The sequence below is a fragment of the Sus scrofa genome, chromosome 14 (assembly GCF_054392235.1).
Source record: "Sus scrofa isolate SSC_HxYL_T2T_F1_AM1 chromosome 14, Sscrofa_HxYL_maternal_Yorkshire_Landrace_v2.0, whole genome shotgun sequence".
NCBI classification, from domain to species: domain Eukaryota; kingdom Metazoa; phylum Chordata; class Mammalia; order Artiodactyla; family Suidae; genus Sus; species Sus scrofa.
This window is the reverse complement of record NC_139396.1, coordinates 16,285,125-16,356,799: the sequence shown is the minus strand read 5'-3', so window position 1 is coordinate 16,356,799 and position 71,675 is coordinate 16,285,125. Positions and strand designations below refer to the sequence as shown.

General features: G+C 45.6%; 1 protein-coding gene and 1 non-coding gene across 2 annotated transcripts; both read right to left on the bottom strand.

The window, feature by feature from the left end:
- Positions 1-5,219: 5,219 nt before the first annotated feature.
- Positions 5,220-5,294, bottom strand: MIR9847-2 (microRNA mir-9847-2). Its single transcript, NR_128541.1, has one exon. It is a non-coding gene; the product is annotated as a microRNA 9847-2 (primary transcript).
- Positions 5,295-47,590: 42,296 nt separating this feature from the next.
- LOC146396353 (putative serine protease 47) lies at positions 47,591-64,687 on the bottom strand. The gene is made up of 7 exons (XM_084995483.1): positions 64,514-64,687; positions 59,597-59,776; positions 59,471-59,510; positions 57,745-57,928; positions 56,278-56,555; positions 53,848-54,008; positions 47,591-48,084 (listed from the first exon to the last, which is right to left on the bottom strand). Exons 1-7 carry the CDS (start codon positions 64,685-64,687, stop codon positions 47,767-47,769), a joined length of 1,335 nt encoding a protein of 444 aa, XP_084851609.1. The 3' UTR covers positions 47,591-47,766.
- Between the last annotated feature and the right edge of the window lie 6,988 nt (positions 64,688-71,675).

The following is a 71,675-nucleotide window of genomic DNA, read 5'->3' as shown; positions in this document are numbered from 1 at the left end:
TGTGTGTTCGTGGCCTGTCATATGGCTCTTTGCTTTTTTGTGTGTAGCACATGTTCCGGAGCTGTGCATGTGTCTTTTGATGTGTAGAGGGCGAGTCGGCCTATCTTCTGGGACAGGTGAATGCTATATAGGTGGGCATGCCGTATTGGAATGCTTCTGGATTCTGCACGCTGGAAGAGTGCATGCCCTTGGATGGAGCCTTGGGGAGTGTGGGTTTATGGATATGCCGAGAGTGTGTTATATGCGTGTTTGGAGGAAAGGACGTAGGCTGCTAGGTTTGCAATTGTGTCATGTACGGATCAATTGTGGGTCTGCTTGGGTGTTTTGGAGAGTGGTGTGTATAATGTGTTTGAGTGTGTATTCCAGGGGCATGGGCATTTGGAGGCATATTCGCTGGGGCTATGCACTTGTAGTTTTCAGGAGGGACATGTTAGGCTTATATATATATGTGGGGACGTGGGGAAGTGTGTGTCTGCTGGAGAGATGAGGTTCTGTGTTTCTACAGGGGCGTGGAAGACGTGCATTTCTTGGTGTGAGAAATATGTGCTGTGGTTATGTGTTACTAGTTTGCAGATGGATGAGCTGAGTCCTAGGATCATTGGATATGTGGAAGTCATTTCCTATGTGGTTTGCTGGCGATAGGTCCATGTGTCCTACGTGTGTATACTTGTTTGTGTGTCTATCACCAGGTGCATGAATGACCAGGTTGTGTTCCTATGGTATGGAGGTGTTGGGAGTGTGCCACGTTGCTTCTTGGCAGAATGCCGAGGTGTTTCTACAGGTCCTAGGTACGAAGAGATGGTGTGTCCACATTGAGGGTGAGGGCTGAAATGCATATGCAGTTGACACCCACACAGGTGCAGTGTCCTGGCAGGGCGGTTGTCTTCTGGAGAGGTGGCACCATGTGTAGTGTTTGGGGCATCTGTATGTTCAAGGGTTGGGAATATTTGTCCGTGTGTGTCCATAGGTGTTTGAGACGTGTACATGTGTATTAGTACGTGTAGGCCGATTGTGGCTGTGTGTGTATTTGAAGTCCTGGGGCTTCTGTAGTATGTATTTGGAGGGATGCCAGAGGTAGGTGTGTGTGTTTGGAAACAAAGAAATCTCATAGGCGATGTGTGTGTGTTCTGGAATCCTGGCCTAGAAGTCCTGTAGGGCTGTGGCCTTGCCTATGGGCTGTGCGTGAGGCGACTGTTAGGAGCTGGTGGTAGTGAGCCTGTATACGAGGTAGTCAAAGTGTACCACTGGTCAGTGTTTGTGTTCAGGCCCCTGTTGGGTATGTGCATGTGAAGACTTCAGGTGGTATAGCTTTGTTTGTGGGGAAGTGGGAGGAGTGTGGGGTTGGCCTTTTCTTGTCTTTTCAGGGCAGACCCATGGCATTGGGAAATGCCCTGGCTATGGTGGAATTGGCGCTGCAGATGAAGCTGCCAGCCACGGCCACAGCAAGGCCAGATCCGAGCTGCATCTGGGACCTGCTCCATATCTGAAGGCAATCCTGGATCCAGGGATTGCACCTGCCTTCTCTCCTATACGGGTCAGGTTCATTCCAATGTAGCCCCGAGGGGAATGCCTGCTGGAAGTTTTTTCCTCACAACATCATTTTCAGTTCTTGGCATCAGCCCAGTTATCTTTTCCGTGTCATCGGAGTTTAGTCTTGGCAGATTGTACTTTGCTAGGAAGGTGTCCATTTCGTCTAGGAAGTCTGTTTTCTTGGCATAGAGTTGCTTTTAGTAGTCTCTTCTGATCCTCTGTATTCTGGGATGTCCATTGGAAGCTGGTGTGCATTTTGATGGTTATTGATTTGAGTCCACTCTTTTTTCCCTGATGAGTCTGGCTAAGGGTTTATCCATATGGTGGATGTATTCAAAGAAGCCGTTGTAGCTGCATTGATCTTTCCGATGGTTTTCTTCGTTGCTCTTTCCTTTCTGCTCTGATCATTAGGATGTCTTTCCTTGTGTTTGTCTTTCTCTGGTTGCTTTGGGCGTAAGGCCAGGTTGTTTGTTGGTGGTTTTCCTTGTTGGCTGAGGTAGGCTTGTATTGCTGGAAAGGTCCCTCTTCGATCTGCCTTTGCTGCATCCCATAGGCTTTGGATTGTTATGTCTTTGGTGTCACTTGCTTCTTGGGATCTTCAGATTTCCTCTTTGGTTTCTCCAGCACTCCCTTGGTTGTTGAGTAGCATGTTGTCGAGTTTCCGTGCGTTGGTGTTTGTTGCCATTGTTTTCTTGGTGGTTGATTTCGAGCCTCATAGCGTTGGGTTCATACAAGCTGTGGGATAGGATTTCAATTTCCTTCCATGTACAGTGGCTTGCTTGGTGACGCAGCATGTGATCTGTCCTAGGGAATGTCGGGTGTGCCCTTGAGAGGAGTGTGTATCCTGCTTCATTGGGAGGGAAAGCGCTCTACATACGGAGGAAGTGCCCTGTGGTCCAATGCATTATTGAAGGCCTGGGTTCCCTTGTTGATTTTATGTCTGGAGGACCGGTGCGTTGATGGGAGTCGGGTGTGAAGGCCCCCTGCTCTGACTGTGTTAGTGTCCATTTCTCCTTTTACGGTTGTAGCAGTTGCCTTCTACATTGCGGGGATCCTGTATTGGGTGCATATAGGTTTCCAATTCCCATCTCCTCTCCTTGGATTGATCCTTGACCGTTACGTAATGACCTTCTTTGTGTCTTATTAATATGCTTTATTTCAAGGTCTCTTTTGTCTGATGGGGGTATTTCTACTCCGTCTCTCTTTTAATTCCCACGCACGAGGAATATTTTCTTCCATCCTCTCACTTTCAATTTGTATGTGTCCCTCAAACTGAAGGGGGTCTCTTGAAGACAGCAGCTCTACCTATCTGTCTATACCTCTACCTATCTGGATCGAGATCGAGATGGAGATCGAGATGGAGAATGAGATGGAGATCTTGATCTAGACCCAGAGATAGGGAGATGCGTCTTCTTTGTGTATGCATGCAGCCAGTCGATGTCTTTCGGTTGGGGCATTTTGTGCATTTCCATTGAAGGTGCTTCTTGATCTGTATGTTCTTATGGCCATGTTATTAGCTGTGTCAGATTGGGTTTTGTTGGTCTTTTCCCATACTCCCTTGTTCTCAGCTCTTGTGGTTTGATGACTGCCTCTAGTGGGGTGTTTGTTGGGTGTTTTTTGATTGTTATTTCCCCGAGACAATTTTTTCCACTGTCCAGCATTGTGACCCAGTTCCCCATACGTGAATAATTCGTCTTTGTGCCATTATCATGCTCCATCATAAGTGAGTCGACCTCGTTCTCAGTGCTACACAGCAGGATCTCCTTGCTAATCCCTTCCAAACGCAGTCGTTTGCATCCAATAACCCCAAGCTCCCCATCCATCCCACTCCCTCCCCTCGCTCTAGGCAGCCACAAGTCTATTCTCCAAGTGCATGAGTTCCTTTAGGTGGAAAGGTTCCTTTGGGCTGTATATGAGACTCCTCATATGAGTGATGTCGTATGGTTGTCATCCTTCTCTTTCGGACTTCCTTCACTCAGGATGAGAGGGTCTCGTTCCATCCATGTTGCTGCAGATGGCATTAGGTTGCTCTGTTTGATGGTGCAGGAGTATGGCATTGTGTGTATATACCGCGTCCTCTTTGGCTCTTAATTGTTATTTCCCCGATACAATCTTGTTTTCTACTGTACAACATGGTGACCCCGTTACACATACCTGTAGCCATTCTATGTTCTCACATTATCATGCTCCGTCAAACGTGACTAGACATTGTACCCAGCGCTACACAGCAGGATCTCATTGCTAATCCATTCCCAAGGCAATAGTGGGAAGGCATTAACCCCAAGCTCCCCATCCACCCCACTCCCTCCCCCTTGGCCACCACAAGTCTATTCTGCAAGTCCATGAGTTGCTTTTCTGTGGAAAGGTTCATTTGTGCCGTATATTAGATTCCAGATATAAGTGTCTGGTATTCTCTTCTTGAAAGGATCCCTTAACCGTGAACTAGTGTCCTTCTTTGCCTTTCTCGATGGCCTTCGTTTTAAAGGCGATTTTGTTGGATATGAGCAGCGCTACTCCTGATCTCCTGTCTTGTCCATTGGCATGAAATATCTTTTCCCATCCCCTCCCTTTCAATCTATACGTGTCCTTTCCCCTCGGGTGAGCTTGTCTAGGCAGCAGATTGAAGGTTTTTGCTTTGGTACACAATCTGGCATTCTGTGTCTTTTGATGGGAGCATTCGGTCCCGGAACAATTCAGGTAGTCATTGATAGATGTTTCTTGATTGCCATTTGAAGCCTTGTTTTCCCGTTGAGTCTATGTTTCTCTTTTCTCCTTTCTTTTCCTTTGGGTGGATGGGTTCCGTTGATTCTCTGCTGGAGTCCTTTCCTTTTCCGATTTTTGAATGTAGTGTTGGCTTTTGGTTTGGGGTTGCCCTGTTTTGTTATTATGTTAACCCCTTCGTATGTCTGCTCACTTTAGCCTGACCATTACATAGGACCAAACGCGTCACTGAACCAAGACAAAGGATCTACATTTTCTTCCATTCCTCGCCCTCATTGTATGATTTGATGTAGTTTATTTCATTTTATGTTTTTGACATCTTCATGGTTATATCTGTGTGCTGGCTTCTCTAAGTCACTGCTTTCCAATGGTTTTTTCTATTTTCCTTTTTTTGAGTTGGAGAAGCCTTAGAGTATTTCTTTCAGAATGGGTTTTTTATTGCAGTACTCTTTCAGTGTTGGTTTGTTGGAGAAATTCTTGATTTCCCCTTTGATTTGAAATGATAGTCTTGCTGGATAGGGTATTTGGAGGAGGCAGATTATTTGTTCTTTCTTTCAGTGCTTTGAATGGGTCTCGCCACCCCCTTCTGGCCTGGAGTGTTTCTGTAGAGAAAACTGCTGATAACCTTATTGGGGTTCCCTCATCATGAATGCCTTGCTGTTCTCTTGCTGCCTTTGGCCTCCTCCCTTTCTGTTTACCTTTGGCCATATTGATCAGAATAGGTCTTGCTGCGTGCCTGTTTGGGTTCAACTTGTTTGGGGCTCTCTGTCCTTCCCGTATCTTGCTATCACTCTCCTGTAGTTGTTGCTTTAAAACCTCGATTGCAGGACTCCCTGTTGTGGTGCCCTGGAATCTGGCAATGGCCCCTGCCACAAGGACCAGACCCTCCCTTTGGCTGATGACATGAGGAGATTTCACACCAAATGGCCCGGCCCTGAGCACACTAACTCTAGGAAGTCCCAGCCACTCTGTTTCTAAGCCCCACTGACCCCCTGAGCAAGACCAGCTGCCTCCACCAGGGCTCGGTATGGGCATCTTCTGCAAAGGCTCAACCAAGACCTTGAGAGAACACCAGATGTCTAAAGGAATGAGAAAGGAAGAGGGTCCCAGTTAGGGGTGTGCTGGTGCAGCCCAGGGCCTTGCCAGAGCTGAGGTCTTCAGGGGCTTGAGCTGGCCAGGCTCCACTGCCAGACCAGCTCTCTTGGGCCCTGTTGGTACATATGTCCCTTCTCGGCCTTGGACAGTGCCTTCTTCTGGACCTCCAGGGGTTCTGCAGGCACAGAGGCCCATCTGCTGATAGATTGAAACCTGTGATTGTCCTGAGGGTCAGTCAGGAGCTTCCTCCATCAGGACGCCCGTGCCTGCCTGCATGGCTTACACAGGCTCATCAGCCATGGGATGCCAGGCTTTGGAACTTCCCAGAAGTACAACTGAGTGACCATGCATGGCAGAAACTCCTCTGACCTAGCTCTGTTGCTTGCAGCCTAAGTCCCCTGTCCTCCCTAGGGTGATTCCAGGGGGTCGCATCCCTTTTTCAGGGTGTCTCGTGGGGATGGCCCTCTGGGGCTTAGGCGGCTGACATGCCCCCTACCCCAGCATCTTCACCAATATCACCTGCTTCTCCCATGGGACCAATGAGATCCAGAAGCACATGCCTCTCCCTGATCCCACGGTCCCTCCTCCTCACACCCAGGTGCCATCGCAGTCTCTGCAGGCTGCTGGCTCTCCTGGGCCTGGCACAGGCTTTGTGCCCCCAGAGACTGGCCCCTGCTGCTGTTCATGCTCGAGGTCCTGCAGCAGGCCTGGTGCAGACCCCCCAAGCTCCTGTGCTCCTTTCTCTGCCTCAGACTCCAGTCTCCATTTGGCAAACAGCCATCCCTCCCCCACCAGCTCCATGAGCTTTTGAGGGCCCCATTTTGGCCTTCCTGTGCAACAGTGGCCACCCCACAAACCAAGCCTGCAATCTCCAATAACCAAAGGAAAGTCTCCTCCTGCTGCTGCCTTGGGGCCCTACGGCCCCTCCTGTCGTCCGTCCTTCCTTCTTCTGTTGGGGTCCTCCATCTGACTCCCTGGACAAGGGGAGAGGACATGAGAGGGAGAGTGTCCCAGGAGGAAGGTAGGGGTGGGGATGCTGGTGGAGCCCAGCTGGGGACAGAGAGGGTGTCTTCCCTTGAGACTCCTTCCTGCCCTGGGAGTGCCCAGGCCTTCGGAGGGAATCGGTCAGCTCTAGCTGCCCTCACCAATCCCATGGACAATGGGGCTTAAATAACAAGAATGTATCAAGTCACCGTTTTGGTGCCCAGCCTTCTGAGATCCCGGTATAAACAAGCTGGGTTGGCTCTAAGGCTTCTCTCCTTGGATTCCAGATGCCCATCTCCTGCTTGCACCCTCACATCAGCTCCCTCTGTGGGACTCAGGGTCTAAATTTGCCCTTAGTATAGGGGCACCCATCCTATTGTATTCGGGGCCACCTTAGTGACCTGATTTCAGCTCTTTCTGTACAAACTCTGCTGCAGGGCTTGCTGTGGTGGTGCCCTGGAACTGAACCCGAGAAGGAACCATAAGTGTTCAGGTTCGATCCCTGGCCTCGCTCAGGAAGGGAAGGATCCAATGTGGCCATGAGCTGTGGTGTAGGTCTCAGACCCGGCTTGGATGTGGCATTGCTGTGGCTGTGGTGTAGGCCAGCTGCCAAAGCTCTGATCGATCGATAGATTGTTCAGATGCCAAGCCTAGGAACTTGATTGAAAGGACAGTGAGGTACCATGGTGTGCTATTTCCTGCTGTGACGCAAAGTGAGTCGGTCATACATACACACACACCCCTTCTCCCTCAGATTCTATGCCCATATCGACTATCACTAACTGTTGGCTAGAGTTCCCTGGGCTCTACCATAGGTTCCTGTTGGCCAGTCATTCCATGTACTCCGTGTGCAGAAGCCAGTCCCAAACCCCCAGTCCCTCCTGCCCCGGACTTGGCTCCTTTGGTACCCATCCGGTTTTCCAAGGCTGGGAGTCTGTTTCTGTTCCGTGCACACGTTCATTTGTGTCCTCTCTTTCGGTTCCACGTAGAAGTGGTATCATACGATGTTTGTCTTTCCCTGTCTACCTTCACTTAGGATGATAATTTCCAGGTCCGTCCTTGCTGCTGCAGTGTTCATGATTCCATTCTCTTGTATGATTGTGTGATGTTCCCCCGTACATATGAACCTCATCCTCTTTATCCATGCCTCGGCCGATGGACATTTAGCTTGTTCCCTTGCCTTGGCTATTGGAAATGGTGCTTCAGTGGACATTGGGGTGCATGTATGTTTTGAAGGGCCTTTCTTTCCTTTTGATGAAGTCCAACTTTCTGTTCTTTCCTTCCCTTTTGGGGTACTGTTATTCTTGTCATATGGCAGACCCCTTTGCCAAGCCCGAGGACTCAGAGGTTTGCTCCAATTGTTTTTTCTTAGGTGTGGCAAACGTTGCATCGTTTGTATTTATACACATTTTACATTTGCACTGAATGTTCCATGATGAGTTCATTTTCGTATGGGATAAAACCCCTATCCCTATTCCATTCAACTGCCCTTGAGCTTTCGTATTAGAACATCCCAGGTTGGTGTATTGCTATGGATCTATTTCTGCATTCTCTCTCTGTACACTGAACTCTGTCTGCCTCTATCCCTCCAGCAATGCCAAGCTGCCCTCCATAGAGCATTCTCATAAGCCGAATAACCTCCCACTTTAATGTGCTTTCTCGAAATTATGTTTGATGTTCTGGCTCCTTTATCTTTTCTTTATACATTTTAGAATAGGTTTGTCCATGTTGACAAAAAAAAAAAAAAAACTTCTGTTGGATTTTGACCATTTTCTCTGTTGTGTCTTCCCATGCATGGGTATAATACATGTCCGCATTGTTGTAGGTCTTGTTTCGTTTTATCCTACAGATCCTCTATCCCAAATATGTATCCCTGGATTTTCCATTGTGATGGATAATGATTGTGGTAATGTAAGAGACCGAATATATATCCTTCTTAGTGGGGTACTTTACACCAGAATACAGCAAAGCATTTTAAATCAAGTATGATGGAAACAATTAAGTGTTAACAATTGAAATTTGAATGAGCACTGTAAACCACATGTAGTGGAAAAAAAATAAAAGTCATTCTGTAAATAACAACATAGTTTATCTTTTAAAATTAAAAAGAAAATTAAAATATAATCTGATATATTTGAGTATATTTAAAGTTGTCTTCATCCTTATATCCTGGCTCCTTTATTTCTGGCCTAATTTTTATAACCAGCAATTCTACAGTTATTGAAATTCAACGTACTGAAAGATCAGGTTGGTCATAGGCAGGCAATAATAATAGTACATGTCCAGCTAAATTTGAATTTTTCATTTCACATAAATAGTGCATTAATTTAGCCTTAACTATACCCTATGCAACATTTCAGACATATCTTTACTGCAAGTACTTTCCGTATTTATCTGAAATTTACCTTTCCCTCAGAATGGGCATTTATCTGGAACACTAGCCATAAAGGGTAACACATTAGACTATTAGTTGAGGGCAATTCTTGAGAGGATGAGAACTTGGAGTAGAGACTGACATGTACCTTTTGGTCCAACACTAAATAAATTGTCAAAGGGATCCAAAATCTGCAGGCTCTTTGGATGAAATGGAAATGGAAGAGCCAGGATATACTACCGAGTGTTTGTGCTTAGTGGGGTTAAGGACAGAAGTAAGGGGCAAGGAGACAAATCTTCTCTTTCCATATGTTAAAGAAGTAAATATCCTAGAGATCTGTGGTGGGGGGGAGTCCCTTATTTTTATTTATTTTTCTCTTTAGGGCCAGACCTTCAGCATATGGAAGTTCCAGAGTAGGAGTCAAATCAGACCTTCAGCTGCAGGCCTACACACAGCCACAGCAATGTGGGATGTAAGCTGTGTCTGTGACCTACAGCATAGCTCAAGCAACACCAGATCCTTATTCTACTGAGGGAGGCCAGGGATCCTACCCACATCCTCGTGGATACTTGTCAGGTTCATTTCTGCTGAGCCACAATGGAACTCCTCGTATTTCTAGGATTTAAAAAATCAACTCCCTTGGCACAGTGCCAGTATTTTACCCACCAATGTCCCCTCTCCTTTTGGACAAAGCCAATCCCATCTAAGTCCTGGCCTGCAAGCCCTGCTTATAAGCTGGTGAATTTCCTGTCTGCATCCCATAGCCTTCCACTTTAGAATCTAAGCTCATCATTACCTATGGTCCTGACTGCATGGGAATCATGGTAGCCTCCCTTAGAAAACAAAACAGAGACACAAATAAGAAAAAGTTCTCTGAGCCTTATTATCGTGTTGGGAATTAATGTCAGCTTATCACTATCCAAATGATATGAATGAGTATTCATGTTTTGTGTGGTGAGAAGAGAGGACTCTTAGGAAACTCATCAAGGGAGATGAGGGGTGAAATCTAATAGGACTGCAACCAAATCTCTTGGGAGGCCAAATTCATTCTCTGCTGTAACCCCACTACATCTCCTACTGATGTTAGGGCGTTGGGGAAGGAAAGAGAGAGGTTTAAAGGACTGTTCCACAATGAGAAAAAGACTTGTGTGGATGCTTCAGAAGCTTCTTGCCCCTTGCAAAAGAAGATGGACTCAGAAGAGGGTGAAAAGCTGAGGTGAGAGGATTTCCAGCAATATAATGGTGAGATTTGTATCAAGAAACTCTTGATGGGGGGTTGAAAAAATAACTTGGAACTACTTCTCTGTATTTGAGCTTTTATAATGAGAAATTTAGATGTTTTTCAACCAATACCTTCATATGAGAGGATTGGTGAGGCAAGCATTCTACACAGGCTCTCAAGAAGGGCAGGCTCCTTGTTGTTTCCTCCCCTTGTTCAGCCATTCAATCAATCACTTACAAGATCCTCACTCATAGCTCTGATATAGTATTTGATGAGTCTTCCCAGGGACAATGATAGCATAAAATGCATGGTGGAAAAGTGACATCCCCAATTCTACAATCAATTTTTTTACTACATCAAAATTCTACATCCTAGAGGCAGAGATAATCAAATTAGCTGACATATAATTAGGGAAAACCAGTCATGGAAGTGAGTATTTCAATGTCCTTTGGACCCTGATCTCTGATTATTCCTGCCAGGAGCTTCAGGGCAGGCAGTGGCAACTGAGGAGAAACATCTCTGGAAATGGATCACTAGCATCAGGAGACAGTGAATCTTCCACTTCTGCATGGACATTAAGGACACAGAGAAATACCAGGTTTGTGTCTTGTGGACGTTTCAAGTCTGTGCCCTTGGGGGCTTTTCATGTTGTTAGATGTAAGGGTCTTGAGAGGTATCCTGTGGAGTAAGAAATGCTCTGATGTTGCAACTGACCATAAAAGGGATCTGAGGGTTCAGGTTTCTTTAGCACACATTACAATGTCAGGTCAGTACAGTGAATCTGCTCCTACTTATTTGTATGTTGATTGCCAGCTGAAATTCTGTGATGTAGTCAAAAAAGTAGGGAGGGAGAGTAAAATTGTTCCCAAAGTACCTGCTGTTTTGTAATTGCCCAAGAGGGTCAAGTTTAGTTCACCAGCATAGCCAGAATAACCAAAACCTTACAAAAGAAACACCTGTGAATCCACCTTTATTAAAAAACCTCCAGGCATTAACTAACTACCCTGAGGAAAAAAAAAAAACATTCAAGGAGAACAAATGCATTTGGAAAAACTCTAGGCATGGAACCAGGAGAAATTTTGTTCAGAGTGTTTTCCATGTCTAAAATTCATTGCTAGACATTCTTTTTAATGGACCCCTCAGGCTTGATAGGGAAAAGAACCTTCTATTTCTAGGGAAAACAACAACAACAACAACAACATCAGTAAGGAAACCTAAGGAACTGCAGCCCAAAGGGCTTGAATGTACTTGGCCCAATTTGAGGATATCGTGCTTAGGCTGGAGCTCTCCAAACTCTTCCATGGGGATCATATCTAAATGCATGAGTTTCATGTTTGCAATTTTATCATGGGGGCTCATCTCTCAAGAGACAGTTTTATTTTTTTGTTTGTTTTTGTTTTTTGTTTTAATGATACAAATGAATTGATTTACAAACCAGATAAAGACTCACTGGTATAGAAAACAAACTTATGGAAACCAAAGGGGATAGTGGGGGAGAGATAAATCTGGAGTTTGGGAGTAACATATACACACATGTATAAAATAGGTAAACAACAAATACCTATTGTGTAGCACAGGGAGCTATATACTCAACATCTTATAATGGAAAAGAATCTGTTTTCTTTTTTTTCTGTGTTGCAATCTTTTCTCCATTTTTTTATTACTCAAATGAATTTATCACATCTGTAGTTGTATAATGATCATAACACTCTGATTTCACTGGATTTCCATCCCACAGCCCAGGCACATCCCCCCACCCCCCAAAATGTCTCCTCTGGAGACTGTAAGTTTTTTAATATCTGTGAGTCAGCATCTGTTCTGCAAAGAAGTTCAGTCTGTCCATTTTTCAGATTCCACATGTCAGTGAAAGCATTGGATGTTGGTGTCTCATTGTATGGCTGACTTCACTTCGCATGATAGTTTCTAGGTCCATCCATGTTGCTAAAAATGCTGGTATTTCATTCCTTTTAATGGCTGAGTAATATTCCATTGTGTATATGTACCACTTCTTCTTGATCCACTCCTCTGCTGATGGACATTTAGGTTGTTTCCATGTCTTGGCTATTGTAAATAGTGCTGCAATGAACATTGGAGTACATGTGTCTTTGCGAGTCATGGTTTTCTCTGGATAGATGCCCTGGAGTGGGATTGCTGGATCAAATGGGAGTTGTATTTTTCATTTTCTGAGGAATCTCCATACTGCTTTCCACAGTGGTTGCACCAATTGACAATCCCACCAACAGTGTACTAGTATTCCTTTTTCTCCATACCCTCTCGAGCACTTATTGTTTGTAGACTTTTGGATGATGGCCATTCTGGCTGGTGTAAGGTGGTACCTCAGAGTGGTTTTGATTTGCATCGCTCTAATAATGAGTGACATTGAACATCTTCTCATGTGTTTCTTGGCCATATGTATGTCTTCTTTGGAGAACTGTCTGTTTAGATCTTCTGCCCATTTTTTGATAAGCTTGTTTGTTTCTTTGGTATGGATCTGCAGACGTTGTTTATAAATGTTGGAGATTAATCCCTTGTCAGTTGATTCACAAAGATTTTCTCCCATTCTGTGGGTTGTCTTTTTGTGTTGTTTAGGGTTTCCTTTGCTGTGCAGAAACTTTTCAGTTTGATTAGATCCCATTTGTTTATTTTTCTTTTTATTGTCAATACTCTGAGAGGTGGATCTGAGAAGATGTTGCTGTCGTTTATGTCAGAGAGTGTTTGGCCTATGTTTTCCTCTAGGAGTTTGATAGTGTCTGGTCTTCTATCTAGGTCTTGAATCCATTGGGAGTTTAATTTTGTGTATGGTGTTAGGGAGTGTTCTAATCTCATTCTTTTCCATGTGGCTGTCCAGTTTTCCCAGCACCACTTATTGAACAAGCTGTCCTTTCTCCACTGTCTATTCTTGCCTCCTTTGTCATAGATGAGTTGTCTGTAGGTGCTTGGGTTGAATTCTGGGCTTTCTATCCTGTTCCACTGATCTATATTTCTGTCCTTGTACCAGTACCATGCAGTTTTGACGACTTTTGCCTTGTAGTATAGTCTGAAGTCCAGGAGCCTGATTCTTCCAGCTCCATTTTTCTTTTGCAGGATGTCTTTGGCTATTCTGGGTCTTTTGTGCTTCCAAACAAACTTTAAAATATTTTGTTTGAGTTCTGTGAAGAATGTCCTTGGTAATTTGATAGGGATTGCATTGAATCTGTAGATTGCCTTGGGTAGTATAGTCATTTGGATAATATTAACTCTTCCAATCCACGAGCATGGTATATCTTTCCATTTATTTGTGTCATCTTTGAATTCTTTCATCAGCATCTTATAATTTTCAGAGTACAGGTCTTTTGTCTCTTTAGGTAGGTTTACTCCTAAGTATTTTATTCTTTTGGATTCAATGGTAAACGGGATTGCTTGCCTATTTTTTCTTTCTGCTCTGTCATTGCTTTTGTGTAGAAATGCCATCAATTCCTGTGTATTGATATTGTATCCTGCGACTTTGCCAAATTCATGGATGAGCTCTAACAGTTTTCTGGTAGAGTCTTCAGGATTCTCTAGGTATAGTATCATGTCATCTGCAAACAGTGATAGTTTTACTTCTTCCTTTCCAATTTGTATCCCTTTCATTTCTTTTACTTCTCTGATTGCTGTGGCTAGGATTTCTAGAACTATGTTGAAGGATAGTGGTGAGAGCGGACATCCTTGTCTTGCTCCTGATCTCAGCGGGAATTCTTTCAGCTTTTCACCATTGAGAATGATGTTCGCTGTGGGTTTCTCCTCTATGGCCTTTATCATGTTGAGGTAGGTTCCCGTTATGCCCACTTTCTGAAGGGATTTTATCAGAAATGGGAGTTGGATTTTGTCAAAGGCATTTTCTGTGTCTATTGAGAGGATCATATGATTTTTATCCTTCAGTTTGTTCATGTGGTGTATCACACGGATGGATTTGCACATATTGAAGAACCCTTGCATCCCTGAGATAAATCCCACTTGATCATGATGTACAATCCTTTTAATGTATTGTTGGATGTGGTTTGCTAGGATTTTGTTGAGGATTTTTGCATCGACGTTCATCAGTGGAATTGGCATATAGTTTTCTTTTTTTGTGGAGTCTTTGTCTGGTTTTGGTACCAGGGTGATGGTGGCCTCATAGAATGAGTTTGGGAGTATCCCTTCTTCTGCAATTTTTTGAAATAGTTTCAGAAGGATCGGTGTTAGCTCTTCTCAATGTTTGATAGAATTTGCCTATGAAGCCATCTGGTCCGGGACTTTTGTTTGTTGGAAGCTTATTAATCACAGTTTCAATTTCAGTTCTTGTGATTCATCCATTCATCTTTTCTATTTCATCGTGGTTTAGTCTTGGAAGATTGTACTTTTCTAAGAATTTGTCCATTTCTTCTGGGTTTTCCATTTTATTGGCATATAGTTGCATATAGTAGTCTCTTATGCTCCTTTGTATTTCTGTGATGCCCATTGTTACTTCTCCTTTTTCATTTCTAATTTTATTGATTTGAGTCCTCTCTCTTTGTGCCTTGATAAGTCTGGCTAAGGGTTTATCAATTTTGTTGGCCTTTTCAAAGAACCAGCTTTCCGTTTCATTGATCTTTTCAATGGTTTTGTTTCTCTTTCATTGATTTCTGCTCTGATCTTTATGATTTCTTTCCTTCTACTAACTTTAGGTCTTGTCCGTTCTTCTCTCTCGAGCTGCTTTAGATGTAAAGTTAGCTTGTTTATTTGGGCTTTTTCTTGTTTCCTGAGGTGGGCTTGTATTGCTATAAACTTTCCTCTTAGAACGGCTTTTGCTCCATCCCATAGGTTTTGGAGTGTCATATCTTCGCTAGGTAATTTTTAATTTCCTCTTTGATTTCTTCAGCAATCCATTGGTTGTTTAGTAGCATGTTGTTGAGTCTCCACGTGTTTGTGTTTTTTTGCAGTTTTTTTCTTGTTGTTGATTTCCAGGCATATAGCATTGTGGTTGGAAAAGATGCTTGATATGATTTCAATTTTCTTAAAGTTACTGAGGTTGGATTTGTAGCCCAGGATGTGCTCAATCTTAGAGAATGTTCCATGTGCACTTGAGAAGAATGTGTATCTGTTGCTTTTGGATGGAATGTCCTATAAATATCTATTAAGTCCATCTGGTTTAATGCTTCATTCAGGGCCTGTGTTTCCTTATTGATTTTCTGTCTGGTTTTCTGTCCATTGCTGTAAGTGGGGTGTTAAAGTCCCCCACTATGATTGAGTTATTGTCGATTTCTCCTTTTAAGGTCGTTAGTGGTTGCTTTATATATTGTGGTGAAACTGTTGGGTGCATAGATATTTAAAATTGTTATATCATCTTCTTGGATTGATCCTTTGATCATTAAGTAATGTCCTTCTTTTTCCCTTAAAATATTTTTTACTTTAAAGTCTATTTTGTCTGATATGAGTATTGCTACTCCAGCTTTCTTTTGATCCCCGTTTGCATGGAATATTTTCTTCCATCCTCTCACTTTCAATTTGTATTTGTCCCTAGAAGTGAAGTGGGTCTCTTGAGGACAGCATATATATGGGTCTTGTTGTTGTATCTATTCAGCCAGTCTATGTCTTTTGGTTGGGGCTTTTAGTCCATTCACATTTAAGGTAATTATTGATATGTATGTTCTTATTGCCATTTTATTGATTACTTTGGATTTGTTTTTGCTGCTCTTTTTCCTTTCCTTCTTCTCTTGTTCTTTTCTGCCTAAAGAAGTTCCTTTAGTATTTGTTGTAAGGCTGGTTTAGTGTTGCTGAATTCTCTGAACTTTTGCTTATCTGTGAAGGTTTTGATTTCTCCTTCAAATCTGAATGCGAGCCTTGCTGGGTAGAGTATTCTTGGTTAGAGGTTTTTTCCTTTCATCACATTGAGTATATCATGCCACTCCCTTCTGGTCTGCAAGAGTTTCTGCTGAAAAATCTGATGATAGCCTTATTGGGGTTCCCTTGTATGTTATTTGCTTCTTTTCCCTAGCTGCTTTCAAGATTTTCTGTTTGACTTTAATTTTGGTCAGTTTGATTAGTATGTGTCTTGGTGTATACCTCCTTGGGTATATTTTATATAGTACTCGTTGTGCTTCCTGGATGTGAATGAGTGATTCCTTCCCCCTGTTAGGGAAGTTTTCGGCTATTATCTCTCGAAATATTTTTTCTGTCCCCTGCTCTCTTTCTCCTTCTGGTACCCCTATAATACGGATGTTGGTGCATTTCACGTTGTCCCAGAGTTCTCTGAGACTCTCTTCATTTCTTTTCAATCTTTTTTCTCTTTTCTGTTCTGTGTCCATCATTTCCACTAATCTGTCCTCCACCTCGCTTATTCCATCTTCTGCCTCCTGTATTCTGCTGTTAGCTGATTCTAGTGAATTTTTTATTTCAGTGATTGTATTTTGCATCTCTTCTTGATTAAGCTCTATATCTTGTATCTCTTTGGTCAGTGTTTCCTGTAAGTTATCCATCTTTGCCTCCAGTTTATTCCCAATGTCTTGCATTATCTTCAGCAACAACATTCTAAACTCGTTTTCCTGGAGGCTAAGAATCTCCTCCTCACTTAGCTGATTTTCTGGAGTTTTCCTTAATCCCTCATCCAACTTATAGTTCTCTGTCTTTTCATTTTTATATGTTTTTGGTGTGGTGACCTTTTTATGGATAATAGAGTTGTAGCCTCTCTTACTTCTGATGTCTTCCCCCCTGTGGCTGAAGTCAGCATGGGGGCTTGCTGTAGGCTTCCTGATGGGAGGGGCTGATGCCTGCCCCCAGTAGGAGGAGCTGATTCTACTCCCTCTGGTGGGTGTGGCTTAGCTTACTGATGAGATTGGAGGCAGCTGAGTGCCTGAGGGGTCTTTAGGTAGCCTGATTACTGAGGGGTGGGGCTGTAATCCCACCTGGGTTGTTGTTCACCCTGGGGCTTCTCAACAGCTGGCTGATCGGTGTGGCCATATTTTCCCAAAATGGACACCTCCAGAGAAAGGCACTGCTGCTGAATATTCCTAAGAGCCTTTGCTTTCAATGTCCTTCCCTCACAACAAGCCACGTTCACCCCTGTTTTCCAAGGATGTCCTCCAAGAACTGCAGTCAGGTTTGACCCAGATTCCCTTGGAGACTTTGCTGTGCCCTGGGACTCAGTGCATGTGAAAGTCTGGGTGTGCCTTTTAAGAATGGGGTCTCCATTTCCCCTAGTCCCATGGAGCTCTTGCACACAAGCACCACTGGCCTTCAATGCCAGATGCTCTGGGGCTCTTTCTCCCTGTGCTGGATCCCCCACATGTGAGGGTTTGATGTGTGGCTCAGAACTCTCACTCCTGTAGGTGAGTCTCTGTGAACCAGTTAGTTTCCAGTCTGTGGATGTTCCCCCCCAGGAGGTATGGGGTTGTTTATATCGTGAAATTGCCCCTCCTACCTCTTGATGTGGCCTTCTCTTTTTCTTTTGGAGTAGGGTATCTTTTTTAAGGTTTCTGATCCATTTTGGTGAAGAGTGCTCAGTCTTTAGTTGTGAATTTTGTTGTTTTTAGGAGAGAAGTTGAGCTCCAGTCCTTCTATTCCGCCATCTTAATCTCATCCTCAAGAGACAGTTTTAAACAGAGATGGCCACAAATGATCCCAATGAGAACACATTGCAAGAAATCTCCCCAGGGGATGCCAATCCTCCATAATATTCCTCTCTTGCAGGACGTCTTGGGCTAGCTATTCACACATCCCATGCCAGCAAGCATGCACATGCCCACCAGTGGCGGTGCTGTCTGGCGCAGTGACTACCATCCTCCAACTGCTCCTAGGGTCTGTTGAGGCTGGTCTGCTTGAGAAGCCAGTAGCACATGCACGAGGGCAGAGGGCAGTTCCCCAAGGGGTGGCCTTCCTGGGGGCAGGGCCGGTCATGTCTGTGGTTGGAATTAATTCTGTGAAGGCCGTTGTAATCACAGCTGGGTTACTTTTCTTGAGTGCTCATTAGCTTACAACAGTTTCCTAAACTTAAACCTTGTCTTTAATCTCCAGTGGGACACTTCATCTATTTTAAGTATCTGAATCTATCCTTCACGTTAGGATGATTATTTGTGTATTTGCAGCATGTTGTGTGGTTATTTGCTTTTTTGTGTAGTAATTGTTCAGGAGCTGCGTATGTGTATTTTGATGTGTACAGGGCAAGTCTGACTATTTTATGGGACTGGTGAATATTATATAGGTAGGTGTGCTGTGTTTCTGTACTTCTATATTCTGCATGATGGAAGGGGGGGTGTGATTTTCTGTATATGCAGAGAGTGTATTATATATGTATTTGGAACAAAAGGCATAGGGTGATACACTGCCATATTTGTGGGGTCCTGGGTAATTGTGGGTACATTTGGGGCTCATGGAGAATAGTTGTGTGTATGAGTTTGAGTGTGTATTCAAGGGGCATGGTCATTTGGAGGAATATTTGCTGGGGCTATGCACTTGTATTTTTCAGTAGGGACATTTTAGGATTACATATTTGGGGAATTGAGTATGTGTGTTTCTAAAGGAGAGATGAGTTTCTGTGTTTATTCGGAGGAGTTGGAGACTTGCATTTATAGGTATGAGAAACATGGGCTGTGGTTATTTGTTAGTAGTTGCAGAACTAGTTCATAATAGCTTGGGAAGTCATCTCTGTGTTCAGTTACATCAAGTTGGTAGTTTGAATATGCTCATGCTTGGAATACTTATACCATGTAGATATCATAAATGAAGTCTTACCTGACTTTTTAAAGAGCTTTATATAAGCATTTACAGCATACCACTCATCTGTGTGTTTAGTTGGAAGTATGTGTCAAGCCAGACTATTCAGGCATCACTTGGTATGTACATATAGGACATTTTTTTTTTTGGACATTGATTTTCAATATTATTATTATTATTTTTAATCTTTCTTATTGTCTACATTTTTGTTTCTTATGTTTTTTCTTATAATTTTTTTATATTCCCACTGTACAGCAAGGGGGTCAGGTTATCCTTACATGTATACATTACAATTACAGTTTTTACCCCACCATTTCTTCTGTTGCAACATGAGTATCTAGACATAGTTCTCAATGCTATTCAGCAGGATCTCCTTGTAAATCTGTTATAAGTTGTGTCTGATAAGCCCAAGCTCCCGATCCCTCCCACTCCCTCCCCCTCCCATCAGGCAACCACAAGTCTCTTCTCCAAGTCCATGATTTTCTCTTCTGAGGAGATGTTCATTTGTGCTGGATATTAGATTCCAGTTATAAGTGATATCATATGGTATTTGTCTTTGTCTTTCTGGCTCATTTCACTCAGTATGAGATTCTCTAGTTCCATCCATGTTGCTGCAAATGGCATGATGTCATCCTTTTTTATGGCTGAGTAGTATTCCATTGTGTATATATACCACATCCTCCGAATCCAATCATCTGTCGATGGACATTTGGATTGTTTCCATGTCCTAACTATTGTGAATAGTGCTGCAATGAACATGCGGGTGCATGTGTCTCTTTTAAGTAGAGTTTTTTCCAGACAGATGCCCAAGAGTGGGATTGCGGGGTCATATGGTAGTTCTATGTATAGATTTCTAAGGTATCTCCAAACTGATCTCCATAGTGGCTATACCAGTTTACATTCCCACCAACAGTGCAGCAGGCTTCCCGTTTCTCCACACCCTCTCCAGCACTTGCTATTTGTGGATTTATTAATGATGGCCATTCTGACTGGTGTGAGGTGGTATCTCATGGTAGTTTTGATTTGCATTTCTCTTATAATCAGCGATGTTGAGCATTTTTTCATGTGTTTGTTGGCCATCTGTGTGTCTTCTTTGGAGAACAGTCTATTCAGGTCTTTTGCCCATTTTTCCATTGATTGATTGGTTTTTTTGCTGTTGAGTTGTATAAGTTGCTTATATATTCTAGAGATTAAGCCCTTGTCAGTTGCATCATTGGAAACTATGTTCTCCCATTCTGTAAGTTGTCTTTTTGTTTTCTTTTTGGTTTCCTTTGCTGTGCAAAAGCTTTTCAGTTTGATGAGGTCCCATGGGTTTATTTTTGCTCTAATTTCTATTGCTTTGGGAGACTGCCCTGAGAAAATATTCATGCTGTTGATGTCAGAGAGTGTTTTGCCTATGTTTTCTTCTAGGAGTATGATGGTGTCCTGTCTTATATTTAAGGCTTTCAGCCACTTGGAGTTTATTTTTGTGCATGGTGTGAGGGTGTGTTCTAGTTTCATTGCTTTGCATGCAGCTGTCCAGGTTTCCCAGCAATGATTGCTGAATAGACTTTCTTGTTCCCATTTTATGTTCTTGCCTCCCTTTTCAAAGATTAATTGACCATAGGTGTCAGGGTTTATTTCCGGGTTCTCTATTCTGTTCCATTGGTCTGTCTGTCTGTTTTGGTACCAGTACCACACTGTTTTGATGACTGTGGCTTTGTAGTATTTCTTGAAGTCTGGGAGAGTTATGCCTCCTGCTTGGTTTTTGTTTCTCAGGATTGCTTTGGCGATACTGGGTCTTTTGTGGTTCCATATAAATGTTTGGATTGTTTGTTCTAGTTCTGTGAAAAATGTCCTGGGTCATTTGATAGGGATTGCATTGAATCTGTAGATTGCTTTGGGTAGTATGGCCATTTTTACAATATTGATTTTTCCAATCCAGGAACATGGAATATCTTTCCATTTCTTTACATCTTCTTTGATTTCTTTGATTAAGGTTTTATAGTTCTCGGCATATAGGTCCTTTACCTCTTTGGTCAGGTGTATTCCGAGGTATTTGATTTTGTGTGGTACAATGTTAAAAGGTATCGTATTTTTGGATTCCTTTTCTAATGTTTCATTGCTGGTATACAGAAATGCAACTGACTTCTGAATGTTAATCTTATATCCTGCTCCTTTGCTGAATTTATTAATCAGTTCAAGGAGTTTTGGGGTTGAGTCCTTAGGGTTTTCTAGGTATAGAATCATGTCATCTGCATACAGTGACAGTTTGATCTCTTCTCTTCCTATATGGATGCCTTTGATTTCTTTTGTTTGTCTAATTGCTGTGGCTGAGACTTCCAAAACGATGTTGAAGAGCAGTGGTGAGAGTGGGCATCTGTGTGTTGTTCCAGATTTGAGTGAGAAGGCTTTCAGTTTTTCCCCATTGAGGATTATATTTGCTGTGGGTTTATCATAAATGGCTTTGATTATATACAGGAGTGTTCCCTCTATACCCACTTTGGCGAGGGTCTTGATCATGAATGGATGTTGAACTTTGTCAAATGCTTTTTCTGCGTCTATTGAGATGATCATATGATTTTTAACTTTCTTTTTGTTAATGTGGTGTATGATGCTGATTGATTTGCGTATGTCGAACCATCCTTGTGAACCTGGGATGAACCCAACCTGGTCATGGTGTATAATTTTTTTGGTATGTTGTTGGATTCGGTTGGCTAAGATTTTGTTGAGAATTTTTGCATCTATATTCATCAATGATATTGGGCGATAGTTTACTTTTTTGGTAGTATCTCTGTCTGGTTTTGGCATGAGGGTGATGGTGGCATCATCGAATGTCTTTGGGAGTATTCCTTCTTCTTCAACCTTTTGAAAGAGTTTAAGGAGGATGGGCACCAGTTCCTCTTTATATGTTTGATAGAATTCACCTGTGAAGCCATCTGGTCCTGGGCTTTTATTTGTAGGGAGTGATTTTATGACCTCTTCAATTTCATTTCTTCTGATCGGTCTGTTCAGTTGGTCTGTTTCTTCTTGATTCCGTTTTGGCAGGGTGTAAGATTCTAGAAAAGTGTCCATTTCTTCCAGATTGTCAAACTTGTTGCCGTATACTTGTTCATAATATTCTCTTATGGTTTTTTGTATTTCTGCTGAATCCGTTGTGATTTCTCCTTTTTCATGTATAATTTTGGTGATTTGGGTTCTTTCTCTCCTCTTTTTAGTGAGTCTGGCCAGGGGTTTGTCAATTTTGTTCAGCTTTTCAAAGAACCAGCTCTTGGTTTTATTAATTTTCTCTATTGTTTTTTGAACCTCTATTTTATTGATTTCTTCTTTGATCTTTATAATTTCCTTCCTTCTGCTGGCTTTAGGTCTTTTTTGTTCTTCTTCTTCTAATTCACTTAGGTGGAGGGTTAAGTTGTCAATTTGGGATCCTTCTTCTTTTTTGAGAAAGGCCTGTATTGCTATACATTTCCCTCTGAGCACTGCTTTCGCAGCATCCCATAGATTTTGAGAGGTTGTGTCTTCATTATCATTTGTTTCAAGGTAGTTTTTAATTTCCTTTTTGATTTCCTCATTGACCCATTGGTTTTTCAGTAGCATGTTGTTTAGTCTCCATGTAGTAGGTTTTTTCTCTTTGCTTTTCCCGTGGTTGATTTCTAATTTCATGGCATTGTGGTCAGAGAAGATACTTGAGATAATTTCTATGCTCCTAAATTTGTTGAGATTCGCTTTGTGTCCCAATATGTGGTCGATTCTTGAGAATGTTCCATGAGCATTTGAGAAGAATGTGTATTCTGCTTTTTTTGGATGTAGTGTCCTGAAGATATCAATGAAGTCTAACTTTTCTATTGTTTCCTTTAGGATCTCTGTTGCTTTATTGGTTTTCTGTCTGGAGGATCTGTCCATTGATGTGAGGGGGGTATTTAGGACTCCTACTATTATTGTATTCTCATCAATATCTCCCTTTATGTCTGTTAATATTTGTTGTATGTATCTGGGTGCTCCTATGTTTGGGGCGTATATGTTGATGATAGTAACATCCTCTCCTTGGATGGATCCCTTAATCATTAAATAGTGTCCTTCTTTGTCTTTCTTTATGTCTTTTGTTTTAAAGTCTATTTTGTCTGATATGAGCGTTGCGACTCCTGCTTTTCTGTCATGTCTATTGGCATGAAGTACTTTTCCCCACCCTTTCACTTTCAATCTATATGTATCTTTTGTCCTAAGGTGAGTTTCTTGTAGGCAGCATATTGAAGGTTTTTGCCTTTTTATCCACTCAGCCACTCTGTGTCTTTTGATTGGGGCATTCAGTCCATTGACATTTAAGGTGATAATTGATAGATGATTATTTATTGCCATTTGATCCTCGTGTTCCAGTTGATTCTATGGTTCTCCATTCTTCCTTTCTTTTCTTTTTTTTTTTTTGGTTGGATGTTCTCCTGTTATTATCTGCTTGAGTGTATTTTTTTTTCATTTTTTGCAAATGCAATATTTGGTTTTGGCTTGTGGTTGCCCTGTTTTTTAAGTATGCTAACCCCTTCCCATAATTGTGTGTTTTAGCCTGATGGTCCTGTAAGTTCAAACTCTTCATTATTATATTAAAATTAAGAAGAGAAACATACAAACAAAAAGTGTTATTTACTTCCTAACACTCCTTGCCCACATTTTATGGTTTTGATGACTCTTTTTTATTTTTTTCTTTTTAATTTTATTTTGTTTGAAGCATGTTCATGATTAAATCTGTATGCTGGCTTATTTGAGTGACTGCTCTCTGATTGTGGTTTCCTCAGTCCTAGTCCTTCCGCTTCTTCTTCTTCTTTTTTTTTTCTTTTATTTTTTCTTCCCTTTCCTTCCTTTCTCTTTGGTTTAGAGAAGCCCTTTCAATATTTCCTTTAACCTGGGTTTTGTGTTGCTGTATTCTTTAAGTTTTTGTTTGTTGGAAAAAATTTTTATTTCCCCTTCTATTTTAAATGATGTTCTTGCTGGATAGAGTATTCTAGGTTGCATATTTTTTCCTTTGAGCACTTTAAATATCTCTTGCCATTCCCTCCTGGCCTGTAGAGTTTCTGTAGAGAAATCAGCTGATATTCTTATGGGGGTTCCCTTGTAGGTAACATTCTGTTTTTCTCTTGCTGCCTTGAGGATCCTCTCTTTATCACTAACTTTTGCCATTTTTATTATGATGTGTCTTGGTGTGGGTCTATTTGGGTTCAGTTTGTTTGGGGCCCTCTGTGCTTCTTGTATCTTGAATCCAGTATCCTTTAGATTTGGGAAGTTTCCAGCGATAATTTCTTCAAATATATATTCCATTCCCTTATCTTTTTCTACTCCTTCTGGAATTCCCATTATGCGTAGATTGGCCCACTTTGTATTATACCATAGGTCTCTTATATTGCTTTCCAGTTTTTTGATTCGATTTTCTGTCTGTTGACCAGATTGAGTGATTTCCATTATTCTATCTTCCATATCACTGATTCGTTCTTCTGCATTATTCATTCTGGTTTTTACTGCCCCTAGTTCAGTTTGCATCTCTGCAAATGAATGTTCTAGTTTTTCTTGGCTCCTCCTTATATTTTCTAGTTCCTTTCTGAGGGTATCTGCATTACTGTTCATATCTTCTCTTAATTCCTTCAGTATTTTCACGATTTCTCTTTTGAACTCCAGCTCTGTCTGACTGAAAGGATCTGTTTCATTGTTGACTGTTTTAGGTGAGTTCTCCTGTCATATAGGACATTTTATATAAATTGTGAGTGGGGCATCCAGAGTGTTGGGCCCTTTGATGTGTGCATTGGCCCTTCTTTCTGAATCACAGCATTGCTCCTGTCAGGTTGAGTCATTCTTTCAGGTCAATGAATTCCTTCCTCCAAATGCTGGTGAATTCCAGTGGAAATCATGCAAATGGATTTAGGGGTGTCTGTACCTTAGGCAGGTGGACACACCTTCAGCATTGTATGGTCCTAGAATCTGGGGCCCTCGAAGGGTGAGGCTGATGGCAGATAACCCTGTACAGCAGAACCTTCACAGGAGTGTGGTTGGCATGAGAAGCAGCAGTCAGCAAGTTGTGGGGATTCATGGATAAAAGATAAGGTAGGCAAGTGCTCTCCCAGGAAAACCCTGTGAGATTCAGTTCAGCAAGCACAGGTATTTCTAGCTCTTCTGTGGCACAGCTGGTAAGCAAGGACACCATGCACATGGGGTCCAGATGGTGTAAGTCTCTAGAGCTGCCCAAGGGTGTTGGAAAGTATTGTAGGTCAGGCTGGTAAGCTGTATGAACAATTCTCCACTACTGTATCTCTATGGAAACCTAAGTCCTCAGGGATAGGCAGGACATCTAGGGTCAGTGAGCTGAAAAGGACAAAGGTGAGGAGGCCTTGTCTCTAAGGGAGGCTTAGGAGTGAGGCCTGGAGAGCCTGGGGAGTCCTTCTCTGAGAAGATATGGCTCTGATATTCCCAAACCTTTAGACATGGTCCCTGTTCTTTTCTGAAGGTTCAGGGTACTTCTATCTATGGGAAGTTCATCCCAAGATCTTGGTTCTCAGATCAGATGACCTGACCCTATTTTTCTTCATTCCACATCCAGCCAGGAACCCAACAGGGAGCCATATGGTCACTGTGTCCACCAGCTGACCCTACAGCCTCCTGCTTCCCTTCCCAAAATAGACCCCTCTATTGTGACTCAGCCCCTGGATTCCATACAGTGAACTGTTAGTGACCTCTAGGATGATATTCAAGAGCCTCAACCTGAACAGGCTTGAAAAATAACAAATAACTTTTTTTTTTGCTTTTTGCCATTTCTGGGGCCGCTCCCATGGCCTATGGAGGCTCCCAGGCTAGGGGTCAAAATGGAGCTGTAGGCACTGGCCACAGCCACAGCAACACAGGGATCTGACCCACATCTGGAACCTACACCACAGCTCATGGCAATGCCAGATCCCTAACCCACTGAACAAGGCCAGGGATCAAACCTGCAACCTCATGGTTCCTAGTTGGATTCATTAACCACTGAGCCATGACAGGAACTCCAACAACTAACATTTTATGAGCCATTCCTAAAATCTTCCCAGTTCACACCCATAGGTCAACTATTCAATCATAGCCACAAAGAAGGGTGAATCTGTGGCAGCCTTTGGAGCCTTGTGGAATCTCATTTTATAGCATTTGGGGTTCCATACAGTTAAAAGGCCACTCAGCCTGCTTCATCTTCCCTATTCATGAATCGATTAACTTCTGAGATTAGCAGATTGATACAGAAAAGACAGAAAATAAGATGGGAGGCTATAGGCCTACCTGAACTCCTGACGCTAGTTGAGCATTTTGTAAAGGACCTGGCAGCAAGATCACAAACCAAAAACCACCAAGCTATGAGCTTTATATCTCCAACAGATCCAAGGTAAGAGACACAAAAGAAAACTTGCACCTTGCCCAAGACCCCCTCCTAGGGGTCCGTGATCATTTCAGTGACCCTGCGTTGGTGTTTCATTTGTAATCAGCTAGCCACTGGGAAAAAAAAGCTGTCCTCAAAGGTCTTGTGCAGACTCTTCACAGGAGATACTCTCATACCTACCTCAATGTGAGGGCTCCCCCATCAACCCTTACCATAGTTGACAGAACACCAGAGGTTCTATTACCAGCAATTACATGAAACAACCTAGAAGAAAGGAAAATGAAAATTAATAGAAAACCTGGCTCAATTTTAGTTGATACAAGAGCTATACTCAGTACGTGAAACCCCACTCATTCTTTCATTTGAAATCTACGTGAAACCCTAAGCCTAACTGTAAACATAGCCAACTCTTAACATGCTACCCCGACCATAGCTGTGCCTTCTACTTTAAATCCCATCCTCATAAAACAGTAGACCCCTCAGAGTAAGAAGGATGTTTCCAGAGTGCGGGTATCTAATAAGTTCAGAGAGAACTTTTATCTCAGCCACTATTCTGTTTTGCTATGCACTATAGCCCAGTTAATCTATGTGACAGAGATCTCCTTTCTAATGTAAAAGGGCTACTATGTTTTCCCTGTGATGGAGATCTCACCTTAAAATTTCTTGATCATCCCCAACCCTGATCATTTATATCCCTTATACTCTGTCCTGAACATAAAAGAGGAAGAAGCTCAACAAAAGTTCTCTAATTGAATTGAGATGTCTGAAAATGCATGGGCTACTTCTGACCCTGACATTGGAAGAATAAAAAATGCAGAACCTATAACAATTCAGATAGATGTGGCCAAACCTCTCCCTAAGTTTCCTCCATAACCGTTAAAGCCTGAGGCAATACAAGGCCTCACACTCATTGTAGGAGGCTTATTTGCTCAGGGGTTTCTCATGTCCTGTGTGTGTTCCTGCCACATGCCAGTCTTGCCTATGTGGAAACCTAATGGGATAGGTGTTTGCCCAGGAGCTGGGGGCTATTAATAAAGTAGTTATCCTCCATTTACCAGTTGTTCCAAAACTGGACACCCTTCTGCCACAAGTTTTAACTGACTTGAAATGGTTTACTTTTGTAGTCTTTTGTTCAAATGACTTCAGCATCCCTGTAGACCCAACAGCCAATATCTATGTCTATGTGCCTTTCCTTGGAACCATCAGCAGTAGACCTGGACAGTTTTGCCTCAAGTGTTCCCTGAGGCCCCTTCTTTCTTCCCCCAAGTAATTCACCAAGATTTAAGTACCTTCTGTAGAGTTCCCATTGTGGCACAGCAGAAACAAACCCGACTAGGGAACATGATGTTGTGGGTTCAATTTCTGGCTTCACTCAGTAGGTTAAGGATTTGGCATTGCTGTGAGTTCTGGTATAGGTCACAGATGCAGCTTGGATCTGACATTGCTGTGGTGTAAGCTGGCAGCTGTAGCTCCAATTAGATCCTTAGCCTGGGAATCTCCATGTGTGGCACGTGCAGCCCTAAAAAGGAAAAGAAAAAAGCTAACGTTTTAAGTGTTTTCTAGTTCCCTGAGAAATCACCCATTTTACAAGATGCAGATGATCTCATGGTGTACTCTGCTACTATACAATTCTATGAGGCATGCATGAAAGCTTCCCTTTATTTGCTGCAATAGGTAGCTGAAAAAGAGCACATAGAGAAAATTTCAGTTATCTCAACACTGGACATTATATAGGGCATAATCTAAACACTAAAGGAATTCAGCTGACTTCCACAAGAATTAAGCTCACACAGAACATTCCCAGGCTCACAACTGAGGGACAGCATTGTGGATTTCTAGATTTAGCTGGTTATTGCAAACTCTGGGTTCCAAATTTTATGAACTTACTGAAGTTCTAGTTCCTTAACCCCATCCTTGGGAAGATAAACATGAGCAGGCTTTTCTAAAGTGAAAACTACTGCTACAAGAGCCACCTGACTTAGGGTTACACAACTATTCAAGCATTTTACTTTATTTGTGCAGGAAAGGGATAACTAGGCCCTGGGAGTTATGGAAGCATGTAGTAAACATAGCCCTACTGCCTGTTGTAGCATGCAACTTGATTCTGTTGCTCATGCCTGTCTCCGTTGTCTTGAAGTGACAGCCAGACCTGCAAAGTTACCGAAAGCCTTGGCAAATTCCACACACTCTCCAGTCTTCTTAACTGTGAAATGACTCAGTGTTTTCCTGCAGGTAGATTAACTTCCTATGAGATCCTTGTGCTCTCGCCACCTCATCTATATCTTAAACATTGCAATGCTCTCAGGCCTGCTACACTACTACTTTTATCTCAACAAGGAAAGCACTATGACAATGAGGTAATATTGTCCCATTTTGTGACACTGTCCTGATTAATGATATCTCTAAACCAATCCCAATCGAATCTTGTGTGTTGATGAGTTATGCTTACAATTGAGAAGGGATTTTCAAGCTAGTTATGCTGTTTCTACCCATGGTGACCTAGTCAGTGTTGGAGATGTCCTCAGGCAGAGCTCTGTGCCCTTTCCAGAGCATGCCAGTTGTCAGAGGGAGGATCTGTCAGTGTTTAAAATGATAGCCAGGATGCTTTTGACCAAGACATTGGGTCCAGTTCTGACAGAGGCCTGGAAAGGTTATAAAGGTGACAGCACTTTGAGATGATCCGTGATGCTTACAAAATGCCTGACAGTTCTCCCTCCTGTCCTTACTTGTTCCTCAAACATGGCCTTAAGTGGTTTCTGGTCTGTACACTTTCTCATCTATGTGGGACACATTACCCAGGATAGAGGCTTCCTGCCGCTGAGAGGTGAGGACTACTGAATTTGGAAAACCTGACTTTTGATCAGTGACCCTTTCAGAGAAAGATCTTGATCTTTGAAGATCAAGGAGAGCTGTGAACATGAATTTAGGGTACCTTAACTCAACTTGGAGTTGAGAAGGCCTGTAGAGGGAGCTCTCACACCTTACCCTTCGTGGTAATTACCCTAAAAGGAGAATGTCAATTACTGACCCCAGCAGGAAGCTAGGAACCTTGCATTCCCAAACAGGAAGTTCACTTGGTTTCTACCCCAGCAGGAGGAGGGAAGACTGCCTTCTTATGCAAAAGCAAACCCTCCCAATTAAAAAAATGCTACAGTGTAGCCAATAAGAAGCCTGAACTTTTACTTTTCTCCAGTCAACTTTTCTTTCTTTGTCTTTTTTTCCTATTGATGTCATTTTCCCCTTGTCCCACCCTTCTTACTATAAAAGCCTTTCATAGTGTGTAACCCCTTGGAGGAGCTCTCTGTTTGCCAGGTGGGATGCTCCCTGATTCATGAGTCTTTTAATGAACCCAATTAGATCTTCAGATTTACTCAGTTACTTTTTTTTTTTTTTGGAGTGCCAATATCACTGACTTGGACGTCCCAGTTACTGCTTCTCCTAGTACAAGTGGATGCCTAGTGGCTCAGATTGCCCCATTCATTATCCATCCCCACTAAAATGTCAGTACAATGAATTGTGGTTACGGGCGTAATGAAACTCTGCCTTCTCATATTTTTTAAAACATGGTTTTTAATTATTTTATATTTTAATTCATTGAGTTTTATTATATTTATAGTTGTACAACCATCATCACAACCTAATTTTACAACATTTCTAACCCTAAGCCCCATGCTGTCTCCTCCCAACCTGTCTCCTTTGGTAACCAAGAGATATTCTTTTCTTTTCTTTTTCCTCAGAGAAATTTTTATTGTATTTTATTTTATTTTACTTTTTAAATATTTGTTTGTATAATGATTTTTGTGTTTTAGCAGTATAGCTGGTTTACAGTGTTCTGTCAATTTTATACTATACTGCATGGCGACCCAGTTACTCATACATGTATACGTTCTTTTTTCTCACATTGTCATCCTCTGTCATAAGTCATAGTTCCCAGTGCAACACAGCAGGATGTCATTGCTAATCCATTCCAAAGGCAATAGTCAGAGTTCCCGTCGTGGCGCCGTGGTTAAGGAATTCGACTAGGAACCATGAGGTTGCGGGTTCAGTCCCTGCCCTTGCTCAGTGGGTTAACGATCCGGCATTGCCATGAGCTGTAGTGTAGGTTGCAGACGTGGCTCAGATCCTGTGTTGCTGTGGCTCTGGCGTAGGCCAGTGGCTACAGCTCTGATTCGACCCCTAACCTGAGAACCTCCATATGCTGAGGGAGCGGCCCAAAGAAATAGCAAAAAGACAAAAAAAAAGAAAAGGTAATAGTCTGCATCTGTTAACCCAAGCATGCCATCCATCCCACTCCCTGCCCCTCCCCCTTGGCAACCACAAGTCTATTCTCCAAGCCCATGATTTTCTTTTCCATGGAAAGATTCCTTTGTGCCATATATTAGATTCAAGCTATAAGTGATATCATATGGTATTTTCCTTTCTCTTTCTGACTTACTTCACTCAGGATGAGAGCCTCTAGTTCCAGCCATGTTGCTGCAAAAGGCGTTATTTTGTTCTCTTTTATGGCTGAGTAGGATTCCATTGTGTATATATACCACATCTTCCTGCTCCAATCACCTGTTGATGGACAATTGGGCTGTTTCCATGTCTTGGCTATTGTGAGTAGTGCTGTAATGAACATGTGGGTTCATGTGTCTTTTTCAAGGAAAGTTTTGTCTGGATATATGCCTGAGAGTGGGATTGCCAGGTCATAGGGTAGTTTTAGGTATAGATTTCTAAGGTATCTCCATATGGTTCTCCATAGTGGCTGTACCAGCTTACATTCATTCCCACTAACAGGGCAGGAGGGTTCCCTTTTCTCCACATCCCCTCCAGCACTTGTTACTTGTGGACTTATGAATGATGGCCACTCTGACTGGTGCGAAGTGGTATCACATGGTAGTTTTGATTTGCATTTCTCTTATAATCAACGATGTTGATCATTGTTTCATGTGCTTCTTGGCCATCTGTATATCTTCCTTGGAGAAATGTCTCTTCAGGTCTTTTGCCCGTTTTCCATTGGGTTGTTGGTTTTTTTTGCTGTTGAGTTGCATAAGTTGTTTGTCTATTTTAGAGATGAGGCCCTTGTCAGTTGCATCATTTGAAACTATTTTCGCCCATTCCGTAAGTTGCCTTTTTGTTTCCTTTGCTGTGCAGAAGCTTGTTGATTAGGTCCCATTGGTTTATTTTTGCTTTGATTTCTGTTGCTTTGGGAGACGGACCTGAGAAACATTTGTAAGGTTGATGTCAGAGAATGTGTTGCCTATATTCTCTTCCAGGAGTTTGATGGTGTCTTGTCTTACATTTAAGTCTCTCAGCCATTTTGAGTTTATTTCGGTGAATAGTGTGAGGGTATGTTCTAATTTTGTTGATTTGCATGCAGCTGTCCAGGTTTCCCAGCACTACTTGCTGAAAAGACTGTCTTTTCCCCATTTTATGTTCTTGCCTCATTTGTCAAAGATTAATTGCCCATAGGTGTTTGGGTTTATTTCTGGATTCTCTATTTTGTTCCATTGGTCTGTCTGTCTGTTTTGATACCAGTACCACACTGTCTAGATGACTGTGGCTGTGTAATATTGCCTGAAGCCTGGAAGAGTTATGCCTCCTGCTTGGTTTTTTTTCCTCAGAATTGCTTTGGCAATTCTGGGTCTTTTGTGGTTCCATATAGATTTTGGGATAGTTTGTTCTAGTTCTCTGAAAAATGGTGTGGGTAACTGGATAGGGATTGCATTGAATCTGTAGATTGCTTTGGGTAGTATGGCCATTTTTACAATATTAATTCTTCCAATCCAGAAGCATGGAATGTCTTTCCATTTCTTTACATCTTCTTAATTTCCTTGTTTAATATTTCATAGTTCTCAGCATATAAGTCTTTCACCACCTTGGTCAGATGATTGACTTTTTGGGGTGCAGCTTTAAAAGGTATCATATTTTTGTATTCCTTTTCTACTATTTCACTGTTAGTATACAGAAATGTGACTGATTTCTGAATGTTAATCTTATATCCTGCTACTTTGCTGAATTTGTTGAGCAGTTCAGGTAGTTTTTGGGTTGAGTTCTTGGGGCTTTCTATATATAGTATCATGTCCTCTGCATACAGTGACAGTTTTACCACTTCTCTTCCTATTCGGATGCCTTTTGTTTCTTTTGTTTGTCTGCTTGCTGTGACTAGGACTTCCAGCACTATGATAACAGTGGTGGTGGGAGTGGGCATCTGTGTCTTGTTCCAGATTTAGTGGGAAGGCTTTCAGCTTTTCTCCATTGACTATTATGTTTGCTGTGGGTTTGTCATAAATGGCTTTGATTATGTTAAGGAATGTTCCCTCTAGACCCACGTTGGTAAGAGTTTTGATCATGAATGGATGTTGGACTTTGTCAAATGCTTTTTCTGCATCTATTGAGATGATCATGTGGTTTCTGACTTTTATTAATGTGGTGTATGACATTGTTTGATTTGTGTATGTTGAACGGTCCTTGTGAACCTGGGATGAATCCCACCTGGTCATGGTGTACGATCTTTTTGATATGTTGCTGGATTTGGTTAGCTAAAATTTTGTTGAGAATTTTTGCATCTGTATCCAGCAAGGATATTGGCTGATAGTTTTCTTTTTTGGTGGCATCTTTGTCTGTTTTTGGAATTAGCATGTCGGTGGCATCATAGAATGTCTTTGGGAGTGTTTCTTCTTCTTCAACCTTTTGGGAACATTTAAGGAGGAAGGGTAGGATTTCCTCTTTGTGTGTTTGGTAGAATTCTCCTGTGAAGCCATATGGTCCTGGACTTTTATTTGTAGGGGATGTTTTTATGACATAGTCAATTTCATTTCTAGTGATCTGTCTGTTCAGTTGATCTATTTCTTCTTGATTCAGTTTTGGCAGGCTGTAAGTCTCTAGAAAGATGTCCATTTCTTCTAGGTTGTTGAATTTGTTGGCATATAATTATTGATAGTAGTCTATGTTTTTTTGTATTTCTGTAGCATCAGTTGTGACTTCTCCTTTTTCATTTTGTTTATTTGGGTTTCTTCCCTCTCCTCTTCTTGGTGAGTCTAGCCAGATGTTTGTCTATTTTGTTTATCTTTTCAAAGAGCCAGCTCTTGGTTTGATGGATTTTTTCTATTGTTTTTTGAATCTCTACTTTATTGATTTCCTCTTAGATTTTTATGATTACCTTCCTTCTGCTGACTTTAGGTTTTGTCTGTTCTTCTTTATCTAATTCATTTAGGTGGTGGGTTCAGTTTTCAATTTGAGATTTTTCTTCTCTGTCGAGGAAGGCCTGTGTTGCTATGAACTTCCCTCTGAGCACTGCACCTAGAGATGCAGATGCACAAGAAGGCCTGGGATGCTCCACCACCAATTCCAGGGACTCTTGGACTGGGGAAAAGGCTGAACCAGCAAATCCCAAAGAATGGGGACTGAAAACTCATCCCAAGCCAAATGGAGAGCTATAGCTGTCACCAGCAGTTCCCAGCATGGAATCCATGGGCTGCATCAAAACAGATGGGTCCAGGGGAGGCAGGAGGTGGCTGTAGGGTCAGCTAGTGGACACAGTGATCATGGGCCTCCCTGATGGGTTTGTGGTTGGAGGTAGAATAGGAGGAAAAAAGGCTCAAGTCATCCGATCTGAGAACCACGAGACTGGGATGATCTTCCTGCTGCCAGAAGAATCCTGAACATTCAGAAAAGAACAATGACCATGTCTACAGGGTTTGGGAATATTGGAGCCATATCTCCTCAGAGTAGGACTCCCCAGGCTCTCCAGGCCTCACTCCTCAAGCCTCCCTTAGAGACAAGGCCTCCCCACCTTTGTCCTTGTCAGCTCACTGATCCCTGAGGTCCTGCCTATCCCTGAGGACCTAGGTTTCCATACAGATAGGTTGGTGGAGAATTATTGATACAGCTTACCAGCCTGACCCACAATAGTTTGCACCCTCCTGGGGCAACTGGGCACAGGGACACATGGCTCTAGAGACTTGAACCACCTGGACTGCATGTGCAGGGTGTCCTTGCCTACCAGCTGTGCCACAGAAGAGCCAGAAACACCTGTGACTGCCCAACGGATTCTCAGGGGATTTTCCTGAGAGAGCACTTGCCCACCTTATCACTTATCCATGAATCCCCATGACTTCCTGACTGCTGCTTGTCATGCCAACCACACACCTGTGAAGGATCTGCTCTACATGGCCATCTGTCCACCAGGCTCACCCTTCTAGGGCCCCAGATTCTAGGACCATACAAATGTTGAAGGCGTGTCCACCCGCCTAAGGTACAGATGCCCCTAAATCCATCTGCATCGTTTCCACTGGAAGTCACCAGCACTGGGGGAGGGGGGAATTCTTTGACCCGAAAGAATGACTCAACCTGACAGGAGCAATGCCGTGATTCAGAATGAAGGGTCAGTACACACATACAAGCTCCTGATCCCCCACTCATAATTCACATAAAATGTCCCATACGTACATATAAACTGATGCCTGAAAATTCTTGCTTGACACATACATACATCCAGACACAGATGAGCAGTGTGCTGGTAAATGCTTATCTCTAGGAAAGTCAGGTAAGACTTCATTTATGGTATCCACATGGTCTAAATATTCCAAGCACGAGAGAATTCAAACTACCAACCTGATGTTACCAAACACAGAGCTGACTCTCCCAAGCTAGTATGAACCAGTTCCAGTGAAGTCCACACCCTTCCATATGAATATGGAATCCACACAATCCACTTACACTCTGAGTGGGATCCTCAACTCTCACCTCAGTGATGTAAGCAAAGGACATCACACGTGTGTGTGTGTGTGTGTGTGTGTATAAATATATACGTATTGGACACACATGCACATTTCTACACTCAGCCTGATAACTCTACAAATAGGCCACCTAAATTTACATACCTAGATATACACATAGTCTAAAGTTTTACAGACAAAGTCCTATATACCTTGAATATCCAACTGCCTCTCTTACTGATACAGGTTGGGACCTGGCACCCTTGGCTGCAGGGGCTGCAGTGGTTGCACCTGGACAAACATCTCCTGGAGAATGAAATACAGCAAAAGTATAAAGGATGAGAAAGAACTATGTGCTTGCTCATTTGGGACAAATTGTGAGAAAAAAAAAACTTCCACTTCTGAAGAACAGAGAGCAAAAGCAGGGTACCATGCACACCCCCTACATGCACCACCACTAAAGGGGTGGGAAAACCACCTCAGCAACCCCCCCTTGCCCAACCCCTGGACATGCCCCTACCCTCACCCCATAGAAGGAACTAGCTCACCCCTGCTCAGTGAACAGGTGAACAAGGCAACCTGGTGATTGCTTCTGCACCTCTCTGCTGAAGCAGGTGTCCTGAATAAAGCCTTCCTGATTTTCTCTTCTGGCATCTTATCAATTGCTCTTGATTAAGGAAGGCCAAGAACCCTAGCTGGTAACACTCCAACTCTATACACATCCAAACCATGAATACAAACATGTGCAACCTCCCTACCAGCCAGCTGTCCATGTTGAATACCCACATTGCTGTGGCTGTGGCATAGGCATGAAGCTGCCGGTCTGATGTGACTCCTAGCCTAGGAACTTCCATATGCAGCAGGTGTGGCCCCCAAAAGGACAAATAAATAAAAAGAAGGGGAAAAACTGATCTCTAGGACATTTGGTTCTTTAAGGCAAAGTTCTGCATCTATTTACCCCAAGCTCTCAGTCCCTCCCACTCCCTTACCCTCCCCGTGGCAACCACAAGTCTATTCTCCAAGTCCATGATTCTCTTTTCTGTGGAAAGATTCCTTTGTGCTATATATTAGATTTCAGATATAAGTGATATCATATGGTATTGGGCTTTTTCTTTCGGACATTCTTCACTCAGAATGAGAGTCTCTAGTTCCATCCATCATGCTCCATCACAAGTCTAAGATGTAGTTCTCTGTGAATATTTTAATTTTCAACCAGGAAGAAAGAAATAATTTTTAAATGAAAATGATGGGGTGGTTGGGGAACTTGGGTTAATAGATACTAACTATTGCCTTTGGAATGGATCAGCAATGAGATCCTGCTGTGTCGCACTGGGAACTATGTCTAGTCACTTATGATGGAGCATGATAATGTGTGAAAATAGAATGTGTACATGTATGTGTAACTGTGTCACCAGGCTGTACAGTAAAAAAAAATTGTATTGGGGAAATAACTATTAAGAAATAATACTAACAAAGGCAGAATCAGATCTGAAATACAAGCTGTCCTCCATTAAGCTGGACAATAATGTTTACAAATATATAAAACAATGAAAAAATAAAAAATAAAAGATATATAGTATTTTTTAAAAAAATGGATTGCATTCAACTTTACTTGCAAAAAACAGCTCTAAAAAGATGTTAATGAAACAGTTAACACTGATTTCTGGTGGAAAGAATCCTTTCTGCTATATATTATATAAATATTCTACTTTGCACAAGTGGATTGTGATCCCTGAGAAGTATGATTTGTTTAAAATGTTACATTAAATAATTTAAAAGGTAAAACATAAAATATTTACCAGCAATATAATAATACAGGAAAAAGTAGTAAAGATTTCTGGTCTTGGACAGTAGGCTGCGTGACGAATGGTTGATAGACTGGGTGTTTCTGGCACAAAGAAACATTAGTAAGGTCCTGCTTTTGATGCTGCCAGCCCATGGTGGTCCAGGCCCATGCCTGTGGGAATGGCTTCAGAAGGCGGTAAGCCTCTAGGCAGGGGCTGTTTTCCAAGAGAAAGGGCCTCCCTCAAATCCCTGGGTTTCCGTTGGGACCCTTCACTATGGACATGGAGTTGGACTGAAGGAGAGGAAGGCGAGAGCACTGCACCCCAGGGACATCTCAGCTGGGGAGCCTGTAGAAACCTGAGGCTGCCCTGGGGAGGACAGCTGCTTGGAGGTGGTTCAAGAGGCCTTGCTCTGGTTGGGGAGGCAGGATGGCAGCAGGCAGGTTGGCGGTTTCTAGAAGGGAGACAAGCCACTTGGAACGTGTGTGGAGCCAGTGTCCTGTGGCTGGCCCTGGGTGGGTCATGGGGAAAGCCTAGCCCCGCCTTGTGGTCCTCAGGCATCTGAAGCTAGCCTCACCAGACCTCTCTAAGGGATTGGAACCGGAGCATACTCTGGCTAATGGGGGCGTGGAATGGGAGGGTATAGTCAGAAAATGATTCAGTGCTGGTGGGTGTTGTCTGTGGCCACATGCTCAGGAAAGGGTCTGCTCTGAGCTGGGCAGGATGTGACTCTCGCTGCCACCACCCAGAACGTTTCCCTCCATCCCGCCCAGAACTCACTTCTCAGGTCAGGTAACTGTGGCCTTGGATTCCACAAGGGATGGGCAACCAGGTGACTTCACCCAAGATAGGACTCGTGGGCCTGAGTTGTTCTGTATTGGTTTCCCTTTTGTGGAAATACGTCTCTGCAGACATGGCACAGTGTGTCAGGTGTCTCATGGCAGAAGCTGAGGCCTGGCTTTGAGATGAAGAGTGTGTTCCTATTTCAAGTCACTACTACTGCATGTGGAGAGAGGTTGGTGCAGGTGGAATGCCTAGGAAGGCTGCTTCCTTTGTAAAGGTGGCGGGGTGAAGCAGTGTAGTACAGAAGCAGGAAGATGATCTAGTTTGCTACTCTGAAACCTCCTAGGACACCTGTGGAGGTCAATTCGGTGCCTCGTGGCATGTACATCCTTCTCCTGAATGGGCGGTTTTCTCACAATGGCACCTGACTCCTGCCTGCTTCTCAGGTTGTCCTCACATTCCATTATTGGGAGCTGGAAGGGGAAGGACCCCAGGCAGCCTCTACTCCCATGACCCATGTCACATCAGCCACCCTGGGCCCATGCTCATCTTTGGAAGCCAACCCTGGATGGGAAGTGGCAAAAATGCAGGGGACATACACCGACTTCTCAGACTTCTCTCTGAGGAGCAGAACTGCATGGTGGGAGGGATTCAGGGCCATTGGGATGGGGTGGCACACCTTAGCCCCCGTGAAGTGTCCACTGTGGGTGGTTCGGAGAGGCAGGTGCATGCTTGGTGGGGCTGTTCTGTGTTTGTCTAAGGGTTCTGTGTGCAGAGCGATCTTCTCAGCCTTTGAGAGGTGTTGTGTGAGGTCAGGAGAGAATGACAGAACAGATGTGTGCTGAGCATCCCGAGAGGAAGTGTTGAGGTGGATGTGAGGCCCTTCGACTTTAGACAGTGGAGGTCCATCAAAGGCCTCACGGTGCCTGGAAGGACCTTGGAGAAGGCCCTTACCTGCCAGTGACCTTGCTGAGGGGCATGCTCAGAGTAGATGGCCTCTCAGGTGCAGGACGTGGGGACAGCCTGTGAGCACGAGGTGTCAGGGAGCTCCTCAGGGAGGCTCTCCAATCCCTGCTGCTGAGCTGAGCATTTCTTGGTAGACAGGGGCAGGGAAGTCAAGACCATGAACATCCCACCATGACATCTGCACAACACACAGCTTCCTCGGGTCAAATGCCCTCTCCCACTGAGGTGTGACCTCTGAGTCCCCAGAGAGCTTCCATCCATGTCGCCCATTCTCCTCTTCCATTCACCCCTTTCCTTTCTCTCCACAGCATCTCCACTGCTGGGCACGGATGTGGTCATGCACCCTGGGGCCTCACGCTCCTGTCCTCCCCCCACTCCTGGCTCCCAACACCAGCCAGCTTGGGAGCAGCACCTGCCACTGCCCATGGTCCCATTACCCCTACCTGGCAGCACCCTATTGCAGCCAGCTCACCCCATGACACCTCGGGTGACTCCTGCTTACCATGGCCCCATTGCCCCAGGGCTTGGCAACATCCCTGTCCCAGTCTGGTCAGGAGGGAGGTCAGCATTGCCCCACCAGTCTCAGGCCTTTGGGCGCCCTCAGGCCACCCTCAATGGGAATGCTTCCAGGGCCCTCATGGGGAGTGCTTTGTGTCCTGCACCCCTTCGCATAGCAAGCCCTGCGGGGGACAGTGGTGTGGCTGCCCCAGCTATTGCAGCAGCTCAGGCTGGCAAGGGAGGCTTGGCCCCAGGCCTTCCTCCTCAAGCTGCACCACCAGCTGCCCAGATGGCCTTCATACTGCCCCCAGCGAGCTCTGGGACGTGGGCACATGGCACCTCTGGGGCAGGCAGCCTGCATGCCTCCCAGCACACGGGCCCTCAGGAGGACGCCTCTCACCATAAGAGCGTCTATCTGAACTTCCGACGCTGGCAGCGCTTCAAGTCCCTGGCCCGCAGCCACCTGCCCCAGAGCCCCGATGCGGAAGCTCTCTCCTGCTTTCTCATGTAAGTGACCTCTCAGACCCTCATTAGCTCAGCTGGAGCCTTCACATATACAGGACCTTGGCATGGACTCCCTGCTTAGGTTTCCAGGCATACTTTCACCTCGAGAGAAGGCGGGTTGACAGCCTCCTATGAGGAGGCACGTCTGCACTCAGATGAGTCCCACGTCCAGTGCAAGACATCCCGTCCTTGCCTTAGCTCAGCTACCACCACCATGCAAGACCAGTTGTCTCACTTTCTGCACTGCCATGATAACATGGAGTGCAGGAGAGCAGTCCGAGAGGGTCCTGCTTGGATGTGAGGAGCCAGAGGAGCCAGAGTGTGAATGGGACCTGCTTCTCTGGTGCTACCTCCTTTCAACATGGACCTGGGCCTATGGCAGCCAGTGGGTATCACTTCAGATAAGGCTTAGGACATTCAGGCCCAGGACAGAGCTTTCTGCATGCCCGGTCCTTGTTGTTCTGAAGAAGTCCAGTGTGAATGGGGAGGTGGTCGAGCTGTCCTAAGGGCAAGGGTCTATCCTCCTAGAGCTGTGAACCTGGCAGGAACTTCCCTCCTAGACCCAAGGTCCCTCCGAAAAGGGGGACTAGGCCATCTAGTGCAGAGACCTGGGCACAAGAATCCTTGGGCTTCTCAGACCTGTTAGCAGGTAGACTGGCGCTTGCCCTCCCGCATTGATGGGGCTGCATTTTATATGAGATGGCAAACCCCCCCAGCCACAGTGTCCCAGCTATAGCCAGGGAGTGGACAATCATCCTCTGGTGAGTGGGAGGTGGTGGCACCAGGCACCAGGAAGGCCTGCCTTTGCTCTCCAGACACCCTCGTCTCCCCCTCTTGAGCCTGGGTTTGGCAGGGCTGGGGCCCATGGAGGCCTTGGAGCTGGGTGGGGTTGGGCAGTTGGGGGCTGGGCTGTACCAAGAGACTGACCCTGAGGGCTTACAGCCCAGTGCTTCACACCCTGGCTCGCCTGAAGCCCACCATGACGCTGGAGGAGGGCATGCGGCAGGCCATGCAGGAATGGCAGCACATGAGCACCGTTGAGAGGATGGCCTTTTATGAAATGGCAGCAAAGTGAGTCAGGGTCCTGGGCCATGGGCGAAATGGTGGGGTGGGTGGTGGGTGATGGGCAGGCCCCAGGGCAGGATCTGGCTGAGGTGCTAGCAATCAGAGAGGATGCAAGAGGAGGCTGGCACCTGACACCTCCTATTCCCTGAATCCCCAAATCCTATTGGCCTCCAGAATCCCCTCTGCCACCTGGAGAGCTTGGCTCTTCCAGCCTGCCTGTCCCAGGACCTCTGCCCTACCGTGATGCTGATGTGGGGAGGCCTCAGGATGGCCTTGGGGAGCACGGCAGCCCAGGAGGGGGTCCCCTGAAGGCATGGGGGCTGTGCAGGGGTGAGGACTCCACCCGGCAGCCTGGCACCCCTTCATGCTGGGTGCCTGGCCGTCACTGACCTAGCGTGTGCTAGGCCTCAACTCATTATTGGTGGCTGCAATTGGCAACCGGCCGCCCTTGGGGAAGTCCATGGGTCTCTGGCCCTCCCTGTCATTTCTGCATGTGAACATCACAGTTTCCAAACAAAACCAAAGGAGCAGCTAGCTCTCAGTGGCAAGAGATGCCTCACCACTAAGGGTAGGATCCCCACTCCAGCCTGTGCTGGGCCCTGTCTCATGTGTGCTTTCATGCACTCTCACCCCCAGCCCCAGGTTCTGGGCTCGGGCAAGGGCTCTGTGGGGACACATGCATGACCAGGCCACTGGCCATCTCCACTGTTTGGGTCAGACAAGGTCAGGGGGCACATGAGCAGGGGCCCACACTGCCCACCATGTGTCCCTAAGCCTGGTCCCAGAGATTGACCTGGGTCTCTGCTGGGCCATGCCCTCCAGCTCCAGGGCTGGCCAGGCAGGAGGAGGCCCAGATCTTGGACCTGCACCAGAGCAGCTCCCTGCTGTGACAGCACCTCACAGGGCCCTGACAGCCCCAAGGACACCCTCTCCTCACCCCATCGGTCCTGCTGCCCTGGGTGGGCTCCAGAGCCCAGGTGGTTTTCTCACTGGGGCCTGTCCCTCAACACCCCCCAGGTTCCTGCAATTTGAGGCAGAGGATGAGATCAGGATGGGGAACGTGGCCTGCACAACGTGGGCACAGGGCATGCCTCCTCCAGCTCCACCAAAGCTGGCTCCTCAGGAACCCACATCCCGCAAAAGGGGCACTCAGTCTGTGAATCACCTTCCCCCTGGACGTCAATGCACAGGTAAGAGAGGCCTAGGCCTGGTCCCTGTTCCCAGATTGGTCCTTTTCCCTCAAGGGGGCATTGGTCTTTCAACACGTATAGCCCCCGAGGGGTCTCAGTCACCCCTTTCCCCTCTGGGGTGTGGACCTGGTCCATTTAGAACCTCATCACCCTCCTCCCTGTCTAAGGGGCCCCTGTGAAATCTGCCTAACAAGTGTGCTGGTGGGGAGACCCTTGATCATTAGATGTTCCACACGTTCTCACACCTGACTTTTACCTGTCCCTGACTTGAATCTGGCCTCCCACAAAACCTGAGGGTCTGGCTGCTCCTCCCCCTTCCCACAGGCATATCCATTGCCCCACAACAATGCCCTCCCCTGTGCCTGCTCAGGGGTCAGCTTCTGGGCGCTGGGTCCCCTCACTTTCCCTTCCTCCTGCTCTGCCTCAGCCTGTGCTCCAAGGAAACACGGCCCCAGGGTCCAGCACACCCACCCAAGGCCACGCAGAGCCTGGCAGCTGCTGGAGAACAAGGCCCCCAAGGAGATTCCCCCTGAGGCTCGCAGGGAGCATGGGGACATCCCGCAGGCACTGGTGGGTCCTGGCCCCTCAGCCACAGGGGAGTCAGATATGGAATGTCGAGAGGATGGATATGAGCTGCCACAGGACGAGGACGGCTGCTTCCCAGACCCGGATCTCCTCAACTAAGTGGACAAGCTGTGTTCCCAGGAGGACTTTGACACCAAGGTGGGCTGGGCCTGGAGTCTGAGACTCCAGGATTCCAGGGAGAGATGCTCTTCGCACCCTAGTTCTGGCTTTGGCCCAGGATAATGGGATTTAGGCTCTGGTCCTTGACCCTGACATCTGTGTGTCTTCCTGTGTGTCTGAGTGTACTTTGGGGCATAGGATGTGTATATGTGGATGTGTAAGTTGTCCATGTGTGTGTCTCTCTCTTTGGAGGCCTTTGTGTGTCTGTGTCGGTGCCTATGTGTTGGTGCTTTGGAGCCCATGTGTCTGCATGTGCACCTGCTTGTGAGTGTGTGTGTGTTTATGTGAGAGAAGACAATACCTATGGGAGTTTGAAAGCTCCCCCTTTGTGAGGGGGACTCTGGATTGGCCTCTGTTAGTCTCGTTCCCCCCAGGCCTTCCCGCCTCCCAGGGCACTCCTGCCAAGGCTGCTCACAGCCTCTCCCTTCCATTCCAGGTGGAGGCGGTCATTCACCCCCGATTCCTGGCAGAGTTGCTTTCCCCAGAACCAGAGCTGGATCTCTCGGGCCTGGCTGAGGAGCTGGAGCAGGAGGAAGGACTCTCCCCCGAATAGGTGGCCAGGGGAGGGACTGACACTAGGGAGACTGGGGGCAGGGTGGGAACCCAGGTGACCCTGGAAATCCAGGAGGAAAGGACCCAGGTCAGCCAGGGCCGGGGAGGGCCCTAGAGCAGGAGGCCCTGAAGGCTCTGTCCTTCCCTCCCCTGACGGAGAGGCCCTGCACCCGTGAGTCTGCCCAGGTAGGAGCAGGCCAGGAGGAATGGAAGGGGAGGAGGGCAGCTGGGGACAGGGCAAGGACCCTGCTGGGGAGAAGGTGCAGGAGGAAGGCAGGAGTGCCACAGGCTCTGTCTGTGGATGTGAGTCCCATCTCACCTCCCCCTGCCCATAAGCCCCGGCTCTCCCTGGAGGGTGCAGAGCTTTCACTGTCCACCTCTCTCCCACCAGCTGGTGCAGACACAAGTCGTGGCCTCGGAGGAGGACGACGGGGTGCCAGCCACTCCCAATCACAGGGCACCCCACCTGGACTCAAGACCTTCAGAGTCTGTGGCCCGACAAGATGCCCAGAGGAACGAGCAAGGCCCACAGCCCGGGGTCAGAGATGAAACCTGGACACCCCAGATGGATTTCCATGGCCATCTAAGGCACCGCCAAACAGACAGGGGCCTGTTCATGCATAAAGGCTCTGTGCCCGCTCCAGGATATCAGGAGCCCCCTCAGGCTGGAACTGCACAGCCATGTCCTCACCAGGGCACAAACCGCTCGTGCCCTCCATCAGGACTCAGGGCCAGCAAGGTTCTCAGGGAGGCCTCTCCTCTTAGTGGAGCCCCAGGGCTGGGTCACGGGTTCAGTGAGGATGAGGAGGAGCTCCCCAGCCTGGCCTTCCTCTTGGGCCTTCACCACAGCCTGCTGCCCTGGGGGCTGCCACAGAGCCCTGTCCCTGCCTCGGGGCTTGTCTGCACTGCAGGGCAGAGGGCCCAGCAAGCTTCCCAGGCCCCCGTGCCCCAGAGAATGGGCCTCAGCTCAGGCCCCCTGGAAGCTGCCAAGTCTAGAAAGCAGGCTCAGTGTGGAGGCCTGGCTGCTGCTGAGGAACTGGAGATGGAGAGCTGCTTTTGTGCCGTTCCGCCCTCTGGACACTCACCAGTCATGAGAATGGAGGCTGGAGGCAGCCCTTACCTCTAGAGAGTTTCTCTCTGCCTCTCTGAAGTGGCCAGATGACAGGCTGGGGTGATTCTCCAATCATCCAGGGTGTCCCGTGTGGGGGGCTTAGCCAGAGAAGAAAAGGCTTGTCTGTCAGGACAGGACGTTGTGCTTCACTGCCTTGTGGGTGGGAGAACATCCAATAGTCTCAGCTGGATTACTGCAGTGTACAATATGGTGGAAGCAGATGCCTCATAGTCCCAATGAGGATGAAGCAAAGGGAATGGGGAGTGGAATTTCATGGCCTATTAATGTCTTGGGTGGAGTATTTCATCTTGTCAAGCTCAGTGGTCCCACCCTCACCAGCCCACTGGCATCAACCCCCTGGTAGCTTTCAAGTGAGCAAAGCCTAGGACTTTCACTAGACCAGGCGTAGTGTTCCTGTTGTGGTGAAGAGGGTTAAGGATATAGGGTTGTCTCTGGGAACTTCCATATGCCACAGGTGCAGCCCCCAAAAAAGAAAAACAAAAACAAAACCCCTGAAAAGTCTAGAATTAATGTTAAGGTGCAGGGACTGTACATGAGGAATTCACTAATGTTATTCAATCCATAAAAAATGAAATAATGGGAGTTCCTGTTGTAGCTCGGCTGTAAGAATCCTGACTAGTGTCCATGGAGACATGGGTTTGATCTCTGGCATCGCTTAGTAGGTTTGGTTTCTGTCACTGCTGTCAGCTGTGGTGTAGGTGTCAGACACACCTCAGATCCTGCTTTGCTGTGGCTGTGGAATAGTGCAGCAGCTGCAGCTCTGATTTGACGTCTATACAGAAACTTTCATATGCCACAACACAGCCTTAAAAAAAAGAAAAAATTGGGAGTTCCCATCGTGGCTCAGCGGAAACATATCTGACCAGCATCTGTAAGGATGCGGGCTTGATCCCTGGCCTCACGCAGTGGGTGGAGGATACTGCGTTGGCTTGAGCTGTGGTGTAGATCACATAGCAGCTCAGATCTGGTGTTGCTGTGGCTGTAGCTCTGATTAGCCCCCTGGCCTATGAACCTCCATATGTTGAAGAGTGTGGCCATAAAAAGACCAAAAAAGACAAGAAAAAATTGAATGCAATAGAAATTGCAGAAATGAAAGTTGAACAGACCATAACCAAATAATATTTTAGGGAGATTCCATGTGGCTCAGCAGATGAAGAATCTGATTGGTTTCCATGAGGATGCAGGTTCAATCCCTGGCCTCCTTCAATGTGTTAAAGGATCCAGTGTTAACATGAGCTGTGATGTAAGTCACAGATGTGGCTTGGATCTGGCATTCTCTGATTTGACCCCTAGGCTGGATCTTCCATATGCTGCAGGTGTGGCCCTAAAATGACAACCAATCAATCAATATAAAAATCAAACCGTGGTTTAATGGACAATACATTCACAGAATCATAGAAATTACCAACATCCACAAGGTGGGGATTTGTTTCGTATTTGTTTCCAGTGAGCCGTGATGGGAACTCTGAGTGTTGCATCTTGTCAAACTTCCTGATGCTAACCTCACCAGCCTACTGGCATCAACACCCAAATAGCTTTAGGAAGAGCAAGACCTAGGATTTTAAAAAGACCAAGAATAGATTTCCTGCTGTGGGGAAGAGGGTTAGGTATCCAGCATTGTTCCAAAGAACTTCCATATGCCACGAGTGTGGCCCAAAAAAAAAGGAAAAAAAACAAAACAAAAATAAAACCGAAAAAAGTCTAAGATTAACATTAAGGTGCTTGGACTGTAAATGAGGAATTACACTAATGTTCTTCAAGCCATAAAAGGAATGACATAGAGAGTGTTCCTGTCACAGCTCTGAGGTAATGCACCCAACTTCTATCCATGAGGACATGGGTACGATCCCTGGCCTTGCTCAGTGGGTTAAGGATCCGAAGTTGCCATGAGCTGTGGTGTAGGTGTCATGTAGGTTTGATCCTGCATTGCTGTAGTTGTGGCATCGGCCAGCAGATGGAGCTCCACTTCCACCCCTAGCCTGGGAACTTCCATATGTTGAGAGTACACCCCCCCAAAAAAAAAGAAAAAGAAAAAGAATGAAAGAGAAATTAATAGAAATTTCATTCAATAGAATCAGCTGTAGCTCACATTTGACCCTTAGCCAGGGAATCTATATGCTGTAGGTGGAGCCTAACTTGACAAAAAATAAATAAATAAAATCAATAGTGGTTTAATGGATGATACACTCACAGAATCAGAGAAATGACCACTGTCCACAGGGTGGGTAAAGGAGGTTCCTAATTCCAGCGGCAGCATGACTGGAGCTTGTCTGAAATAGAGGCAGGTGCTGGGCAACCTTTGCATATGATATACACCAAGGGGAAGCCTGCCCATTGACAACAGGGAAAGGCTCAACCCCAAAACCCTCAACATGGAACCAGAGCATTGGCTGAAGGAACACACTTGACAGAGGCTGTGGGCCACCTAGTCTGGGTTCTTCTCCTTACCAAATCATGGTATGTTTCTCTAAGAACAAGGCAAGGAGTAACCCTTTTCTAAATCACAGACATCATATCTTAACGATACAGCTCTTACAATTGTGCAGCCAATGTGCTTTGTTTGAAGGGCATTTTTAAGTGGTGGGTATGGAGCAGTGTGTTCCAGAGAGGATTTGGGCCATCTGGCTCACGGGTGACCTCTTGCCAGACAGGCCAAGTGACGCATCTGTAACCAGGGTGATTTCCCAGGCACTGCCTTCCTTCCTCAGATGTCAGGGATACAAAGGGTTTGAAATGGGGAGCACAGAGCACAGAGCCATCACCTACGGTCCCCTGACCGCCTCTGCCTGGGGGGGAGGAGCTTCCTGCTGTCACAGAAGCTATTGCTAGCACACCAGTCATTGGAGGAGTTCTGGATCCCCAACATTTTCCTACTCAGCAGCAGGCAGGAGAGAGCAAGGATGGTCCACGGATGTAGCTAAGGGTCCTTTTTTTAGGGGAACTTGCTCATTTTCAAGAGGTGCAGGTACAGCATATGGCAGTTTTGAGGCTCGGGGTCAAATCAGAGCTGCAGCTGCAGGCCACAGCCACAGCAATGACAGTTCTAAGTCTTGTCTGTGACCTACACCACAGCTCACAGCAACACTGGATCCTTAACTTAGTGAGCGATGCCAGGGATCAATCATGAATGCTCATGGATACTAGTCAGGTTCATTTCTGCTGCACTACAACGGGAACACCTAGAGGAGAGTTTTTAAAGAAACAGCTAAAATGAGGTCACTAAGGTGGCCCCTAATACAGTATGACTGGTGCCCCTATAAAAAGGGGAAGTTTAGACCCAGAAACACACAGAGGGATGCTGATGTGAGGGCACAGGCAGAAGATGGGCATCTAGAAGCCAAGGAGAGAGGCCTCAGGGCAAACCAACCATGCGCATATCTTGATCTCAACAGTTACTTGATACATTCTTGTTGTTTAAGCCCCATTGCCCATGGGATTTGTGATGGCAGCTGGAGCTGACTGATGTACTCTCTCTGAAAGCCTGTACACTCCTACCACAGGATGGAGCCTGCAAGTGAAGACATCCTCTCTGTCCCCAGCTGGGCTCCACCAGCATCCTCACCCCTGCCTTCCTCCTGAGACAGCTTCTCTGCCAGGGCCTGTTTCCTTGTCCAGGGAGTCAGACAGTGGACCTCAATGGAAGAGGTACGGATGGAGGTCAGGAGGGGCTGTAGGGCCCCAAGGCAGGAGCAGGAGGAGTCTTTCATTTGTTTATTTGGGATTGCAGGCTTGGTTTGTGGGGTGGCCACTGTTGGACGGAAATGCCAAGATGGGGCCATGGAAAGCTGATGGAGCTGGTGGGGGAGGGGCCGCAGTTTCCAGAGAAGAGACTGGACTCTGAGGCAGAGACAGGAGCACAGGAGCTGGGCGGGTCAGCACCAGGCCTGCCACGGGACCGGGAGCACAAACAGCAGCAGGGTCCATGTCTCTGAAGGCACAAAGGCTGTGCCAGGCCCAGGCGAGCCAGCAGCCTGCAGAGACTGGGATGGAACCTGGGTGTGAGGAGGAGGGGCCATGGGCTCAGGGAGGGGTGTGCACTTCTGGATCTCGTCAATCCAATGGGAGAAATAGCTGACATTGGTGAAGATGCTGGGGTAGGTGGGATGTCGGCAGTCCAAGCCCCAGCTGGCCAGCCCCACCAGAACCCATGAACTGAGGAGGTCACAGACGAGGGGCCCCCCGGAATCGCCCTAGGAAAGAGAGGGGAGTTACTGTGAGCAACTGAGTTAGGTCAGAGGAGTCTCTGCCATCTACGGTCCCTCAGGTGGACTTCTGGGAAGGTCCAAACACCAGCATCCCACAGCAGACCAGCCTGTTTAAGCCATGCAGGGAGGCAATGGCATCATGATTTAGGAAGCTCCTGATTGACCCTCAGGACAATCACAGGTTTCAGTCTATGATCATATGGACGCCTGTGCCCAGAGACAGCCTGGATATCCCTGACAAGGCACTGTCCAAGGAAGAGAAGGGACAGCTACACCCACAGTGCCCAAGAGAGTTGGTCTGGGAGTGGAGCCTGGCCAGCTCAAGCCCCTGCAGACCTCAGCTCTTGCAAGACCCTGGGCTGCACCAGCACACCCCTTACCTGGACCCTCTTCATTTTTCATTCATTTAGTCATTTGGTTTACTTTCAACACCTTGGTTGAGCAATTTCAGAAGATGCCCATACCCTGGCCTGGCGGAGGCAACCTCTATTGCTCAGGGAGTCGGTGGGGGTTAGAAAGAAATCTGCTGGGACTTACTAGAGTTCATGCTCTCAGGGCAGGGCCATCTGGTTGGAAATCTCCTCATGTCATCAGCCAAAGGGAGGGTCTGGTCCTTGTGGCTGGGGGTAGAGGGGCAGGGGCCTTAGTCACGCTTGCTGCTCCTCCACTTACCCATCCAACATGTGCAGCAAGCAGCCAGGAAGCCTCTGCCCTGGGCACAGGGTCTCCTCCTTTGTGGTGCTTTTGTAAATAAGCCAACCAGCCTGCCATTGGCAGATGTGACATGTGGAAACAAGCCATGGAAGGGTCAGGACAGGAAGGGAAGGGCACTTCATCAAGTGGAGGTGAAAGGCTACTCTTCTTGCACTAGGAAACACAAGGTAGAGTTTCCAAGCGGGAAACAACTGAACATTCTGAAGCAGGAGCACTAGGAGGAGTAAGTGCAGACCAGGGAAGGAGGGGTATGCCAGGTGGGTGGGAGGAAGAGCAGTGACATGTGGGGAGTGAGGAAAGTATATGGGACGAGGGGTCTCAGGGCCTATGGCAGAGGGTAGGATTTGATCCCCATGGAGAACTGTCTAGGTCATGTCTAGTGCCTGGATCAGTCCAGTGCTGTGTGGAGAATGAACCAGCTGGGAGGCAGCTACAGGAGAGATTACTGATGGAGAGGGGCCAGGTGGTAAGAACAGTCAGATTTGGAACAATAGTTTGAAGCTGCCTATAGGACCTGTCAAATCTGAGCCTTTCTGTCATTAACCATGGGGGGAAGTGCAGAGGGATAGAAGCAGGCTGAGCATGGAGCCCTGGGGCCCCAGCATTTAGAGGTGGGAGGGGAGGGGACCAGGCATAGAGCAGAGCATCTGGTGAGTGCCTGGGCCCAGGAAACAGGAGGGAGACTTGCTTAAGTGCCAAGTGAGAGGAGGACTCAGATCCACAGGCGGTTCTGGTGAGACAAGCTATTGGGGATGGTGGCCATGAGGTTTTGGATAGCAAGCTGGGGACACACCTAGGTGGAGTGGGTTAGATTCAGGACTGTTGGGAGGAGTCTTTGGGGGAAGGGAGGTAAAGAAACTGAGCAGTAGATGGTGCGCATTTACACAGGAGCCGTGGAAGGGGCGTCAGAGGACATGGAGCAGGAGAGACTCTGGGCATGGCAGGGATGGAACTTGAGGCTGAGGAGAGAGGGAAGACGCTGGGATAGACGGTGTGTAGGGTTGTCAGGACGAATGACTCTAGTCTGATTGGCTGCTTTTGGGGTTCTCAGTGAAACAAGCAAGATCTCCAGCTGAGAGGGCGGGGTGGGGGAAGTGGCAGGTTGAAGGTTGAAGGAGAGCGAAGGGTACATGGTGTGGTGGCCAAAAACACCCCTCAGAGATGCCCATCCTCACCCCTGGAACCTGTGGCTATTAGCTCATGTGGCAAAGGGGACTCTGCAGCAGTGATGGAGTTGAGGCTCTTGAGCTAAGAAGGTTTTCCTGGATTCTCTGGGTGGTCCAATGTAATCAAGATCCTCATAAGGAAAGAGAGACGCAGGAGGTCAGAGTCAGAGCAGAAGATGTGACGGAAGCAGAGGCAGAGGTGTTGCACTTTGAGGACGGAAATGCTGTGAGCCAGGGAATGAGGGTGGCCTCTAAAAAGCTGGGAAAACCAAGAAAACATTCTCCCCTAGGAAAGCCTCCTGAAGGAACCCACCTGGCCAACACCTTGATGTTAGACTTTTGACCTCCAGAAATATAAGATAAATTTCCGTGGGTTTAGCCATTCACTTGGAGGGGATTTGTCACAGCAGCTCCAAGTAAGGCACCTTCTTGGGAACGTGCCATCATTACTTCAGCCCTTCCCCTCTGTGGTCCCCACCTGGGGTGGCCTCAGCCCTCTGCACGGTGGACCCCCTCCCAGCTGTGTGAGGCCAGTGGAAGGCCTTTCCCTGTTCACTGCAGCCCTCAGGGATTCACACAGGGGACCCATGCAGTTGCGGAAATGATGACGGATTCTGAGTCAGGCTCCAATAGCCTCCTGACCCCTGGAGAGCTCTCAGAAGGCAGGAGAGAGCCTCCTCTGGGACCATCTGTTCTACTGCATCCACTTTTCTAGGGCAGATGTCGGTACAGCTCTCATAGCCTCAGGGGGCGCCCCTTGAGAGGTGGTGATGCGACTAAACGAATAAATTTCCTCCAAGGTTAACTGCGCTACCTGACTTTTCATTATTGTTTCTATATTCTTTAAGGTGGACTCTGGAGGTCTTTAAAAAATTAAGAGATGTTCCCATTGTGGTTCAGCAGGTTAAGAGCCTGACTAGTACAAATGAGGATGCAGGTTCAATCCCTGGCCTTGCCTAGTGGGTTAAGGATCTGGCATTGCCACAAGCTGTGACATAGGTCCTAGAAGTGGTTCAGATCTGGCATTGCTGTGGCTGTGGCAAGGGCTGGAAACTGCAGCTTCCATTCAACCCCTAGCCTGGGAACTTCCATATGCTGCAGGTAGGGCAGGAATAAAAGAAAGGAAGGAAAAGGAAGGAAGAAAGAAAGGAAGGGAAGAAGGGAGAAACCCCAAATCTAAGGTATCACATGAAACGTGAGCTACAGTTTGCACTACTGTAGATACAAAGCAAACCTTGCGTGTGCACTCTTGCATGTGTATGCATGTGCATGCATGTGTGTGTGTGTGTGTGTGTGTGTGTGTGTGTGTGTGTGTGTGTGTGTGTGTGTGTGTCTGTGTTGGGCAGGGCCGGAGCAGTGAATTCCACCTTCAGCAAGAGGTTGGGTCTAAGCCAGGTACAATCCAGAGAGAGGGAGGCAAACCAGGTCAGGAGACTGGAAGCCAAAACTTGTTAAGTACCTACTGAATGCCAGGCACAGTGCTGCATTTCTACAGGAACCTTCTTCAGTGGAGGCCATGAGCAATTCCATTTCATGGGTGAGGAAACTAAGCTAAGGCCACAATCCCAGTCAATGGAACCAGGTCTGTCTTGCCCCACAGTCTGAGCATTGAGTGCCTTGGCAGGCTCTCTCTCCTCAGACCTGTTTCTGGACCCCCTGTGCAGAGGGAGGGGCCCTTGTGGGGAGAGATGGGAGCCCCAGGTTGGAGGGTGGGGTCCAGAGCAGGTGACATGGCAGAAGATGAATCTAGGTGGAATCTCTCAGTCAGGCGGTGGTAGGTGAAAGGGGAGGCAGGAGGGGGGTCATTTGCTGGGACTCCCGAGTGTCCAGCTCAGGGGTATTCTCAGCCTGGAGAGAAACCAGCGGAAGAGTGGGGTCGAGGGGCACTACGAATATCCAGCAGGTGAGCAGACACAAGGCTCTGGCCTTGAGCTCCATTGGCATAATTCCTGCAGGAGAAGGGAGGTGGACAAGGCTGTAAGGGAGGTCCATGGTGACAGCCGGATGTGGACTGGGCAGGGTGGGGGCTGAACACTTGTTCCACTTCTGGGTGGAGCTGGCTCTGTGAGGAGGTCAGACCAGGCCAGGCAGCTACAAATCTATACTACTGTTTAAGAACTGGGAACCAAGAAATATGGGTCTGCCTTCTACCAGCAGCTCACGGGCCTGCCATGAAAATAGCTATCCATGTGGCCTTCTCATGGGCTAGGCCAAAGTCACAATCCCAGTCATCTTGTCCCTCCTGTGTGCATCTCCTGGGGTGCCAAGGCATAGTGCCACAAACTGGGTAACTATAAAAACAATGCAAATGTATCCTCTCACGGTTCTGGAAGCTGGAAGGCTGAAAGCAAGTGTCTCTGTGTCTAGCCCTCTTCACACAAGTCATTGGTACAGGGCCCACTTGAAATTTACAATGGTCACATCTCAAGATCCTTAACTAATCACAGCTGCAAAGACTTATTTCCAAAGAAGGTCACATTCTGAGATTCCAAATGGATACAAACTTAGGGGACACTATCCAACCCCCTACACCACCCTTTCAACAATCCCATGAAGGAGGCCTCAGACTCCTACACCGTGAATAAGACACAGGCTCAGATGGTGAAAAGACCACCCAAGGGCAGAGCAGTGCCTCTAACTCCAGAACCCTCACCCTCTGCCCTCCACTCCACGATGCCATCTGTGTAAGAGCTTGGCAGCCAATGCCAGCTCAGGGTGCTGGGCCCTGAGGGGATGTGGTGAAGGCCTGGAGGCCAGGTGAAGCTTGGAGTCAGAACACGCAGGCCCTCCTTATTTTATGGGAGTGCTTTCCCTCTTTGGGCCTGTTTGCCCACTTCTAAAATAGGACACTACAGAGAGTGGATAGACATCTTCACAATTCAACAGTACACTCATGTCTGGAATGTATATCATAGACACATGTACCAACAGCCCCTAAAGAAAAAGACACAGGGGGAAAAAAACGGAAGGTAAATTAGGAAGAAGATATTCAACGGCAATAAACATACGGAAGTATATTTCATCCGTCATCAGGAAAATGCAAACCATTAGGAAGGATGGAAAGTGCCAAGTGTTGGTGAGCTTGTAAACTCTCAGCCACTGCTGGAATGTGTGGAACTGGTGCAACCCCTCCGGAGATGTTTGGTAACATCTGCCAAAGCTGAACATGCAGTTAGCTTTTAATCTAACAATTCTCCTCAGGGGATTCTGTGAAATCAAAGAGAAAACCTCTGGAAGTGAAATGAAATGAAAAACTTGGAAGCTACAAAATTATCCATCGAGAGCAGAACTGACCATAGAATTCAATTCACACGATAGTGTCTTGCAGGGAAATGAGGCTAAACAAACTATACCTACATGTGACAGTGTGGATGGACCTCACAATCATAATGTTAAGACGTGAAAATCTGACAACTGGAAATAAGTTCTACTTATGGAAAATTCAGAATCTAATATAAAGTGTTAAGGTGAAGATGAGAGTTTCCATTGAGTGTTGGTGACAAGAAGGGGAGAGGAGTGTTGGCCACCTGGGGTGTAGCACTGTGAAAGTTCATCCAACTACACACGTAGGGAAAGAGTATGAATGTCTTCTCTGTATGTATATTTCAATAAAGGTTTTAAAATATGCCTCCAGAATAGATGCTGCTGGAGTGTCCTGCCAGTAGTAGTTGTCCTCCTGTGCAATGGGCTGAGGAAGGGACTAGCCTGGCGGACACTACCAAGAGATAGAGCCTGGGAACATAGGTAGAGGGACGAAACAGAAGGTACCAGGGGTCTCCACAAAGAGAGTGGAGGCAACACAGCCTCCCACCATGGAAACTGAGGCCCTGAGAACAGGCCAGGGAAGAAGGGAAATGACCTCACTCACATGGCAGATGGCCTTTCCTGTAGAGAAGTCCCCAACACACAGCATCTCCTCATACACGGAGAAGTTCTTGCTGAGCCTGTGTCCATATACCAGATTACAGAACTGGTTCTCAATGAGGCCCACCTTAGCCTCCTGGAGATGGAAGGGTGTGGGCAGAGGCACTGTGAGGATAAGAAGGAAGTCAGTGAAGTTTGCTAGAGCTTAGCTACAGGCTCTTCTGCCTTACTGCTCACCACCACCCCTGCATCATAGGGTTTTCTCAGCAAAGCTGAGCTTTCAGCTCTCTATCAGTCTTCTACCTATGCCTAATAAGGCCTCCCCTGTTTCTCAAACTTTTCCAAACTCATCCTATTCCCACCACCTCTCGCATAGCAATAGACCACAACACTCATAGTCCATAAAGAAAAAGGCAAATCCTACCAATGCATGCCAATCACTGATGCTTAGCAACCATTCACCAACCCACCTACCCTCTCACAAACCATCCTTTCCACTTCCACTTGTCAATCATTACCTTTCCTTCCCTCCACTAATTCCTCCGTCCATCATCTACCCATCTTGTCTCATGCCCCATTCATCCACTCAGCCTTCCATCTATCTGCTGGCCTATCCATCTTTGGATCTATCTCCCCATTCTCCCTCCATCAATCAATATATCCACTCTCTCCATCCCTCTTCCCACCCACTCAACCATCTTCCCCTCCAGGCACTCATCTTCCCTCCTATCCATCCCCCATCCATCCTCTCATTCAATCACTCATTTATTCATCTGTCTTCAGGTTAGCTATTGTTTAGACACTAGTGATAGAGGGGAACATTTTTAGTTGGGGAAACAGGGTAAGTGAAGTAAATAAGTAGGATTATTTAGCTCTGAGAAGTGTGGTAAGGAAATACAACAGGGAAATGTGACATTATGCATTGCCTGTTTTAGGTTTCACATCAAGGAAAACTCTTCAGAGGAGGAGCTGAGTTGTATATCAAAGAAATGAGTCACCCAGATTAGCAGGGAGAGCCTGTGAGGCTGGGGAAACAGCCAAGGTAAAGGTCCTGAGGTGGGGACAGCCTCAGAATATTCAAGGCAAGAAGGGGCCTGGTGGCTGGGATGGCCTGGGTGAGGGTGCAGTAGGAGCTGAGCAGAGAGGAATGGGGGCCAACATTGCACAGGGCCTGAGAGCCAAGGTGGGACATTTGGACAGTTTTCTAAGGATAAATGAGAAGGCACTGAGGATAAAGAGCAGGGAACTGGCACAACACCTGCTTCAAAGCAAACACTCAGGCAGTTGTGTGGAGACTAAAGTAGGGCACACAGGGTAGGAGCTAGCAGACCAGTCTGGAGGTCCATGCAAGAACAGATGGTCTACAGGACCAGGGTGGCAGCATTGCCACCTACCCCACTGCCAGGCCCTGGGGCATAGGCTGGGATATTAAAACAAGAAAGACAGAGTCCCTGTCCTCAAGGAAGAACCAGACTGTGTGTGTGTGTGCGTGCGTGCATGCGTGTGTGTGTGCGTGTGTGTGTGTGTGTGTGTGTGACAATGCTGGGGACCTGGTTGTCTGTCCTGTGGTTGGGGATTGTTACTGATACACTATTGAGAAGGGCCAGCAATGCTGGCACATCCCACCCAGTGAAGACAGGGTCTTATCAAAATCTGATCTCCTATCCTGAGAAACACCTACCAAATTACAACCTTACAAATAATTGCAAATACACATTCTTTTCCCCCTAATTCTGCCACATAAGCTTGTGCCAAACCATAAACACTCTTTTCTTTAATAAAGACTCTTACTCATGAGTTTTTGCCTGCATTTCTTCCCTTTCAATCTTAGAAAAACACAAACTTTTTCTGTGTTACTCAGTTCACCTAATAAACCCACAAAGTAGACAGCTGACCTGGGTTGGGAGAAGAGCAAAGTGAGGTTCAAAGAGTGAAACACTCTTAAGTTGTAGTCATTCTAACTTGACCTTGGAGGCTCACAGGTCAGAAGTCATAAATATGTTTTCTTTCCATTTTTCCTAAGTGCCTCCAATGGGAAATCTTGGTTCCTCAGTGGCCTAGAAGGGGCCAGGCCCCAAGCAGGACCTCTGAGTTGAATCAAGTCATCTTAGATCTATAGTTGATTAAGGCCTTGAAATCAAGAAGCTGACAGATTCCAAGAACCTGAGTTCTTAACATCCAACAGTCAAAGATTCCCAGATTTTCAGAGCTTTGCACATACGGAACACTGAATTTTAGAATCACACACTTTCAGAACTAGAGCCAGAATGGTCCAGTCCTCCGGAAATGAGGCACAGTGGACCAAGGTCCAGCCGTTGTTTTGCCTGGGCACCCCTACTTCCCTCCTCCCCTCCTCTGTCCTCCTTCCCTTCTTCCTCCTCCTCGCTTCCCCCTTATCTGCCCTCCCACCCCAGCCTCTCCCCTACCCCCTCACTTTCCTCGTTGAGCATCCCCCAGCCAGTTATCCAGCAGGATGCATTATTAAGCAGCTGCAAGCCAGGGGCTGGGAGGCAGGCAGGGATGATGTAGGAAGTGAAGTTCACAGGAAAGAGCAGCTGCAACATGGCTATGTCACTTCCGAAGGGATGAAGCTTCTCAAAGTCTGGGTGCATGACAATCTGGCTCACGGACATCTCCAGGGTGTGCTGAGTGTGTTCAAACAGCTGCGTGCTTCCTAACAGGACCCGGTAGTTCTCTGGAGCATGGGATTTTCTGGAGGAGGAGGAGCATGCTGTCACCATCATCCCTGAGTGTGGGCTAGGTCTCTTCCCCTGCATATTCATCTAACTGCTGACATCCACCTGGACCCCTGCACCCCCCCATGGTGCCAGCCTTGGTCTCTGCATTCCTAAAGTTCAGGAGCACTTCTTTCTTGAGACTGATATTCTACTTACAACCTCAGACATATGGTTTCTCCACCATATCCAAGAATCAGAGGAGTATTGAATCCTTGTGCGGGAAAGGTCTTTGGTGGGCTCATCAAATGAAGGCCCTTGGATTGTTTACAGGAGATGTTCTGGATTGATCCCAGCTCTACTTTTACCTTCCCAAGGCTCCTACAACCCACCTTATGGCCCCACAATTCTCCTGACCCCTCCCTCCTTTAACCACCTTCCTGCCAAATAGCTGTTTCTCCGCTCAGTTAGAAGCACTTGCCAAAGATCTGTAAGGTAAAGGAGCAACTGAGTGTAGGAAACAGAACCTTGCATTTGCCCTGAACACAGCTGCTCCCGTAGAGTAGGTGCTGATCAGATTCTGAGCTCCCAAAGCTCCAGCTCCCAGACCTGGGCTGTGATGTTCCAACTCCCTGGGGATGCCTCCTCATCTGTTCACAAGCTGGGCACTGAGCAGACCCAGGAGCGCCAGGTGTGTCAGACTCCTGAGCAGCCACATCACTCTCCCAGGGTGCCCCATCTCCCACCCGCACAGCCTGGCACCACATCTCCCACATGCACACTAGTGACCATGATTCCTCCTGGGCACACAGTTTTGCAAGAGTAAAAAGTAGAGCCATTCAGCTGCTCGCCAGACATGAGGTCCCATGTCCCTGCCTAGACTCAGAAACCTGGAAATGTGGGGACCTTGAGAAACTGTGATCTGAGATTGGTCCACACTGCATGGCAGCCAGAATGGACACTGCTACTCTTCTGGGGCACATCTGTGTTGGGAGACAGGCCCAGGGGCTGAGGGCAGAGTCTGGGGAGGGTCTGGGAAAGGCAGCCAGGAGGACAGTCCAGGTAGAAGGGACACAGGTCAAAGGCAGGAATGACATGGACCTGTGGGCCACAGACAGCCCCAGAGGAAAGCCCAGAGGAGCCGGGGTGGGACACCCTCACACCTCATCCCCTCCATCTCCTCCCCTGCCAGTGCCTCTGCTGGCACCCTAGGAAAGAGGACTCACTTGAGAAAGCAGTGGGCAGCAGAAACCAGCCAGCGGGAGTTGATGAGGACAGCTCCACAGACATGCAAGCCCTGGTACATCAGGCTGGCCTGCCATGGCCACTGGCCAGCCACCACATCCTGACCACCAGAGATCCGCCACATCACCTTGGGTTTCCCGCACGCTGTGGAGACTCCCCTGCCACCTACAATAGAGACATGGGTGAGACCCCAAATGCCACTACCAGGGAGGCCCCCTCCACTTCACAGATGGGAAAATCAAGGGCAAGTGTCCAGTGGCCTGGCCAAAAGGACACGGCTGCCTGGACTCTGCCTTTACCAGCTGCCAGTGAGAATTTGACAGCAGAGCACAATGGAGCAGGCTTTCTGAGCATGAAGGCCCAGGGCTGTGGTGAGATGCCAAGGGTGACCAAAGGTGGCAACAGCTCATGGCAGCATCTCCGCTGAGCTGGACATCACTGAGGCAGTCTGCCAAAGGCTGGCCATGTGCCAGGCCTTATTTCCCTGAACTAACACACCACAACAACTCAAGGTCTCCGAAGTTGCCAACATTATACACTCAAATCATAGCTTCTAAGGGCCGGTGCCCCTCCACTTTGCCCCAGTATCTTAGAGAAGCAGATCTGCAGGCAGGAGTCTGGGGTGATGTGTGACCATGGAACTTAGCAGGACCCCATGAGGCCCTCCCCTAATAGACCCCCACCCATGTCCTCTGCCTGCCTTTTGTCTGTAGAAAACTTTAGTCACAGAGTACATTTACCTGGAGAAGTGGAAAAGTGCAGGAAGAAAGGAAAACAGTCAAGCAAAGCAAAATAATATTTTAACGATTAAACAGAGTAAGAATATTTAGCTCCTCCTCAAGGACTATAGATAATATTCTGAGCCATGTCCTTGGAAATGTTTTGCAGATACTGAAACCCCACCAGGTGGAAGAAGTTACCTATATGCTGCACACAAGCACATAGACCCAAACAAGGTGGAACCAAAGGTGGATGAGGTTGACTCCCAAGTACCTCACCACCCACCAATCCGAAGAAAGTCTACAAGCTGATCAAGCCCTGCTCTTTGAACCTCACTCAGCCCTCGAGGTGGGGGCACACAGCCTTGAGGCTGTTACCCCACTGTGGCCCCCTCTGCCTGGCAAAGCAATTAAGCTGTTCTTTTCTACTTCACCCACAACTCTGTCTCTGAGATTCAATTCAGAGCATGTCCACAGAGACTGAGCTTCAGCATCAACCTGGGGAAAGTCACTCCCTGCCTCTGACTCAGGATTCTCCATTTATAAATAAGAGGGGTGGGCGTTCCCTGGTGGTCTAGTGGTTAGAACTTGGTGCTTTCACCACTACGGCCAGGGTTCAATGCCTGGTCCAGGAACTGGGAATCCCACATTAAGCCGCGGCCAGCAGCGGAAAAAAAGAAATTAATTGATTAAAAAACACTCTATGCAGTGGCCAAAAAATTAAATAAATAAGAGGGAGTGGGCTAATGAAGACAGCCATGGTTCTAGGACCCACACCTGAGGGCAGGGGTGAGGCCAGGGCCCCTAGAGCAGACATCCTGCTCTAGGGCCTGGGCCCCAGGGACTCAGGGCTCCTCACTCAGCAGTCCTGGGCTTTCCTCCACCCAGCCTCAGGCTGGACCCTGCCAGTGCCCACTTGCACAGCCCCACAAGGGTCCTGGGGCAGTTTCCATCCCAGAGACCCCTCAGTAGGGGTCCTGTGACCCACCTGTGTTAAGGTGGTCTCTGGGCTGCCTGGTTAGGTGGACCTGACCGCAAACAAAAGAAGAGGTTCAGTGACCCTGGGCACCAAGCCCTGGTCACAGTCAAGCCCCCTCAGGCCCTGCAGGCCCACCTTCTCAGCCCCACACAGAGGCCCCCACACACCTGTGGCTGCCCAGGCCAATGGCTGTGCTTCCGGAGTCAGAGGCCCACCCTCCTCCGCTCGCAGGGCTGCAGGAGCTGGGCCAGGGTCGGCCCAGGACCCTCGCAGGTTTAGGGTGGTGGTGGGCGACCATGGCGGCAGCAGCACCAGCTGCAGCCAGAGGAGGGCCGCAGGCTGGCCTCCTACTTGCGGAAGCCTCGCCTCTGAGACCATTGTCAGTGTTGTGGACCTGGGCCTGAACCTGGCCTGACTCAGCCCTAGGCCTGGACCCTGCCCCCGCCCTGGCCAAGGCTTTGACCCCGCCCCCACCACGCCTTGACCCCGCCCCAACCCAGCCTTGATCCCACGTGACCTTCCTATTAACTTTTTTTTTTGTCTTTTCGCCATTTCTAGGGCCGCTCCCCTGGCATATGGAGGTTCCCAGGCTAGGGGTCCAATTGGACCTGTAGCCGCTGGCCTACACCAGAGCCCAGCAATGCGGGATCCGAGCCGCATCTGCGACCTACACCACGGCTCACGCGACACCGGGTCCTTAACCCACTGAGCAAGGCCAAGGATGGAACCCGCAGCCTCATGATTCCCAGTCGGATTCATTAACCACTGAGCCACACCAGGAACTCCCCTATTAACTTTTAAAATAACTCCACTGAAAAATTATTTCTATACCATGAAGTTCCCGTATCACAAGCGACGTTTCAATGATTTCCAGTACATTTTTCTTCATTCATTTGTTTATGTTTGTATTTAAATCAATCTTCTATTTTGGGAGAGTTTTAGATGTATGAGTAAGTTGCAAAATAATACAAAGACTTTGCGTATCCCCCTACCCAATTTCCCCTCTTGTTAAGATCTTATATTGCTATGGCACATTTGTCACAACTAGTGAGCCAATATTGATACATTCATATTAACTCAATCCGGAGTTCCCGTCGTGGCGCAGTGGTTGACGAATCCGACTAGAACCATGAGGTTGCGGGTTCAGTCCCTGCCCTTGCTCAGTGGGTTAACGATCCAGCGTTGCTGTGAGCTGTGGTGTAGGTCGCAGAGGCGGCTCGGATCCCGCGTTGCTGTGGCTCTGGTGTAGGCCGGCGGCTACAGCTCCGATTCGACCCCTAGCCTGGAAACCTCCATATGCGGCGGGAGTGGCCCAAGAAATAGCAACAACAACAACAAGAACAAAAGACAAAAAAAAAAAATTAACTCAATCCATTAGCTCTCTTTTTTCAGTTTTTTTTAAAGTTTAAGGCATAGAGCTTAATGATTTCACTTACATACAATCATAAAATGATCATCACAATAAATTTAGTGAACATCTATCACTCATATAGATACAAAATTAAAGAAATAGAAAAAAAAAAACACTCATAAATTGTTGAGTGCCTCTTCAGGCAATCTATGAATTGGTTTTCAGAGTCAGAGCACCAAGGTTTGACTTGATATTTCCTTTCACTTCTTTATCCATCAACCCAATTTTTTGTCCCTCAACCCACTCTGCTTCCTATCTGGCTCTTAACTTACTTCAACAGAGGCTAGACTTTCTGAACAAAATTCACAATTTATCATCTGATAAACACTTCTGTAATAATGGTGCCATGGAACAAAGTATTTGAAATTAGGATCGTCTCAGCAGATCCAATATGTGCATAGCTGTAGGTATATAATTCCTAATGAAGAAGTCCTTGTGCTCCAACCAATATCCAGCAGCACCAGCCTAATATTCCTTTGTTCTGGAGAGCCCCAGTGTATCAAAAACGTGGTTGTGCAGCCCACAGGTCCAAGACCAGAAATTATTATTGTTAAATATTTAACTTTTTCCCTGTAAATAATTTAATATTTTAAACTAATAATACCTTCTCATGGATCACAATCCAATTGTGCAAAATGGAATATGCAGTGTTGAGTCATGCGTCCTCCCACCTCTTTCCTCTGTCCACCCAGTCCTCTTTCCCACAGGGAACTAGAGTTTATTTAAATCCTTCCATAGATGCGTTATGTAAAGAATTTAGAATGCAATATATTTGCATTTTTTAAAATGAAGGGTTTTCTCTGATTAAAACTTAATATATTTTCAATACATTTGTGGATGTTTACAATGACTCTCTTCTTACATTAACGAGATTCCTTTCTAGACGGGAGTAGAATTCCAGAACAAGAATTTCTACACCCCCTAAAATCAAAAGTTTTGGAAAGAATAAGATGGTCAGTTGTATTTAATTAAAATAGTAAGTACCCAAATGAATTAGAACTTCAGGTAAACAATATGTTGTGTTTTAGTATAATCATTTCCCATTCAATATTTTGGACATAGTTTTATTGAACATTTTTTCATTTTCATCTGAAATTTATTATTAAACTTAGATCTCATATTTTATCTGGCAACTCTTCAAAAAATATATAGCATAGTAAACTAAATTGTTAATTATTCATTGTAAGAATCCTTAACTGGATTAGAGATTCTTGAATGTGCCACTTGGCTCCAATAGAAGATACCCTAGTTGCATACACCTACACACACACACACACACACACACACACACACCCCTTCAGCCTCTTTTGATGATATGGGATTTGGAAGAGCTATCATTCAGCACTGGGTTTATGTGTCAAAATGAAAGAGTATTTGTGTTTCATAGAAGAAGATTGCTAGGAAATTGGTCAAGGGAGATGAGAGGTGAAGACTTCAGAGGATTGCAAGCAAATCTCTTGAATTTCAAGCTTTACTGTCTGCTAAATGTTTCTTGCTCCTTGCAAAAAAAAAAAAAAAAAAAAAAGGTGCATGAAAAATGGTGGCTATTGAAGAAGAAAGGCATTGAATTTTGAAGCCAGGCCCAGGTTCTTTCCTCTTCTTTCTAGCAGTTGTGTAGGAAAGGCATTTCTAAACTCCTGACCAATTTACTTGTGATTTCTAAGGGTTTTTTTTTTCTAACTGTAAATTTGAAAATGGTATATATTTGGTATTTTCAGAGAGTGTTTTCTTGGCCACTTGAAGGGAGTGACTTACACAGTGTTCATCCATTTTAATATTTCCAAGGCATTTAGTGGTCTGCAGTACAGAACTGTCTTCTTACAGGTTCTCTCTCTCTCTCTCTCTCTCTCTCTCTTTCCCTCCCTCTCTCTTCTTTTAGGGCTGCAACCTCAGCATATGGAAGTTCCCAGGCTAAGGGCTGAATCATTGGAGCTGCAGATGCTGGCCCATGCCACAGGCACAGCAAAGCAATGCTGGATCTAAGCCACATCTGTGATCTACACCATAGCTTGGGGCAACACTGGATCCTTAACCCACTGAGAGAGGCCAGGGATTGAACCCAAGTCTTCGTGGATACTAGTCAGGTTCGTAACTTCTGAGCCACAATGAGAACTGCAACACTTCTCTCTTTCATTCTCTTTGGTAACTATTCTGTGTACTCTACCTTGACCTTAGCTGAGAAGATGAGGTGAGAGCAATTCAAGGCAAATCATGGTGAACTTTAAAAAAAAAAAAAAACTAAGTGTTGAAAAAATACACAGTTTGGAGACATTTCTCATGACTTGAGCATTTATCATGGAAAACTTTAAATTATTAACCAATAGCTTCATATTAGGGGAATAGTGTGGCAAAATAATGTACCCTGGCACTCCAGAAAGGCAGGTTTCCTTGTTGCTTCCTCCTCTTGTCTAGTCAGTCAGTAGTTAATAAAAGATTCTCACTCATGGCTCTGACACAGAATTTCAATGAGTCTTCTCTGGACTACTGACATAAAAACCTGCAAAAACTTGTGAAAAATTATCCAGTTCCAATTCTATAATCACTTTTGTGCTATATCAAAATCCTAGACCACAGATATAATCAAATTAGTCCAGATGTAACTTGGGGAGACAGACAACAGAAGGGCATAGATAAAACTCCTTTGGACAATGATGTCTGACTATTCCTGCAAGAAACTGGGGGTCTGGTATTGACTGCTGAGAAAAAAAAAATCTCTGTATATGGATCACAGACCTCTGAAAACACATGATATTCTACACAAGCATGGAATATTAGTGGTATGGTGAGATACAATGTTTGTGTCTTGTAGAATGTTCAGTCTCTGAGCTTAGAGCCTTTGGTGGTGTTAGATGTGAGGGATCTTCAGAGGTATTCTGTGCAGTAGAAATGAATGACCAGTGAAAGAATCTGATGATTGAAATTTCTTTGGCAAGTATAACAAACTCAAGTCAGTATGTTGATTCACTACTATTTTTTTTCCAACTGAAATTGTGTAATATATTCCTGAAAAGTAGGAGGGGAGAATAAAATTTGGGACTGCTGTGTCAACTGGAATTGACCCAAACTGTCAAAACTTGCTCAAAGTTACAACAAAAACACTGCAAAGGCAACATCTATGAATCCACATCTATTGAAGAACCCCCACGTATTTAAAAAAAACTCTCTAAGTAAAAACATTATAGCAGAATCAATTCATTTGGAAAAACTCTAGGAATGGAGGAGCCAAGAGACAGTAGCTCTTAGAGTGTTTCTCAGGTCTAAAATTCTTCACTAGAATTGTTCTTTAATGGAACTATCAGGCTTGCTAGGAAAAAGAATCTACTATTTCTGGGGAGAAAAAAACTAAGGAAACCCAAGAAACTGCAGCCCAAAGGGCGTGAAAGCACTTGCCCCAGTTTGAAGATACTGTGCTTAGGCTGGTGCTCTCCAAAACTCTTTCACAAGGGTCATATCTAAATGAATGGATTTCACGTTTGCAATTTTAAAATCCCAGGGGCTCATCTCACAACCCCTAGTTTTAAGAAGAGAGGACCACAAAAGTGCTGAGAAGACCTTGCCATGAAATCTTCCCAGGGGATCCCAATCCTCCGTTGCTTTCCTCTTTCATAGCAACCTCCAAGGACAGCTCCGCAAGGCCCCACCCCTGCGCGCATGCGCACACCCACTAGGGACGGGGCTCCCCGCATGCGCACCACTGTCCTCCAGGTGCTCAGAGCATCTGTTGAGGCCTGACCGCTTGGGAAGCCAGTAACACACGTGCCAGCGTGGAGGGTGGGGTTCCAACGGTCATCCCGGCTGGGGGCGGGGCCAATCATGGCAGCTTTTAGAATCAATTATTTGAAAGCAGAAGTAAGGAAAACGGACTTTTCACCTCTTGGGTGTCCTGCTGTGCACTCTTAGTCACTCTGTGGGTTATTTGTGGCCTTGTCCCAGTGAGTTCACCACCGCCCTGTGCCCCTGCCCCACCGCCACCAACTGGAGCTCGGTGTCCTTGCAGTGTTTACACCAGGGTTGTTGGCACCACTGTGGAGCAGGTTGCATGAAGGCTTCAGTGATTTCCCGCCCTACCATGAGGCAGGTGAATAAAATGTGCGAACGATTAAATGGGTGTCAGTCTAGTGTTTGCATTTTAAAGCGTACGAAGGCTAGAAGGAAGGTTTTCCAGTTTGAGAATGCTCATCCAGTTCACAAGAAATAGCTCAGGACACTGGAAATTGAGTGGAAAATGAATAAAGATCTATTGTACATCCTCATAGTTTCACCAGTGTCTTCCATTTTAACATAAAAATGTCAATCAACACATGTTCAAACTGCATATTATTGTCAGTGATGGGGGCAACTTTGCTGAATCTAACAATAAGCATTGATTTGTAGCCTAATACTCTCAAGAAATGACAGAATTGGAGTTTCCTTCTGGCTCAGCTTGTTAAGGGTCCATGGTTGTCACTACTGTAGCTTTGGTTACAATTGTGACAGGCTGTTCATTCTCTGGCCATAGACATGCTTTGGACTGGCCATGCCACCAAAAAACAAAAACAAAAACAGATATCCTAGCATAGATTGGCAAGTGATGCAAGAGTTCAATAAAAATCAAGAAATGCATTAGGGAAGAATCAACTGGGTAGGAGACAGAAATAAGATGGCTGAATAGAAGGACTGGAGATCAATTTCTCTCCTAAAAACAACAAAATTTACAACCAAATGCTGAGCAATTTTCAACCAAATGGACCAGAAACTTTCAAAAAGATATCCTATTCCAGAAGACAAAGAGGAGGACACATCAAGAGGTGGTGGGTTGATTACAGGATATATGCAACCCCATACCTCCCGGTGGGAAGATCCACAGACAGGAAAGTAACTGGTTCACAGAGACTCACCTACAAGAGTGAGAGTTCTGAGCCCCACATCAAACTCCCATGCCTGGGGATCTGGCACTGGGAGAAAGAGCCCCTGGAGCATCTGGCATTGAAGGCCAGGGGGCTTGTGCACAGGAGCTCCATGGGACTGGGGGAAATGGAGACCCCATTCTTAAAAGGCACACCCAGACTTTCACATGCACTGGGTCCCAGGGCAAAGCAAAGTCTCTATAGTAATGTGGGTCAAACATGACTGCAGTTCTTGGAGGACCTCCTGGGAAAACAGGGTTGAATGTGGCTCATTGTGGGGGAAGGACATTGGAAGCAAAGCTCTCAGGAATGTTCATCAGCAGCTGCCTTTCTCTGCAAGTGGCCATTTTGAGAAAATCTGGCCCCACACATCAGTGCTGAGAAGCCCCAGGCCAAACAACATAGTTTTGGAAGTCCTAACCACAGCAATCAGAGAAAAAAATAAAAATAAAAGGAATCCAAATTGGAAAGGAAGAAGTAAAACTATCGCTATTTGCAGATGACATGATACTATACCTAGAGAATCCTAAAGACTATACCAGAAAACTGTTGGAGCTCATCCATGAATTTGGCAAAGTCACAGCATACAAAATTAATACACAGAAATCAATGGCATTGCTATACACTAACAATGAAAGAGCAGAAAGAGAAATTAGGGAAACAATCCCATTTACCATCACAGCCAAAAGAATAAAATACCTAGGAGTAAACCTACCTAAAGAGACAAAAGACCTGTCCTCTGAAAACTATAAGACGTGGATGAAAGAAATCAAAGATGACACAAATAGATGGAAAGACGTACCATGTTCTTGGATTGGAAGAGTCAATATTATCAAAATGAGGGCATTCCCGACATAGCTCAGTGGTTAATGAATCCAACTAGGAACCATGAGGTTGCAGGTTTGCTCCCTGGCCTTGCTCAGTGGGTTAAAGTTCCAGCATTGCTGTAAGCTGTGGCATAGGTCCCAGATGCTTGGATTCCATGTTGCTGTGGCTCTAGCATAGACCAGCAGCTATAGCTCTGTTTAGACCCCTAGTGTGGAAACCTCCATATGCTGTGGGTGCAGCCCTAGAAAATATTTTTTAAAAATTATCAAAATGACTATACCACCCAAAGCAATCTACAGATTCAATGCAATCCCTATCAAATTACCAAGGACATTCTTCACAGAACTCAAACAAAATATTTTAAAGTTTGTTTGGAAGCACAAAAGACCCAGAATAGCCAAAGATATCCTGAAAAAGAAAAATGGAGCTGGAGGAATCAGGCTCCCGGACTTCAGACTCTACTACAAAGCAACAATCATCAAAACCATATGGTACTGGCACAAAGACAGAAATAGATCAGTGGATCAAGGATACAAAGCCCAGAATTAAACCCATGCACCTACAGCCAACTAATCAATGACAAAGGAGGCAAGAATACCCAATGGAGAAAAGACAGCTTGTTCAATAAGTGGTGCTGGGAAAACTGGACAGCCACATGGAAAAGAATGAAATTAGAACACTCCCAAACACCATACACAAAAATAAACTCCCAATGGATTCAAGACCTAGATAGAAGACCAGACACCATAAAACTAGGCCAAAGACTCTCTGACATAAACAAGAGCAACATCTTCTCAGATCCACCTCTTAGAGCAATGACAGTAAAAACAAAAGGAAACAAATGGGACTAAATGAAATTTAGAAGTTTCTGCACAGCGAAGGAAACCCTAAACAAAACTTAAAGACAACCCACACAATGGGAGAAAATCTTGGGAAGTGACTCGACTGACAAGGGATTAATCTCCAAAATGTATAAACACCTTCTGCAGCTCCATACCAAAACAAACAAACAAACAAACAAACAAACAACCCCATCAAAAAATGGGCAGAAGATCTAAACAGACAGTTCTCCAAAGAAGACATACAGATGGCCATGGTGTTTAGTTCCTTTTAACGGCTGAGTAATATTCCATTGTGTATATGTACCACATCTTTCTTGATCCACTCCTCTATCGATGGACATTTAGGTTGTTTTCGTGTCTTGGCTATTGAAAAGAGTGCTGCGATGAACATTGGTGTACATGTGTCTTTGCGAGTCATGGTTTTCTCTAGATAGATGCCCAGGAGTGGGATTGCTAGACCAAATGGTAATTCTATTTTTAATTTTCTGAGGAATCTCCAACCTGTTTTCCACAGTGGTTGCACCAATTTACAATCCCACCAACAGTGTACTAGGGTTCCTTTTTCTCCACACCCTCTCCAGCACTTATTGTTTGTAGACTTTTTGATGATGGCCATTCTGGCTGGTGTAAGGTGATACCTCATAGAGGTTTTGATCTGCATTTCTCTAATGATGAGTGATGTTGAACATCTTTTCATCACTGTGCCACAATGGGAACTCTGGGAATTGTGTATTAGTGCATGTGTTTCTTATGGTGGTTTTTCAGGAATTTTGTGGTTTGGGGTATGTGAGGGTAGGTCTATTACTATTTTATGGGACTGGTGATATGCTGTATATGTGCAGATGAATGGATTGTGTGGGTTGTGTGGTGTGAGGTTATTATGAATTTGTATTTTGGAAGATGACTCGAGTTATTTCATTGTAATTATTTAGGAATGTGGGATTATGTATATATAGGCAACATGAAGCTTTATGTGCATTTGAGGGTACATGGTGGTATGTTTCCATATATGTAGTGTGCTGGGTAATTGTGGGTATATTTGGGGCTTGTGGTGAGAACATGTTTGTTGAGTTTCTGTGTGTATTCAAGGAGCATAGCAGATTGGATGAATATTTTCTATGGTATCTATTTGCATTTTTCATTAGGAGGTTATTTTTGTACCTGCAAATTTTTTTTGCATTAATGTAGTAATGGAGTTATGTGTATGCAGAAGAGTGGCAGAATTGTATTTGTACTGGAGGTATGTGGTATGGTTCTATGTGAATATTTAGGGGTGTGGAGGTTTGAGATGTGTCCTTTGGGACTTTCAAGGGGTTTTATGTGTATTCATATATGATATGTTGGAGAATTGTCCTTGTGTCCAGGTGTATGTACTGGTTTATGTGTATGTCCGTCATTGCATGTATGAATTCATGGGGTTTGGGGCTGTTGGAAACGTTCACAGTGGTTTCCCAGGATGCTGGAATTTTCATGTTTGGAAATATTTGGGGATTGTAGTGGTAATGTATTCTGGAAATGCAAGGATGATGAATAGTGTTTGGGGGTCTGTATATATTTAAAGATTAGGAATAGTCATGTGTGTGTGTATGGCCATGAGAGAGTAGTGGTCATGAAAGTATAGTACCTACAGTTAAAGGATGTTGCTTTTTCCCCACTTAGTGCAATGATTATTGGACTTTTAGCTTTCATTCTATTAGTGTGGTGTATTGTATCTATTTATTTGCATATATTGAACCACCTTGCATCCCAGGGGTAAATCCCGTGTGATCATGGTGTATGATCCTTTTTTTTTTATGCTTTTTATGGCCACACCCATGACATATGGAGATACCCAGGCTAATCAGAGCTAGAGCTGACAGCCACAGCCACAGCAATGCCAGATCCAAGCCATGTCTCTGACCTACACCACAGCTCATGACAATGCTGGATTCTTAACCCACTGAGCGAGGCCAGGGATCAAACTTGCAACCTCATGGCTCCCAGTCGGATCTGTTTCCACTGAGCCATGATGGGAACTCCCAGTGTATGTTCCTTTTAACATGCTGTTGAATTTTTTTTCCTATTGTTGTTCTGGTCTCTACTTTACCTAATTCTGCTCTGATTTTTGTTAGTACCTTCCCTCTGCTAACTTTGGATGTAGTTTGTTCTTTTTAAAAAATATTATTTTTCAGAGTACCTGTTCTCGCTCAGCGGTAATGAACCTGAGTAGTTCATGAGGTTCATTACCGCTGAACCTCATGAGGACCCCAGTTCAATCCCTGGCCTTGCTCAGTGGGTTAAGTATCTGGTGTTGCCATGAGCTGTGGTGTAGGTCACAGATGCAGCTCAGATCCTGCATTGCTGTGGCTGTGGTGTATGCTGGCAGCCACAGCTCCAGTTTGACCCGTAGCCTGGGAACATTCATATGCCACAGGTGTGGCCCTAAAAAGACCAAACAAACTCTCCACAAACTGAGTATAGAAGTAATAAAGACAGTATATGAAAAGCCCTCAGCTAACATCCTCAATGTTGAAAGTTTACAGTTCTTCCTCTAAGATTGGAAACAGGACAAGGATGCTCACTCCTATCATTCCTATTTAACATAGTACTAGAAATCCTCACCAGAGCAATTAAGCATAAAAAAAGAAATAAAAACATCTGCATTAGACAGGAAGTTAAGATTGTCTCTGTTTGCACATGATATGACCTTGTAGATAGAAAATCCTAAGGTCTCCAACACGTAAACTTGTTAAAACTAATCAACATGAAGTTGCAGGATACAAAATCAATATACAGAACTTAGCTTTTTTTCTATATACAAACAAAGCAAACATCTGAAAAAGATACAAAGAATATAGTCCTCTTTGCAACAACATCAAAAACAGTGAAATACTTTGGAATAAATTTAACCAAGGGGGTGAAATTTCTATGTAATGAAAATTATATGTCATTGATGAAAGAAACTGAAAATGACACAAAAAATGGAAATATATCCCATATTCATGGTTAGAAAGAATAAAATTGTAAAGTTTTTCTATACCACCCAAAGCCATTTATAGATTCAACACCACTCATCTCAAAATTCCAATGACACTTTTCACATACATTCAAAATTTATCACAAATGTTTAGTAACCAAAACAGTATGGTACTGGCATAAAAACACATACTTATACCAGTGGAACAAAATAGCTAAATGCACCCATATGTAGTCAATTAATTTATGATAAATGGGCTAAAAACATACAGTCTCTTCAATAAATGGTGTTGGGTGACCAGATGGCCTTGTGCAAAAAAAATGAAACTAGACTCCTATCTTACACCATACATAAATTTAACTCAAAATGTATTAAAGACTTGAAGTAAGACCTGAAACCACAATATAGGTGGTAAGCTCCTTGCCATTGTTCTTGGCACACCAAAAGCAAAGGCAACAAAACTAAAAATAAATAAATGGGACTATATCGGACTCAAAAGCTTTTGCACAGGCAAAGGAAGGACTGGCGAGATGAAAAGGCAGCCTACATAATGGGAGAAAATATTTGCAAACCATCTATCTGATGAGTTAATATTCAAAATAAATGGAACTCATACTACTCAATAGCAAAAAATAAGTCATCTGATTTAAAAGATGGATGGAAGCCCTGAATAGACAGTTTTCCAATGCCAATAATCAATAGATACATGAACAGTTCTCAACATCAGTAATTAATTAGTAGGGGAATAGAAAACGCACGCAAGAGGTCAACTTATACCTATTAGAATGGCAAGAATGCGTAAAAAGGGGAACCTCTGTGCACTTGGTGGGAATGTAGATCAGTAAAACAACTATAGAAAACAGTATGGAGTTTCCTTTAAAAACTAAATATAGAACTATCATAATAATCCAGCAAACCCACTTCAGGATATTTTTCAGAAAAAAAAAAAAACACTAATTCGGAAAGACATGTGCACCCTTGTGTTCCCTGCAGCATTATTTACCATAGCCAAAATATAGATACAACCAAAGTGTCCATCAACAGATGACCGGATAGAGAAGATGTGATATATATAAACAATGGAATATTAGCCACAAAAAGGAAATCTTGACATTTGTGACAACATAGATGGACCTGGAGAGTATTATGTTAAGTGAAATAAGCCAGACAGAGGAAGACATACTGTGCAGTTACACTACCTGGAAAATAAATGAACAAACATAAACAGAGTTATAGATACAGAGTCCAAATAGGTGGTTACCAGAGGGGAGTGTGGAGGGGATGAGTGCAA

Excerpts from the sequence above, each read along its gene's own strand:
- LOC146396353 (XM_084995483.1), bottom strand. The coding sequence starts at position 64,687 with ATGATTGGCCCCGCCCCCAGCCGGGATGACCGTTGGAACCCCACCCTC. Across the intron at positions 54,009-56,277 it reads GGGGATGCTCAACGAGGAAA|TGCCTCTGCCCACACCCTTC; the intron begins GTGAGGGGGTAG and ends TTATCCTCACAG. Across the intron at positions 48,085-53,847 it reads CAGGAAAGGCCATCTGCCAT|GGCGATTCCGGGGGGCCCCT; the intron begins GTGAGTGAGGTC and ends TCTCTTTCCTAG.